General features: G+C 39.8%; 1 protein-coding gene and 1 long non-coding RNA gene across 3 annotated transcripts; one reads left to right on the top strand and one right to left on the bottom strand.

Moving 5' to 3' along the window:
- Positions 1–13,292: 13,292 nt before the first annotated feature.
- On the bottom strand, positions 13,293–17,993 carry ID4 (inhibitor of DNA binding 4, HLH protein). 2 transcript variants are annotated; one of them, XM_036869833.1, is made up of 3 exons: positions 17,092–17,987; positions 16,643–16,701; positions 13,293–16,070 (listed from the first exon to the last, which is right to left on the bottom strand). In XM_036869833.1, the coding sequence occupies exons 1-2, from the start codon at positions 17,530–17,532 to the stop codon at positions 16,657–16,659; spliced, it is 486 nt and encodes a 161-aa protein (XP_036725728.1). In that variant the 5' UTR covers positions 17,533–17,987; the 3' UTR covers positions 13,293–16,070; positions 16,643–16,656. The 2 variants fall into 2 exon arrangements, with proteins under 2 accessions (XP_036725728.1, XP_036725727.1); XM_036869832.1 differs by lacking the exon at positions 16,643–16,701 and having other exon boundaries at positions 17,092–17,993.
- Positions 17,994–31,898: 13,905 nt separating this feature from the next.
- On the top strand, positions 31,899–43,950 carry LOC118903085. Its single transcript, XR_005021711.1, has 3 exons — positions 31,899–32,018; positions 33,969–34,023; positions 41,931–43,950. It is a non-coding gene; the product is annotated as an uncharacterized LOC118903085 (long non-coding RNA).
- The last annotated feature ends 28,139 nt before the right edge of the window (positions 43,951–72,089 follow it).

The raw sequence follows: 72,089 nt of genomic DNA, 5'->3' as shown, positions 1-72,089 counted from the left end.
CGACACCAGGCTGAAGGAGCCTTGCTGGGGACCGACTAGGAGGCTCTGGAACTTTGTCTTTGACCAAACACCCTCATTATGCTGCCTACTTCCTCCTTCCCTTGCTGAACTTGCTTTGTCTCAGGTGTGGAAAGCACTTTAATGTGCTAATGGAGACGATATCCCACCTTGTTAAGCAACCCATTTGGAATTCCAATGAAGGGAAGTTCAGGCTACTCAGTGGGATTATTTTAGGCGTGAATATTCGAAATGATCATAGAGCTTCACCCCCCATTTAACCTGATGGGAGACTAGAAAGCATGGCCATTGTCTCAGCATCAGAGCTCAGATGGAAGCAATGTTGATCGGTGTCTCCTCTGGTTATTATCCGGGCTGCTAAAAAGAGCAAAAAGCTAAACGTAGCAAAATGACTAATCATGACTAAATAACATCAACAGAATCGTAATGACCATTTACTATCCACACCCACCAAAAATAAGGTATTATGCTGACCAGTGTATGCAAATGATCTCCCTTAGTCCTTCAACAAGTCTGTGAGGTATATAAATGTTTTCAACTGTATTTTTATCGATGGGAAAACTAAGGCCTCAAGAGGTTAAATGACTTTTCCAACAAAATAGCTAGCAAGGGATAAAGCCAAGGTCTGAATCCCAGTCTGTACACCTGTAAAGCCCAAGTTCTTGGCCTCCATACTGCATGGGACATGACAACCCAAGTGGTTATGACTTGGTGCTGGTGCAGAATCTCTACCCTGCATGTGTTCGAGTCCCATGCTGGGGGCCTTAGAATCCACAATAAGGAGAAAAACAGACTTCAGGAATAAACAGAAGTATGTTGAGCTCATCTGCACCTTTTTTTTTTTTTTAATGTTCTGTTTTTAAGGACAGCAATAAACAATCGAGCAGATTCTCCTTTTTGGACAGACTGATTCTAAGCTAAAAGCATTTTGTATATTCTGGGGAAATCCAAAAGGTTCAGAGCAGAGATTTAAAAACAAAGCAGGTCATTGATCAGAAATATACTTAGACACATTTCATGTGAATTTTATTTGGCTTTGAGAATTCTGTTAACTTCCAGAGGCCTCTTCAAGTAAATGATGGCCCTCTGGAGAGTCATGAAAACAGTCAGGGAATCTTTGTCTCTCCTCCCCCAACCTCTCCACCCCCAGTTGGTACTCCTGCCTTTGCTACACACTTTTGGAAGGGAGAGAGTGATCACATGCAGCTTAAATTTTATTCATGGAAGAGTATAGTTAAGAAGTAGGTAGCTTCCCTCCTAAGTGTGATGCTTTGTGTAGCTCCGTGGTTTAGTCACCATGCTTCCTTAGTGAGATCTTCCCAGAGGACTGAATACGGTACCCACGAAGACTGTATTTTTTGCTGGTCCAGAACTTTTTGGTGGGGAGATATTTGTGCATCAAACGCAATCTCTCCTACAGCCTACAGTTGCCTGCCAATCTGCGCAGCTGGTGCAGGACTCAGCTACTTTGAAAGAGGAGGGAAGATGGCGTTCTCCTTTCAGCCTCCCCCCCACCCCCCGGCTCCCCACCACCAGCCCCCCTCCTCCTGGTGACACTGCTCCCCCTCCCCGCATATTGTACAAAACCACGTGGATTTGCTGAACAGGTCTGTAAAATTAATTATACTGTGAGTGCTTGGTAACCAATGAATTGTAAATTGTACATTATTAAAACAGCATCAGAGCTCTGACTGATCTCTTCTTCTTTGGGGAATGAACAAAGATAAGAGCTCTATGTGCTTTAGAGGTCTTTCTTGCCACCTTCCAGCAGGCATGGAGAGGAAATATCAAGTATTTTTGTTTTGTTTTGTTTTTCTGCCTGCTGAATTAAATAGAAAGTATCTTTTTTCTCTGCCTGTTATTAAATTGTTATATGTGTCCTCACAGTTCTGTTTGTAGCCTCTAATAAGGTAGTGGGAACTCAATAAATACTATTCCCCAGCAATTGTGATAATATGTATCCATATGTGCTCCTACACAAACACAGTGCCGTGTCAACCTACTGTGAACAGAAGATATATGACATGGCATGGTAATGAAATAAATTGTGTTGATATAGTGCTTTTCTGCAACAGCTCAGGAAGAATTCAGAGTAAACAGTAGGAGACATAAAAAACATCGTTGAGTATTTGCCAGGGGCCTTGTGGCTTCAGTTGAAAAGGAAGAATCTGGAAGAAACGATTTTTCTTGTCTCTCCCTTCTAGACACAATAGGATGACCCCTGGGAGTTTTTTGTGAACCTTCTTTTTACTGAACTATCTCCCTGATGCAGAATTTCTCAGCATCTTTCTTCCTGCCATGATGATTCCTTCCAGGCGCATCACACAGTCCTCCATGGAAACTTTCTCTTTCCACAGCTGACCAAGCCTGCTGGCCCTGGGAATGGAGCTGCCAGGCAGCCCCGCAGCATTACCCTTGCAAGCGGGCGTTCTAGCTAAGAGAACTGATGCAGGTACAAGGCAAAGCTCAGGTCATTCCACCCCCCAAATAAACCAAAATGTTTCTCAACCCACCATTTCAGGAGGAAATAGGATGCCTCAGAACTGGGCTGTGCAGGACCAGATATGCAATTGGTAGGGCCCAGTGCCAAAAGAAAACGTCGGCCCCATGCTCAAAAATTCTGAAGAATTTCAAGACAGTGATAGCAAAGCATTAAACTAAGTGTAGACTCTTCCAAGGGCAGAACCCTGAACAGCCCCACAGGCTACACACCCAGGAAGCCAGCCCTGGTGCAGAGGGACATTTGCTCAATGGTTTGTGAGGGCTTCTGAATGTCTGGTGCACTTTAATGTTCTAGTGGCCTGACTGGGCCATCAGACAAATCGGGGATTTCTTCTGGCTGGGGGAAGATACTGTCATCCATTCTTTTTCCCACCTGGAGCTACAGTGGGATCACTTCTCCCATCTCCATGGTCAGAGGGCAGCCATTCTCAATATGAGACTGCCATGGCAAAGAGGTCGAAGGGGAAAGTTGTTTTATGATCAAATCTGAAAAGGCTATGGGGGTGGAGGGGAGCTCAAAAAAGCATGAGAGAGACAGACAGAGGAAGACAGAGACAGAGAGATTGCCATAGAAGAATGGACAGAAATCAACTTTCTGGTAGAACGTTTATCCTTAGACATAGTTTCTCATGATTTTTCTGAGCACTCATTGTTGCCATCTTCTTGCCCTCCAAAGAACTCCTGTGATTTTGAAGGAAAAGATGACAATCATTTCTTTTGTTTTATTTTCAGTGAGCATATTCTCACCTATTCCTTCATATTTCGTTTGGTACAAGGAAGCAGGAGAGATGACCAAGGGACATGAGGACAGAGTGGTGACATGCTAACAGGGAGGATTGGGGGAAGAAACCATTATACAAATGGCTTGGGGGAATGATGTAATCACAGCGGAGAGCAGCTGGTGGGCAGGTAGGAGGGGGACAGGATGAAGGTGGTATTAATGAGCTGTACCCAGCCCAGCAGGTCTAACTTCCTGCAAGACCTTCTGATTTCTCCGTGACCCTGTCACCTTTGTGAGGACGTCAACCTGGCTATTGTCCTAGAAGGACAGACGTGTTCAGCTGGACAGGCATATGGAATGTATTCAGGCATGTCTTCCTTTCAGGATCCTTATAGCCAGAATTGTATGTGAGTACTTTAGGGGAGTAAACAGATCAGCCCCGAGGGACACTGGTCCAGGTGATAAATTCAGTTAAGATAAGAAAAGAAAACGAAACGGAGCAATAGCATGTCTTATCATTCATTTGCTGCTTTTGTTGTAGAAAATGGTTTTTGCTGTCGCCACAGAAGAAAACCAGCAGAAGTGGTTAAAGTACTATTCTAGCCGCACTGGAACAGCCCTTGCTGGTCATCAGAAAACTAAGCCAAAAGGTTGCACCTTCCCCTAGACAGGCAGAAGAGGTTCCTGCAGGCAATAGGCCCTATTTATGAGTGTAGTATGCCTTAAAATTCAAAAGAGGGCAGCAGATAACTGACACTGCCTGTAGGACCAGGAAAGTGTGTAACCTGAGGAATGTCAGCAGGAAAATCTGCTGGTTTATCAAAACTCCCGTCCTGCAAGGGTTAGCTGAGCCAGAAATTTGTGTTTCTGGAACTGTGTGTTTAACGTCGAAGCAAATATTTGATTCATGGGATCTAATGAGCTTTGGTGACGTTGAGGGCAAGTGTGGGCCTATTGCCCACCACGGCAGCCTCATACCACGTTATTTAGTGGTTTAAAACCTGTGATGCCGATGTCAGCAAAGTCAAGGCCGAAGTACAGGAGAAATGGCCATGAGGGTGAGGTGGAGAGACTGCCTGTATGCTTTTGCTGCCTTGTAAGTACTTTTGCTGATATTCTGAAATGAGCAGGACCTTCCCCACGGAGAGTACACAGTCTCTCCCTGCCTGGTAAATTCCACAGGGACTGAGGTTCCCAGAATATGGAAGAAAGTGATTCTCTTATTCTCTTTGAGATTTTCCAGTGCTTCCAGAAGAAAGTGTATGATGGGAAGGACAGGCCCCAGCTCCCTGGAGATTGGGGTTTCAGGGAGGCTGGGGGCAGGTGGGGTGGAGAAGGAGAAAACGTTGTGGAAGGGGAAGAGGCCTGAAGCACTTGGGTTAAAAGCAAAGCACCGTCCTCAACCCAATCCTGCAGAGTTAAAGTGTTAGAATTTCATCCCTAGGACCATTTCTTTGTGATCCTGTTTCCTAAAAAGAGTAGTAATCAGGTGTTGATTCCAAACACAGCCTCCCAGAGAAATTCTTCTGTGTCATTTGGCAGGGACAAACAGTGAACAGAAAGGAATCTTCTTTTTAAAATCAACCCTGAAATGATATTGCAAGGCTCATAATAGTCTTTTAAAAACATTTGACCTGGATTTAAGTAATTAATTTTCATTCTTGATCTTTTTTTACTAAAAGCATTTTAAAATCATGTCATCTACCAAGAAAGCATCAAATACGAGAAGAATCTAGAAGATGTTGCCTTTTAAAAGTTGAACCTTCTTTATTTTGAGCACATTTTTGATTTCTAGAAAGAATTAAAGGTTTTTTACTCCATCAGCAAGTTAGATTACACTGTGAAGAATGTCCATTGAGACTTGGGAAAATGCATGTTGTTTTTTTTTTCCATAACCTAAAATTAACAGCTGCTATACTGTCTAGGTACACAACTGATGCTAGACAAAGGGTTTCTGAGACACATGCCCTAAAATTGTGGGCTGATTTAATATTAAACAATTACTATGGAGCTGAGGAAATCAGCCCCTTTACAGATGTTGGCAAACAGAGGATTCTCTTCTTATGTATTATAATAAAAACCAGACTTGGCAAGTGCTAACTGGTCTACAGTTATTGTGTATTTCTTTGTATTCTTTAAAATATTGAGGCAGGAGATTATTTTTTACTAGTGTTTCACATGTCATGGAATTAGAGCTGCAAATTGATAAACAAATTGATAGGGTCTCTAGTGCCCCATAGGGTCATTAAGGACTTCTGGAGCTTTTGTAGGTATCCTTGGAGTCTACGTGTAGAATAATATAATCCAGAGTGATCATGAGATCTTTCGCCTCAAAATAACTCTAGGCAAAGTGATACATTTCTCTTTTCCAGAGCAGTCATCTCTAGAATTTCAAAAAAATAGTTTTGTTCTCCTGAACATAGCTCTCTCAGGAATGACTCCAGTCAATTCTCAAATTATAAATGCAAAAAAAACCCAACAACAACAACTGATGGGAACATACTGTATAGCACAGGGAACTCTACTTAATGCACTGTGGTGTCCTAAATGGGAGGGAAATCCAAAAGGGAGGGGATATATGTATATGTATGGCTGATTCATTTTGCTGTTCAGTAGAAGCTAACACAACATTGTAAAGCAACTATACTCCAGTAAAAATTAATTAATAAAAAATGCAAAAAGAAAAAAAAAGGAAAAAAAAAAGAAAATGGCTGTATTTACAAAATTTTCATGGGAAGAAAATGATCCACAAGAAAAAAGAAATACACATATCACAACAAATAAGAACCTGATAATATAAATAACCATAAATCTATTGAACTTAATAAAGTTAAGGAGACTGCAGGTTGGAAGTCCTGAATTTTGCTGGCAGCTCTGACCTTCCACTAAGTCATTTTACAAAAGGCACATTTTTACATTTCAGAGCCTCAGTTTCCTTTTTGGTAAAGTAAGGACATTTGATTTTACTTCAAAATTCTTATTTTATGATTCACTGAAGTATTGCAATTGACCCTGATTTCTTTCCCTTGTTGAATTAATCTCGGCTTTAGTTTATGACAAAGCATAGCTACCAGAAATTATGTTAAGCATACATTATAAAGATAGACTTTTCTAAGCTATGAAGAAATAGACAAAGTTTAATGCTGCTTTTAACTTTTGTTTCTCTCTTAAATACCACCTGGAATCCTGTGTACCACTCCAGTGTTATGTCTTTGGTTTTCAAAATTGTTTCTCTACCAGGAGAATATTATTAGGGTGCCAGATTATTGAGCCCTGAATGTGGGAGTTTATGTGTGGAGTTCCTCCCTCTGCCCCCATCCTCAGCATCTCTCTCAGTCCTATAGCACTTAGCTATCTATCAGAAAATAGATCAAAAAGCAAACAAGCCTTCTGCCTGACCATGTTAACAGCAAAATCAACAGCTATAAGGCCACCATTTTAATTTCCTGTAAACCATCATCTATCTTTTTCACTATCTGCAGTGCCTTCTCACCACTGCAGTTCCTTCTTGCTCTTCAGACTCCCACCTTTTCTCAAATCCTTCTTCATCCATCCACATTTATGTCTTCTATATGCAGAGTACCCCTGGGTTATTCTGGAGAAAACGAAATGACAAAGAAAGCAGTTTCTGCACTTAAAAGGTTTAAAATCTTGGTCTCCCCGAAAGGTTTGTGCATTGTTGAAATGTTTGTCCTCCCTACTGAGGACCCAAGTGTGCACACATCCCTTGCTCCTTCATGCTTGATAACCCCATTTTCATACTGGAAGAGGGCAAGTACATTTTTAGGTCTTAGAATATGAATAGAGGCAAGAATGATTAGAAGAAAGGAACTAACATATACTGACTAGTTCATATGGCTGGCACTATGTTAGGGGCTTTGCACACATGATCCTCATAAAAACTCTTACTGTTAACTATTGTAACCCCATTATAAAAGAAAGCTTTAATAAGGCTCAGAGAGGTTAAGTACCTTGCCTAAGGCCACACAGTAAGTGGCAGGGTTCAGAATCTAATTCCACAGACTTACTAATGTTTCCTTTTATAAAGTTCTTATTCACAATTTTGAAAAAAGGGAAGCTAGTGTCTATACTGCTTTTAAAGTCATAAAAGTCATATATAATTTTAGCAAGAAGAAATCTATTACATGAAATGAAGGTACAATTGTATTGTATCCCAATTTTACATGCATATGGTATTTTAACATTTGCTAGCCATGAATTAGGACAGTTCTAAGGCAAACACAACAGATTGGGGCAAGCTCAATTAGACTGTTTTTCTGCATCATGTTAAAGGCAGTCCCTTAGGATGATATAATATACTAGGAGAAACGAAATATTTTTTCTAAATTTGTTTATCCAGAAGAATCTCTTTACCATTAAAGTAATACTGCTCATTGTTGCCTGTGCAGGCACACCTTCTCCAAACATTTTTTGGGTCATCATACAGATATAATCACAGAATGTAATGATTTGGAGTGATGTATAAGAGGGTAGAAACTGACCTCTTTCTTTTATGTCTTTCCTTAGAAATTTTAAGAGTTAATGGAATGGGTAAAGCAAAGTAGGTTATTATGAATGCCTTGAGTCATGGAGAGACTGGAATGAGAACCAAGGTGAAGGAGGACTCAGCGTCTTGCCTGTAGTCTTGTCCCAGCAGCCACAATCCACGGTCTCACTTTTGAAGCCCTCTCTCCTATGCATCCCCTGCTAGTAAGAACTTCCCTTCTCCCACTAGAGAGTATTCCCATGACCTTTGGTTGATATTGTATTACCCCGTCCTCTTTACTTGATCAGAGCTCCTGGAAAATTGGAAAGTGGTGAAAAAGAAGAAGAAACACACCGTGTGTGGCATGACAACAATAGCTGAAACCTACATAACATTTTACAGCTTACAAAATACTGTTTCTCAAAATGGGGTTCCTGGGAGACTTGTCTTAGATTCCCAGGGAAAAGCTAAAATGCAGATTCCTCATTCCCACCCTATACCTGATGAATCAGAATCTCAGTGGAGGGGAGAGAGGGATGGGTGGAACTCAGGAATCTAAAATTTAAAACTCTCTCCCGATTTTTTAATATATACCAAAATTATGACCATTGTCTTATAAAATATTTTCATATATGTTACTTTCTTTGTATTGTTCAAGAACCCTCTATGCTAGGTAATTATTATTATATACCCATTTTACAGATGAGGCAATTGGAACTGTGCAAAAGTTACTTGCCTGAGGGGACACAGCTAATTAGTTGTAGAGCTCTGAGTAGCACCCAAGTCTTTTGCCTTGGCCACATAATCCGTGACCCCTTCCCACACCATGAGGTCTCTGTTGAATGGATATAACAGAGGATATAACAGTGGAGGATAATACAGGGTTCAAATCCTTTCATGCTTTTGGTTTTGAACTTAAAAATTCATCACCAAACCCAAAGTCACATAGATTGCCTCCTATGTTTTCCTGCAGAAGTTTTACAGTTTTCCACGTTACATTTAAGTCTATGATCCATTTTGAGTTAATCTTTGTGAAAGGTGTAAGCTCTGAGTCCAAGTTCATTTTTTGGTACATGGACATCCAATTGTCCCAGTGTCATTTGTGGAAAAGACTATCCCTTCTTCACAGAATTGTCTTTGCTCCTTTGTCAAAGAGCTTTGATCCTTGTTGTAAAAGTACTTTACTTCTATTCTCCTTTTTAAAAGGCAGCCAGATCAGTCCTGCATTTAATGACTCTTTGTTTAGGATTAGGACCCCATCTTTTTAGGAACGAACATGAGGTAATTTGTAGATGAGAATATGACCTAAACCCCCTAAGAGTGAATTGGAACAGAATCCATCCATACTGAGGTTTGTGGCCCTGGATTAGAGATAGAAAAACCAGGTTCTAGACCTGACTCCACCATTCACATTTTGGGCTTGTCTCCTTCACTGGAAAACTTGGGGGATATTGCAAGACATATGCTTACTTATCATATGATTAGTAAGGTAAGTACTAATAAGGTTACTAATCATACGATTCCGCTTCTAGGGCCCCAGATCATAATAAGGGTAGTGAAACTTCCATCTGGAAAAGGGTTTCCCATTCTGGCAGCAAGCTTGTTCTTTCAGAACTGACTCATGAGGATTCACTGCATTTCTTGCTGCTGATCTATGATACCCACGTCACTTCACCAGTACCAGAGAGCAGAGGCCTAAGACACATGCAGAGACCTGATCATGCAATCTTTCTGAATACACCCTGCCTGCGGCTTACACCCCAGACCCATCACATCCTGCGCCTGTGTAGCCATCCCTGCTCACCCCATGTTTTCATTTCTGGCACTGAGGTGTCTTTGTTTACTTATCCCAGCTGGGATCAGGAATGTTTCTTTCTTTCTTGGAGGTATAGGATCTGTTCAGCCTCTCTTCTCTCCTTCTCAATCTCTCCTTCCAACTCTCTCTGCCCAAGGCTGACCACACTCCCTCACTCTCAAGAACACACAGCTTATCTATTTTCCATGTTTAAGGCAGCCAAAGGCTTTAAAAGATAATGAAAATCTCTCAACTGCACTGTTGAGTTGCAAAGAATTTGCTAGATTTGCTGGCACAGAGAGTTACAGGAATGTTCTTCTAGTACTTTGTGGTCTGGAATCCCTGGAGGGTCAGGAAGCTACAGGAAACACAGACATGTGAAAATAATTATACTATAGCAAAGGGTGTGTTGGCTCTTTGGGGGGTGAAGGGGAGAAGCATCATATACTTCTTGCAGAAGAGGGGACAGCTGGGTCTTACAGGATGGTGAGGAGGTCAACTATAGCCTAGACTGGGAGTGGGGGTGAAAGGATCCAGGCAGGGGTAGCACCATGTTCCGAGGAAGGGAAGCATAAAAAAGCGTGCCATTTTGGATGTGGATAGGTCAGCCCTACCCACAGGTGGGCAAGTTGACTTAGCTGGTTTGGTTGGCTAGGCAGGTGCCCCCCCCCAATGTTCCACGTGTGTCCTTCCTGAGCCTGCTCTTTTCTTAACACTCAGGATATCAATCATACTCTGTCAAGACTAGAGCAATAAGCATGCTTTGCCGTCTAGCACCAGCAGGACGAGACCTTCAGTGCAGCTGAAGCATAGACTGTGCTTCAGGGCAGCCGGAAGTAAAGGAGAGAAAGGACTGGGGGGAAATGAAAGTTGAAGGATCCTTCCATCCAGGTCATGGGGGCAGGAAGAGGACCTTGCCTAGCCCTGGGTTCTTCTTCTATCTTACGGTGCAGCTCCAAGGAGGAAGCCAAGCACCCCGTGTGACTGTGGGGATCTGAAGGAAGCACGTGGATTGCTACGTTCATCCAGCAATGGCAGTGACTTTTAGGAACCGAATTGGCTGGCACCCTGATCTTGGATTTCCCAGCCTCCAGAACTGGGAGAAATCAGTGTTTGTCGTTTAAGCCACCCAATCTATGGTACTTTGTTATGGCAGCCCAAATTCACTAAGACAATAAGGAATTCAGAAAGAGTGACATGTTTGCAGAAACCATAAAACGCTGTTTCAAATCTACTGCACTTGAGAGGCAGACAGGACAAGAAGGCAGTTAGATATATTGGGCTGAAGCTCAGTTGTGAGTCAGTGTAGATGAAGGGGCAAATGAGTCACTGAGCGCTCTGGGAAGATAGATACACTGTTAAGGGGATATTCTTAATGCAGAGCAACAGATAACTTTACCATGCCCTGGTTAAGCACCGTAGGGCATGCAAAGATGAATTCTGCATAGCCTTCTATCTTAAGGAGCCTACTTTGTTGTAATTAGGGCCATGGACTCAGGTCCAATATGTACAAAAAGTATTTCTAAGAAGTATTGCTGAAGTAAGGTGTAAAATTTATGTCTACAAGTTTAGGTCTATTTCCCTGGCTTTCTCTGAGGTTTGACATATAAGTACGTACCCCTTTTGTTTTCATTCTTTTTTTTTTCTTCAGATTACTTATGAGATTAAACCAAATTCTAGGATATGATAAACATGAGAATTGATTTACTTTCTCTTTATTTTCTATCTTACTTTATGCTTAAACATAACATGGCTAACTCATAGCTGTCCAAAAAATGAAGGGTGCATCTTTACGAAAATCTCCAGTCTTAGGAATTAAAGTGGAGAGAGAATGGAGGAAGGTTAACAGTTTACTTACTTTTTAGAGCAAAACACCTTTTAAAAAGATATTTTCCTGTATGTTGGTTAACTATTTTTAGGTAAACACACACACAGAGACACACACGCAGCTACAGTCTCTCAATTGACTGCTAAAGCTTATGAAATGTGCAGTAAATATTTAAGAAAATGCTTAAAATATTTAAGAAAATATTTAAACATTTAAGTAAATATTTAAGAAATATTCTAAAATATATGAATTTGCACGAAGGACAACTGCAGGACTGCTGTGCAGTCCTTTAGAAATTAAACTTTGGAGTGAAAGATAAAATTTTAGAATTTGAATTTAATAGGCATGCTAAAAGTGCTGATATGCACTTTATAGCATCACGAATTGAGAAACGGTAATTTAAAGCAAATAATGGTATCCTGTTTCACCAGAAATTTGTATATTTTGCCAATACTTTTGTAATATTTTAGAAAATCTCTTTCTAAAGTATGAGATTTCTTATTGAAAAAACATTCAGATACAGTGGATTCATATAGAAAATTTGTCTTCGGTCTCTTTATTTAAAGATTTTAAGTTTAATTCCTCTTTAATCACATTTTAGCCCGTGGCATACACGTAACACATTTTGTTCTTCCCCCAGAAACTGATGTGTTTACTCTTTTATGGACTCAAAGGGGCTTTTCAAATTAACTTCAATTTTTATGGCCCCTTTTTCATATCCCATGTGTGAATTTACTGTGCAGACTTATGAATGATGGAACCACCTTCAGCAGCTGACTGTCGAATTGCTTTGCTTGGGTGAGTATAGAAAACCTTTGGCAATGTGGTTCAGACCCGAGTTTAGCACTTAAGCGAAACTTTTTAGAACTGGCCAGGATATAAATCAATATGAAGGAGGCACCTGAACGCAAAAACACACTTTTAAAAATTCATTAAAAATTTGAAATTATTTTCAATTAAGTTTCTACGACTGCAGTTCGTCTCTCTTGAACAAATTAGTTCCCTTTTTAAGAGTTTTCTTTATCTTTTCAAGTATCTATTGTGTCAGTGCTCAAGGTAGAACTCTAAGTAAAATTACAATTTTAAAACCTTTTGGGCAATGATTCTAATTAATATAATTAATATTTTAGCAAAATGTCATGGGCTGTAATTGAAAGAAATCGTCTGGGTCTGAAGAGTACCTACTGAGGGCAGCCCTACTAAGATTAATTCTGAGGTGGGTAAATTAATTTCCTGGACTTGCAAAGCAGCAAAGGGAAGCTTTTCCCTCCGCAGAAACCTGGAGGGGTTGGTCTTTGGCCCTGTTGAGACCCAAGGGCTATCTGGGCTGATTAACATACATATAATTAAAGTGCATCAGCTAGAAAGGCAGAGCCAGTTTTATTTGGCTCTGAACTACTGTGCAATAATTTTTCTGTCTACATTATTTACCGTGTGTGTGTGTGTGTGTGTGTGTGTGGCAGAGGGGAGTCTAGTTTCCCTGAATATCATTCCGCTGCCTTCTTGGGATTCGTGCTTCCTCTCCTAGCAGACACCTAAGAGTAGACAAGATTTCCCTAGCATTCAAACTAGATTTTCTTTCCGTTCATATCACCATTTTCAAGACACATTTTTCACCACCTGGTAGGAAACACTGTAAATAATTGAGGTGATCCATCAAGAGACCCATTCTTGATAATGAAAAATTGCATAACTCAGTAGAAGTCAATTAAAAACCACGAACTTCAGAACCCTTTGCTCAGTGAAGATTTATTATAGAGGCATTTAATACAATAGATTATGGGGTCAAAATTTTTTAAAGTTCTAAAAAGTCAGTTAAATCTTGACAATAAACTTAAGATTTATACAATATCAAAGTATATTAGTTCTTCAAAATGAAAAGTTTTTTCTTTTCCCTCCTTTAACATAAAACGTCTGAGGTGTTCAGGATTTTAAAACCACACGAGAAACAACATCCCACAGCGAGATTTTTTTTTTTTTTTTTCTTTGTAGGTTTTAAATGATTCTTACTCTTTGGTTGTGCCTATACAATGAAAAGTAGACAAATTAAATGAGGTAAGTCAGGATATTTTTCTCTGTTAAACCAAATATCTGAATAATTAGAACTACCTACATACATGACTCAAAATGTTTTTGTTACCTGGTTACTTGGTTAGGACACAGCCAAAATTTAACAGAACGAACTATCTTATACAACTGCATATAATTAAAAAAAAATAAACAGTGACTTTGTTTCTTTAGAGACATCCAATGCTGTGTGAGTGGCCAAGGGGAAAATGCCAAGTCTCTCAAATGTAACATGCATAATACTTTTCTTGCCTTTTAGTGGTTTTCCATGGCCCACATATGAAATTAAGGAGCAACACCTATCTTCAAAAATCAGAAATATTTATTTTGAGGTACCTAGTCTCCCAGCATAAGTTTAAACTGTGCTTAGATTTAGGTGGGATATGGTACTCAGGCCTGACAGATGCCTAACTCCAGCCAACAGAGCACATGTGACTTGCTTCCTACTGAAATTAAACTGCCAAATAAAAAGGAGGGATTGTCCCCTTTCTTAATAACAACGAATGCAATCGTTAGAATTTTTCAGGTTTGGAATTCCAGCACTGCTCTTGTGTTTTCCTCTTGATGTGTGACAAGAATGAATAATATCAAAAATAAAAATAAACCTCATTTAAACAAGCAGTTCTCTGACTTCATAAGCCTCAACATCAAATACATCAAATTCTAAAACTACCTAAGACCCGTGAAGTGTCAAAGCTGAGGGGATGACACACTGGAGACAGGGGACAGACTTTTTAAATCTTTCAATTTTTTTGAACCTACTAGCATTAACTTTGTTCATTTCTGTTGAGATATTGCCACTTCAACTGACTACGAGAAGCCGTATTTCATATTCATATAAATATTTGACTTTGACCTCATAAAAAGTCCCTTGGGTCTATAATACTTTTATTCTTGTATAATCTAAAACAAATCCTTTCCTTTTAAAAATCAAACAGACCACGTTACACACACAGTTGACTATTTACAAAGCACCCAATTAAATCCTACTTAATTCTCTCACTCTAAAAATTCCATCTAACTGGTGGGTACTGATCACATTAAATGCATAATGCTCACAAGCCCTGAAAGTCCTATCTAACCTAGAAAACACTACCTTCCTTAAAGAGAAAATAAAGTCTTAAAAATAAGTGTAAGGTTTTGAAGAAATGAGACCAGAAATCACAGTACAAGACAGATAAATCTACTTTAATATTCACATGTAAAAGTTGCACATCACAAGAGATTGGACAGTAGTTTAGCGGTTAACTAACATAGCTATAGTGAAAATCATTTTTATAAAAAAATAATCTAGATGCGGTCGGTCATCAGAATTTTTGGTCTACTTAAAGTTAATGTTTGAAGATCGACTTTTACCCCTGCTTGAAGGATTTGCCATTATGCCTTTCAAATTTTTTTCTCCCACTGTTGCCTATTAATATTCTTTGGAGGAAGGAAAGCAGAAAGTGTTCATTTCCAAGAGTTTGTCCTTTGGTAGCAAGCAGAGAACATTTTCCATTTCTATGATTTAAATAGTCTGTACAGACATGAAACTTAGTGACATTAAGTTTTAGTGTAAAACGAAGAATGATAAGCATTTTTTCACTTTGATTAAAACAGATTTCCTAAACTCGTAAGGATCCAAGCATTTCTCCATCCTGTAAGCAAAATCATTCAGAATCCATTTTGACCTCAGTTAAAAAACAAAAAACACACTTACTCTTTATATATTACACTATCAAACCCTGTACTTAAAAACTGATAAAGCATATTATCAACATGTATGCTTCAAATACAAAGATTTCAATCTAGGTTAAAGAAAACACATTTGAATGGACTCAGAACAAGTTTATTTTGTGATTAAACATCTCATGCAGTCATGCAGGACCACTAGCTATAACTGTTACTTCCGAGTCTACAGGACACTGGGCAAAACAAAAACAAATTAAAAGCCAGGCCAAACAGAAAAGACATTCAAGATACCAAGAGCTCTTCAACTGAGCTGGAAAATAATTTTCCAAAAGAAATATTCCCATAGATTAAAAAAAAACACACACATAATATTTACAAAAAAATATTTAATTAAAAATATCTTATAATTACAGTAGTCTATTAAAGCATATACTTTCTCACACTTATAGAACATCTCTATATATACATGGTATGAAATGTCACTCAGTTAACTATACAATATGTAACATTCCTGCAGGGAATAGAAAGTTCCCTGCCCCCTTATAATCATCTATTTTAAACAATAGATGTAAAAAAAAATATCTACAATGCTCTGGTATATTAGTAAAGCTTCAAAACAAAAATTGAGCTCCTTGGTCACAAAGTAGGTTTCTAAAAGTCGGATTTGCTCTTTATCTTTTATCAGTCCTGTCACACTTAAGCTTAAAAAGTTTAACTGCACCTCCAAAAAACACAGAAATGTACAATTTACAGCGGTTATAAACGAAACAAAACAGAATACGTATGTAGAATGTTTATGAACGTGCAAAAAAAAAAAGGATGAAAGTTTTATTTTTCTTCCCTCTCTCTCTTGGAATGACGAGTGAAACGTTTCTAGGATTTGCTGATGTTTTTTTCCTTTCCTCCGGTGGCTTTTTCTCTAACTTCTGCTCTTCCCCCTCCCTTTCTTGCGCTCCTGGCTCGGGCTCAGGCGGCCGCACACCTGTGGAAGAGGAATGAATAGAGGGGGTGTGTGAACCTTCCCGCTGCAGACTAACTGGCGCCACCGACCAAACTCAAGACATGCTTGATCAACAACCCAAAACAAACCACCGGGTCAGACTACACTCGCAGTTCGCCGCCCGGCCAGGCGCCGAGCAGGCAGCTGCGGGCCCCCGGGAAGCCCGTAGAGGGGATCCACTCCCGGGCCCTGCCTGCGTCCTCTTTCGTGGGTGTCAGAGTGCGCGGCGGGGCCATTGGGCACCACGCCCACGAGGGTACCCTCCCTCGGCGGGGAGAGGACAGTCAGAGCCCGCCGGTCGCTGGGGGCGGCACGGGGGGTGGCGGGAGCGTGAGCTGATCCGTCTCCACTTAGAGTGAATCCCCAGTTGCTGAAGCTAAGTACGGCTTCACTTACTAACCGGGTGGCAGGGAAAGAGAAGGGGTGTCCACCTCCTTGGGAATTTGCCCTCAGAAATGCTGGAGGCAAAGAACGCCGCTGTGGCTGGCACCGGAAGGCGCCGGGGACTGGCGTCTCTGGCGACCAGCCACACGAGAAGGGAAACGCGCGCTCACCTGGGCAGCTAAGCTCAGCGGCACAGAATGCTGTCGCCCTGCTTGTTCACCGCGCCAGCCTGGAACAGCAACGAACACCAAAGGAAAGGTGAGCAGGCGCGAACAACGCACTCGCCACGGTCTTCCTCGATTCGTTCTCGGAACCCAGGCTGGCCCGCTGACGCCCCCACCCCGGCCTACAGCCCTGGGGACGCCCCTTTCCCCGGGCACAGGCTGGTCCTGACAGGCCACGGTGCGCACAATCCTAGTCCCGCCCCGCGCGTTCACCCGGCCTGCGCTCGCTGCACCCAGCCCGCCGCTGGCGGCCCCCGGCGCCGGAGGAGCGGGAGGGTGCGATTGTCACTCTCGCCCCTGCCCCGAGGAAAAGGGAGCGCCCGCGTCACACCACCCCGCCACCGCCCTCCTGGACTCCGACGGGGTCCGCCCCGGGCCGGCAGCCGGCCTCTCACCGGGTCGGTGTTGAGCGCCGTGAGCGGGGTCCGCGGCGGCGCTGCCGGACAGGTCCCGGCCGGGTGGTGCGGCGGCGCCGGCGGCGGCGACTGTCTCAGCAGAGCCGGGTGCGTCTCCAGCGCCAGCTGCAGGTCCAGGATGTAGTCGATAACGTGCTGCAGGATCTCCACTTTGCTCACTTTCTTGTTGGGCGGGATGGTGGGCACCAGTCTCCGCAGGCGGCTGTAGCAGTCGTTCATATCGCACTGCAGGCAGAGCGCCGGCTCGTCGGCCGCCGCCTCGGCCGCCTTGCAGCGCGCTGCCGCCGCCGCGGCCGCCGCGGCCGCCGACCCGCCCAGGCTGTGGCCGTGCTCGGCCAGGCAGCGCAGCGCCAGCTCCCCGCCGCCGCAGCCCGACGGCGCCTTACGGCCCGAGGGGCGCACCGGGCTCACCGCCTTCATCGCGCGCGCCCTGCGCGAGCGGACCCGGTGGGGCGAGCGAGGGAGGCAGGCAAGCTCCAGGCCCCCGCCCGCGACCGGCTCCGCTCCCCTTGCCTTCGCGCCCCGCGCGCTTGGTCCGCGCTCGGGGCACCGCGAAGCTCCCGGCGATTCCGCGCCCAACAATTGACGGGAGGGTCGCTCCGGGTTTTGCAAGGGGATTTCTGCTCAATGGGCGACACTCGGCCGAGACCAAAAGGCAAGAAAAATCAAAAGCACCGGAAGGAAAGCAGCCCACCGGGTTCTCTAGTCACTCCCTTCGGACCTCCAACCCGACCCCCGCCGCTGCGCTCCCCCGAGCCCGAGGTTTCCCCGCTCCGGGCACCGACTCACAACCGCGCCTCCGCTACGCTCTCGCACGGCCCGCCGCGCAGCTGTATTTATAAGCCGCGCGCCCCGGGGGCGGGGCCAGCGCGTTGGCCGTGTCGCCGGGCGAGGGAGCAGAGCCGGGCTGGGCTCGCGAGCGGGTGCGCGGAGGGAGGCGACGGGGGCTGGGGCTCCGGGAGATGCTGGGGGGCGGGAGCTGGGCAACCCGAGTGGAGGGGTGGGCGGGGTTCGGGAGTGGCCAGCCAATCAGGCGGACGGTGCCACCTCAGGGAATGGCGCTCGGGCCAATGGGAAGGGCAGTCCATTCCGTCAACGCCGTGGGTGGGGGCTCTGAGAAAAGAGGGCTGGGTGGGAGTCGAACCAGGCTGGTGTGTGCCTTAGGGAGGGGAAAAGAGAGGGAGAAGTTCCTGCGAAGAACTGCGGGAATGTGCGGCTGGAATTCACTCTCCCCCCGGCTTAGGCGGCTGAGGGAGCGCTGGGCCCTGCTCGAGGCTCTCCTGTCACTCCGGACAGCGCGGCACCCAGGGACCCTCCGCCACCCGTCACTCCATCCCTGGGATTCCAGCGCCTTAAGAAGGACGCTGTTCAAGAAGGCACGTTCGTTCTTCTATTTTCCCCCTCCATTTCTTTATTCGCCTTTTCACAATTGCCGAAACCATAATGATGGAATGGAATGCGGAGGCTTTCTGTTCCTGTTTTTAAAACGTTAAAGCTTAGGGGGGGAAAAAAAAAAGAGAAAAAGAAGGCCAAATGCAGATTTTTGGTGAAGGGACGTATAAGTAAAACCAAAACGTCGTAGGGTTTTTCTTTTGCCCATCTAGATGCAAAAGTGGGCTCAAGAAATGCAATTGCCTTCAGCATTAAATTAGAGCACGTAAATATTAAAAATGCATGGGCACGGAGTATTTAAAATTTCACCATGACATATAATATTAATCTGTTTTATGTAAAATTCATACCTGTAACTTAATGTAGGCCATTAATGCCCTGCTTCACGTACCCCGCTTTAAATAAGATACTGAGAGTGTCCAGAATCTCCTCCTTTTGCAACGAAGCATTAAAATTCACACTTCCAGTCCCTGGAGTCCTGCTTGGGCCCCACCCTGCAGAAAAGTCTGCTAATTAAAGACGTTTCTGTGTTAGATTTCTAATGGGAAGGCTGTCCTTCAATGGCTCAAAACAAAATTGCACAATGAACTTTGATAGGGCCTTGTGTGTACTCTGCAAGAAAAACTTGAGCCCTTCAGATAAGAAATGAGCATAAAAACTCTCTGTCAGTGGGGACATGAATTTTGTGTGCCTTTACCCTGCAAACCTCCCACCTTTAGACAAGCTAGGAGATGAATTAACTCAAGAATTTTCTTAATTTATGTACATAATATGGATTGATGCCTTCATTTTTATAGATAATTGAAAGAAAGAGATATGGACCTCATTTTTTCTTGTCTACCCTCTGTAAGGAAACCCTCCCTTCCTTCCCAGAACTGAAATACCTGAATCAGGCAGGAATTTTGTTTAACCACGTGGGTACTTTATGACTATTGCATTGCTATTTCCCCAAAGCACATTCCTTTTTCCTGATGAAGTGAGGAGTGACCTTTTAATTCTGGTTTCACAGGTAGATGCAACAACCCTCCTCTCCCCTAATCCTTATGCGTTAAGGCCTCTGATAATTGTTTGAAAGCGAGTGACAGTCTCATTTACTCATGAGCATACCTAGACGGTCTACATACACACTTATCAAGAAACGCAGAATTAGAAAACCCAAAAGAAGGCTCTCTTCTAAATACAGGCATAGTTTTATACAGGCTTAAATTGATATAAATACACACAGAGTGAATATTGTCAATTTAGATAGAAAGCTGGGCAAGGGAGCCCTGCTGGGTGTAAGCTGTTCCCCTGGAGCCAATCACATCAGCATAGGTGATAATAATAAAAGGATATATGTACAGATGTTTTGTTCCATTGATTTTTTTCCCCTCCTTCCTAGAGTTTAAAAACTGCTCCAAAATTTAAAACCTAAGATTATTCTCTGTTTGGCAAAATGTAAGTATGCTAATATGCCCAGGGCACACTCACACTTCAGAACTTTACATGTCCTAGGTTGCTTAAAATTAAAATTTAAGTTTGAAATAGGTGACACAAAGGGACAGTCGTATCCATCTTTCTGGACTTGGTGACACCTCAGAGAGCCATGCCCTGGGTGTGGGCAGTGCCAGATACCAAAGTTTCAAGTTTTTTGGGGGTTACTCTGTGTGTGACTCAGTCCTTCTGACTGTGGGACTCTGGGGGGTAAGTTAAAGGAATGTACTCTGGCCACATGATCAAGAACACCCAGGAAAAATGTGATCTCCAAATCCTGCCAGCAGAGGAGGTAGAATCAGTTATTGTATCCCTCTTTGTGAAGGTGGGAAGGCAGGAAGATATTAAAAAAAAAATCAAAGTTCTACATAAAACGCGATACAGTGGAAAGAAGGTATACATCCTGTGCTTTTTGGCCCAGGAAACGAGAGTCCTAGGAGCTACACAGCGTTATGTTTTTGATTTTTAGACACAGTCACTTATATGACGTCAAAGCTGAAGTCACGAAAGACTCCAGGCACTGATAGTTCAAAACAAGAGGTTACTCAGCACTTGCCAGCTTTTGGAAAAACCTTACAAGCGACATTATTTCTGCCGTGTAGAAAAAGAAATTCAGTTTCCCACGACTCTTCCTTTTACTTCAAACCGCTTCCCTCGCGCTCGTAAAAGTAAGGCAGGCTAGCCAAAAGCCCTTTGCCATGAAAGTGCTAGAGACTCCCAAAATATACCTCAATGGGAAACGGGGGTGAAATATTCATAGGAGAATTGCTAGGGAGTCCTGGTGACCAGAGTCATGTGTATACCCCTCCTCCAGACAAAGGGGTCTGCAGCCCTTTCTGGGGATGCTTTCTAGATGCTAATCAGACCCTCCCTGAACTGCAACACCCAGGCTCTTAGAATTCACAATCGCCCTGTGTTTACATGAAGCAAGGGTATCCAAGCATATTGTGCTATTCAGCCCAAATGCCTTTTTAGGACTTGATACTTCTTTCTCCATGGCCTGCAGTGAAACAGTGGGTGGGCTCAGGCACACAGATAAACATGAGCGTTCCCATGCCTTGGTCCCTCTCTGGATGTAAGTGGTCACCGAACAAGGCACATGCATTCTTTCCGGGCATGAGAAACCACTATGTACTCTGCTGCAGGAATGTCCCTTGCTCCAAAAGAGTAAATTGGGCAATGAGGCAATTCAAACTCAAGGCTGCTTTATCTGGTACTAAGCATTACAGACTTACTCGTGCTACCCTTGGACTGCTGATACCGGTCCCGGAAACGCTGATAACCTCTTGGTTTGCCCGGTCTTGGAAAAGGCTTATAGGAAGAGGACTTTATATACTGAACATAGCTGGGCAGTTGTGACCATCAAAAATGCCAACTTCAGGAGTTTTGAAAGGTGGTCTGTTGAAAGAAGATGTAGGTGATTTTTTTAAAAGCTCTCCTCAGACAGATTAAGGACAGAAAATGAGAAGACAGAGGTGTCATTTGTTTTTACCTTAAGAGACATCAAGAACATGGGCTCAAAATCAGCCTGGGCTCCAGTTTTGGCTCCTTGATTTACTAGTTTTATATCAGTAAGCTGGATTCTTAAATTCTTGTGCCTTTATATATGAAATGAAGGTAAAACTATCTACTTCATAAGGTATTTATAATAAATATGCAAACTTATATAAAGTTTTTAGAACAGTGTCTGGCATATAAGGTGTGCAAAAAATGTTAACATTTATTATTATTTTTGGTAAATAGTTCCTCCCAGTTTGTGGCTTGTCTTTTCATTCACTCAATCTTTTGAGAGCAGAAGTTTTTAATTTTGATGATGTTCAGTTAATCAATTTGTTCTTTTAGGGATCATGCTTTTGGTATTGTATCTATCTAAGAAATCTTTGCATAACCCAAGGTAACAAAGGTTTTCTCCTATGTTTTCTTCTGGAAGTTTTATAATTTTTAGGTAGGGTTGGTTTCACAGTCCTGCAACTTATTCAGTCACACAGGGTCCTGCGCATAGAAGGGCCCCATGCTTGGTTTAATGCTCTGCTATTAGCATTTTGAAATTCTCAGTAATTTCTGAACAAGGGGACCCGCATTTTCATTTTGCATTGGGCCCACGATATGTAGCCAGTGTTGGTTTTATGTTTATGTTTAGGTCTATGATCTATTTTGAGGTTACTTTGGTATGTGGTTCAAGATATGGATTGAAATTAAATTAATACTTTTGCATATGCATATCCAATTGTTCCATTGGATTGCCTTTGCACCTTTGTCAAAAGCTGGTTGTATATATGTATGGGTCTATTTCTGGCCTCTGAATTCTGTTCTGTTGGTCTATTTGTCTATTTTTACACTCTGACCACACTGTCTTGATTACATAGCTTTATAATGTCTTGAAATCAGGTAGTGCTGATTGGCTGATCTTCCAGCTTTGTTCTTTCTCAAAGTTGTTTGGCTAATCTGGAGATGTTGCATTTCCATATGAATGTTAGAATCAGTTTGTGCATTTCTTCAAAAAAGGACTTGTACCCAAAATATATAAAGAACATATACCCAGGATATATAAAGAACTCTCAAAACTCAATAATAAGAAAACAACGCAATTAAAAAGTGGACACAAGACTCGCTCGGACAATCCAGTAAGTAAGATATGTAAATGACGAACGTGCACATGAAAAGATGCTCAGCGTCACTGATCATTTGGGTTGTGCTTCAAAACTACAATGAGATACCACTACACACTTGTCAGAACTGCTAAAATTAAAAAGGCTGACCATACTAAATGCAGGTGAAGATGTGGAACAACTGGAACTCTCTACACTGCTGGTGGGAATGTAAAAGGAGAAAAATCACTTTGGAAAACAGTTTAGCGGTTTCTTAAAAAGTTAAATGTACACATATCATATGACCCATCCATTCCACTGCTAAGCACTTATCCAAGAGAGAGAAAATCGTATATCCAGGGGCCACGAAGGGACATGAGAATGATGGATGTGTTTAATAATCTTGATTGTGGTAATGGTTTCACCGATATATAATATGTTGAAACTTATCAAGTTGTACATCATATCTATATCTATATCTATTGTGTGCCAATTATATCTCCATAGAAGTATTTAAAAGTATTAATTTTAAAAATTAACATGAGGATCTCAGAAGAGTTCCTTCCATGAATACACCAGGGTTTGTTTTCTATCTTCCATAACTGGGCATTTTATAGTCTCTCTCTCTCTCTTTCTTTTAAACTCTGTATCAAATTGCTCTCAAGCAGGCGTCATAGGATTAACTGAATTCTGGTGAGACACCCTCCAAAGCAGGCATTAGACATATACTGCTTCACTGTATCAGCTGTCATGGTTATGCATTAACATATTCAATCACTTGCCAGAAGTAGATTCTAATAAAACCACCTCCACTCCTCCCTGTTTGGTATTGTTCTGATGTGACAGGGATTTGAGGCTCTGAGGAGGACTCAGCCTGATTATTTGAAATACTTTTCCCTTTTGCAAAAACTAAAGCTATGTTCTGGACTCTCATCTCCATGCTTCACCCCGGTTGTGACCTCTTCTGTCTCAATTACCCCAAATTAGCAGCTGCCTTGGGACAAATGCACACTGAGTGGAGAAGATAAGCAGCCTCGTCATTCTGTTTTCAGGATGGCCTAGGATTTTTTTCCTCTTCATCATTTCCTTCCCAAGAAAATAAACAATCTAACAGGATTAAATGCATTCATTTCCAGAGCAGGGAGCAAAAATTCCCAATAGGCACCATATTTTTGCCTTTAAAATCCTATGGCTCAATCTGTAGCCTCAGCTTCTCCATCTGGCAAGAGAAGGGATTTACAGGGATGGAGTGAGGATTAGCTGCCTTGAAAGCCCCAGAGGAAAGGCAGTAAGTAAACAATAGGGGGCAGTATACTTGCACATAATAGATACTCAATGTCCATTAATGTCTGTGCCATTATTGAAAGGGGCTTGTAATAGGTAAAATGGTTATGAAGATGCCAAAGAGACCAAGTTCCTGCTTTAGCTTATCATTATCCTTTAGCAGAGAAATTCAAAACAAAATTTATTTGTTTGTTTGCTTATTTATTTATTACTTAAAAATTCGTGCCAATAAATATTGATATATATTCCTCTGCTTCATTCTTTCTTGGAGCAGGTAATAATGTGAGGCTTTGCCAAGAAATGTTCTGCTCATAGCACAAATCATTGCTGGACTTCACTGATGGAGGGGTTTCCCTTTCTTTTAAAGTGAACACAAAATAATCTCAGAATATAGAAAGAGCACAATTAAATGTGTTTTAACTACTTAGAGGAAAGATACCAAAGAAACAGTAATTTGCTTCACATCTTGAAACTGAATGTTGAATAGGAATCCATCACAGCAAATCTGCCTTCGCTGAGAAAAAACCTCACCATTTTGTTGATATCTAGGTCATGGTTCCTAAGAACAGATACAATGTTCAAGGAACAGTTGCACTGGGGCTTCCATGGTGGCGCAGTGGTTCAGAATCCGCCTGCCAATGCAAGGGACACGGGTTCGAGCCCTGGTCTGGGAAGATCCCACATGCCGCAGAGCATCTAGGCCCGTGAGCCACAATTACTGAGCCTGAGCTCTAGAGCCTGCAAGCCACCACTACTGAGCCCACGTGCCACAACTACTGAAGCCTGTGCGCCTAGAGCCCGTGCTCTGCAACAGGAGAAGCCACTGCAATGAGAAGCCTGCGTGCTGCAACGAAGAGTAGCCCCTGCTTGCCGCAACTAGAGAAAGCCCGCGTGCAGCAATGAAGACCCAACGCAGCCAAAAATAAATATAAAAAAATAAATTTATAAAAAGAAACAGTTGCATTATTTTTACCTTGAAGAGGAATTTTGGAGACATTTTTGTAGAACTCACGCAGTTGTCATTGGTTATTGGATGGCTCACAGTGTCAGCGAACTGTGTACCTGCGGTGGAAAATGAGTGTGTGGAAAGTAGATGAACAGCATGAAAACTCACTTGTATGTAGAATAATTAAACGAGTACATTTTTCTCCTAGTGCAACAAAGCACCAAAGGAATTAAAGACGCTGAATTAAAGGAAAGAGACTGAGTTAACTTTGAACTTTATCAACGTTGGTAATTGTATATAAAAATAGTTCAGTTTGAACAAACCATCCCTTTGGGAGGGATTACAGGTAGAACTATTTTCTCTTGAATCAAATTAAATGATATTATAATCTTAAATGAAATATTTTTTCTTTTTTTTAAATTTAATTTTATTTTTTTATACAGCAGGTTCTTATTAGTCATCAATTTTATACACATCAGTGTATATGTGTCAATTCCAATCTCCCAATTCATCACACCACCACCCCCACCCCCCCGCCGCTTTCCCCCCTTGGTGTCCATATGTTTGTTCTCTACATCCGTGTCTCAATTTCTGCCCTGCAAACCGGTTCATCTGTACCATTTTTCTAGGTTCCACATATATGCGTTAATATACGATATTTGTTTTTCTCTTTCTGACTTACTTCACTCTGTATGACAGTCTCTAGATCCATCCACGTCTCTACAAATGACCCAATTTCGTTCCTTTTTATGGCTGAGTAATATTCCACTGTATATATGTACCACATCTTCTTCATCCATTCGTCTGTCAATGGGCATTTAGGTTGCTTCCATGTCCTGGCTATTGTAAATAGTGCTGCAGTGAACATTGGGGTGCATGTGTCTTTTTGAATTATGGTTTTCTCTGGGTATATGCCCACTAGTGGGATTGCTGGATCATATGGTAATTCTATTTTTAGTTTTTTAAGGAACCTCCATACTGTTCTCCATAGTGGCTGTATCAATTTACATTCCCACCAACAGTGCAAGAGGGTTACCTTTTCTTCACACCCTCTCTAGCATTTGTTGTTTGTAGATTTTCTGATGATGCCCATTCTAACTGGTGTGAGGTGATACCTCATTGTAGTTTTGATTTGCATTTCTCTAATAATTAGTGATGTTGAGCAGCTTTTCATGTGCTTCTTGGCTATCTGTATGTCATCTTGGGAGAAATGTCTATTTAGGTCTTCTGCCCAGTTTTGGACTGGGTTGTTTGTTTTTATAATATTGAGCTGCATGAGCTGTTTATATATTTTGGAGATTAATACTTTGTCCGTTGATTCATTTGCAAATATTTTCTCCCATTCTGAGGGTTGTCTTTTCGTCTTGTTTGTGGTTTCCTTTGCTGTACAAAAGCTTTGAAGTTTCATTAGGTCCTATTTGTTTATTTTTGTTTTTATTTCCATTACTCTAGGAGGTGGATCAAAAAAGATCTTGCTGTGATTTATGTCAAAGAGTGTTCTTCCTATGTTTTCGTCTAAGAGTTTTATAGTGTCCAGTCTTACATTTAGGTCTCGAATCCATTTTGAGTTTATTTCTGTGTATGGTGTTAGGGAGTGTTCTAATTTCATTCTTTTACGTGTAGCTGTCCAGTTTTCCCAGCACCACTTATTGAAGAGACTGTCTTCTCTCCATTGTATATCCTTGCCTCCTTTGTCATAGATTAGTTGACCATAGGTGCGTGGGTTTGTCCCTGGGCTTTCTATCTTGTTCCGTTGATCTATGTTTCTGTTTTTGTGCCAGTAAAATATATTTTTTAAAATTTTATTTATTTATTTATTTATTTATGGCTGAGTTGGGTCTTCGTTTCTGTGCGAGGGCATTCTCTAGTTGTGGCAAGCAGGGCCCACTCTTCATCGCGGTGCGCGGGCCTCTCACTATCGCGGCCTCTCTTATTGCGGAGCACAGGCTCCAGACGCACAGGCTCCAGACGCGCAGGCTCAGTAATTGTGGCTCACGGGCCTAGTTGCTCCGCGGCATGTGGGATCTTCCCAGACCAGGGCTCGAACCCGTGTCCCCTGCATTGGCAGGCAGATTCTCAACCACTGCGCCATCAGGGAAGCCCCATGTGCCAGTAAAATATTATCTTGATTACTGTAGCTTTGTAGTATAGTCTGAAGTCAGGGAGTCTGATTCCTCCAGCTCCGTTTCTTTCCCTCAAGACTGCTTTGGCTATTCGGGGTCTTTTGTGCCTCCATACAAATTTTAAGATTTTTTGTTCTAGTTCTGTAAAAAATGCCATTCGTAATTTCATAGGGATTGCATTGAATCTGTAGATTGCTTTGGGCGGTATAGTCATTTTCACAATATTGATTCTTCCAATACAAGAACATGGTATATCTCTCCATCTGTTGGTATCATCTTTAATTTCTTTCATCAGTGTCTTACAGTTTTCTGCATACAGGTCTTTTGTCTCCCTAGATAGGTTTATTCCTAGGTATTTTATTATTTTTGTTGCAGTGGTAAATGGGAGTGTTCTCTTAATTTCTCTTTCAGATTTTTCATCATTAGTGTATAGGAATGCAGGAGATTTCTGTGCATTTATTTTGTATCCTGCAACTTTACCAAATTCATTGATGAGCTCTAGTAGTTTTCTGGTGGCATCTTTAGGATTCTCTATGTATAGTATCATGTCATCTGCAAACAGTGACAGTTTTACTTCTTCTTTTCCAATTTGTATTCCTTTTATTTCTTTTTCTTCTCTGATTGCCATGGCTAGGACTTCCAAAACTATGTTGAATAATAGTGGTGAGAGTGGACATCCTTGTCTTGTTCCCGATCTTAGAGGAAATGCTTTCAGTTTTTCACCATTGAGAATGATGTTTGCTGTGGGTTTGTCATATATGGCCTTTATTATGTTGAGGTAGGTTCCCTCTATGCCCACTTTCTGGAGAGTTTTTATCATAAATGGGTGTTGAATTTTGTCAAAAGCTTTTTCTGCATCTATTGAGATGATCATATGGTTTTTCTTCTTCAATTTGTTAATATGGTGTATCACATTGATTGATTTGCGTATATTGAAGAATCCTTGCATCCCTGGTATGAGTCCCACTTGATCATGGTGTATGATCCTTTTAATGTGTTGTTGAATTCTGTTTGCTAGTATTTTGTTGAGGATTTTTGCATCTATGTTCATCAGTGATATTGGCCTGTAGTTTTCTTTTTCTGTGAAATCTTTGTCTGGTTTTGGTATCAGGGTGATGGTGGCCTCATAGAATGAGTTTGGGAGTGTTCCTTCCTCTGCTGTTTTTTGGAAGAGTTTGAGAAGGATGGGTGTTAGCTCTTCTCTAAATGTTTGATAGAATTCACCTGTGAAGCCATCTGGTCCTGGACTTTTGTTTGCTGGAAGATTTTTAATCACAGTTTCAATTTCATTACTTGTGATTGGTCTGTTCATATTTTCTATTTCTTCCTGGTTCAGTCTTAGAAGGTTATACCTTTCTAAGAATTTGTCCATTTCTTCCAGGTTGTCCATTTTATTGGCATAGTTGCTTGTAGTAGTCTCTTAGGATGCTTTGTATTCCTGCGGTGTCTGTTGTAACTTCTCCTTTTTCATTTCTGATTTTATTAATATGAGTCCTCTCCCTCTTTTTCTTGATGAGTCTGTCTAATGGTTTAACAATTTTGTTTATCTTCTCAAAGAACCAGCTTTTAGTTTTATTGATCTTTGCTATTGTTTTCTTTGTTTCTATTTCATTTATTTCTACTCTGATCTTTATGATTTCTTTCCTTCTGCTAACTTTGGGTTTTGTTTGTTCTTCTTTCTCTAGTTCCTTTAGGTGTAATGTTAGATTGTTTATTTGAGATTTTTCTTGTTTCTTGATGTAGGCTTGTATTGCTATAAACTTCTCTCTTAGAACCACTTTTGCTGCATCCCATAGGTTTTGGATCATCGTGTTTTCATTGTCATTTGTCTCTAGGTATTTTTTGATTTCCTCTTTGATTTCTTCAGTGATCTCTTGGTTATTTAGTAACGTATTGTTTAGCCTCCATGTGTGTGTCTTTTTTACATTTTTTTCCCTGTAATTCATTTCTAACCTCATAGCATTGTGGTCAGAAAAAGATGCTTGATATGATTTCAATTTTCTTAAATTTACTGTGGCTTGATTTGTGACCCAGGATGTGATCTATCCTGGAGAATGTTCTATGCACACTTGAGAAGAAAGTGTAATCTGCTGTTTTTGGATGGAATGTCCTATAAATATCAGTTAAATCTGTCTGGTCTGTTGTATCATTTAAAGCTTCTGTTTCCTTATTTATTTTCATTTTGAATGACCTGTCCATTGGTGTAAGTGAGGTGTTAAAGTCCCCCACTATTATTGTGTTACTGTCGATTTCCTCTTTTATAGCTGTTAGCAGTTGCCTTATGTATTGAGGTGCTCCTATGTTGGGTGCATATATATTTATAATTGTTATATCTTCTTGGATTGATCCCTTGATCATTATGTAGTGTCCTTCCTTGTCTCTTGTAACTTTCTTTATTTTAAAGTCTATTTTATCTGATATGAGTATTGCTACTCCAGCTTTCTTTTGATTTCCTTTTGCATGGAATATCTTTTTCCATCCCCTCACTTTCAGTCTGTATGTGTTCCTAGGTCTGAAGTGGGTCTCTTGTAGACAGCATATATATGGGTCTTGTTTTTGTATCCATTCAACAAGCCTGTGTCCTTTGGTTGGAGCATTTAATCCATTCACGTTTAAGGTAATTATTGATATGTATGTTCCTATGACCATTTTCTTAATTGTTTTGGGTTTATTTTTGTAGGTCCTTTTCTTCTCTTGTGTTTCCCACTTAGAGAAGTTCCTTTAGCATTTGTTGTAGAGCTGGTTTGGTGGTGCTGAATTCTCTTAGCTTTTGCTTGTCTGTAAAGCTTTTGATTTCTCCATTGAATCTGAATGAGATTCTTGCCGGATAGAGTGGTCTTGGTTGTAGGTTCTTCCCTTTCATCACTTTAAGTATATCATGCCACTCCCTTCTGGCTTGTAAAGTTTCTGCTGAGAAATCAGCTGTTAACCTTATGGGAGTTCCCTTGTATGTTATTTGTTGTTTTTCCCTTGCTGCTTTCAATAATTTTTCTTTGTCTTTAATTTTTGTCAGTTCGATTGCTATGTGTCTTGGCGTGCTTCTCCTTGGGTTTATCCTGTATGGGACTCTCTGCGCTTCCTGGACTTGGGTGGCTATTTCCTTTCCCATGTGAGGGAAGTTTTCGACTATAATGTCTTCAGATATTTTCTTGGGTCCTTTCTCTCTCTCTTCTCCTTCTGGGACCCCTATAATACGAATGTTGTTGCATTTAATGTTGTCCCAGAGGTCTCTTAGGCTGTCTTCATTTCTTTTCATTCTTTTTTCTTTGTTCTGTTCCTCAGCAGTGAATTCCACCATTCTATCTTCCAGGTCACTTATCTGTTCTTCTGCCTCAGTTATTCTGCTATTGATTCCTTCTAGTGTAGTTTTCATTTCAGTTATTGTATTGTTCATCTCTGTTTGTTTGTTCTTTAATTCTTCTAGGTCCTTGTTAAACATTTCTTGCATTTTCTCGATCTTTGCCTCCATTCTTTTTCTGAGGTCCTGGATCATCTTCACTATCATTATTCTGAATTCTTTTTGTGGAAGGTTGCCTATCTCCACTTCATTTAGTTGTTTTTCTGGGGTTTTATCTTGTTCCTTCATGTGGTATATAGCCCTCTGCCTTTTCATCTTGTCTGTCTTTCTGTGAATGTGGTTTTTGTTCCACAGGCTGCAGGATTGTAGTTCTTCTTGCTTCTGCTGTCTGCCCTCTGGTGGATGAGGCTATCTAAGAGGCTTATGCAAGTTTCCTGATGGGAGGGACTGGTGGTGGGTAGAGCTGGGTGTTGCTCTGGTGGGCAGAACTCAGTAAAACTTTAATCCTCTTGACTGTTGATGGGTGGAGCTGGGTTCCCTCCCTGTTGGTTGTTTGGCCTGAGGCAACCCAATACTGGAGCCTACCTGGGCTCTTTGGTGGGGCTAATGGCAGACTCTGGGAGGGCCAGAGGAGTACTTCCCAGAACTTCTGCTGCCAGTGTCCTTGTCCCTATGGTGAGCCACAGCCACCGCCCGCCTCTGCAGGAGACCCTCCAACACTAGCAGGTAGGTCTGGTTCAGTCTCCCCTGGGGTCACTGCTCCTTCCCCTGGGTCCTGATGCGCACACTACTTTGTGTGTGCCCTCCAAGAGTGGAGTCTCTGTTTCCCCCAGTCCTGTCGAAGTCCTGCAATCAAATCCCACTTGCCTTCAAAGTCTGATTCTCTAGGAATTCCTCCTCCTGTTGCTGGACCCCCAGGTTGGGAACCTGACATGGGGCTCAGAACCTTCACTCCAGTGGGTGGACTTCTGTGGTATAAGTGTTCTCCAGTCTGTGAGTCACCCACCCAGCAGTTATGGGATTTGATTTTACTGTGATTGTGCCCCTCCTACCATCTCATTGTGGCTTCTCCTTTGTCTTTGGATGTGGGGTGTCTTTTTTGGTGAGTTCCAGTGTCTTCCTGTCGATGATTGTCCAGCAGCTAGTTGTGATTCTGGTGTTCTCGCAAGAGGGAGTGAGAGCACGTCCTTCTACTCTGCCATCTTGGTTCCAGGACCGAGACAGTTTCTATATCACAGCAAGGCACCAGACTCTCGCTGCTCTCTGGCTTCCTGGATTCTTGTTAAAGGCAGGCCAGGATGATCAGATATCAAGGGTGGCATAGTGGAGGATAAAGAATCTGAAATATTTTTTCTTAAGACAACTGTTTGACCAAGTAATCTAAAAATTAGATAAAGCACTAGATAATACTTGGTCTGATTGAACCATATCTACCATTTTAAAAACATCTTGTTCATTAGGTCAACATTAAGGTATAATTCTCTTTGCATTATGATCTAAAAAATGAGTAAAACACATATCAGGAAAAATAAGACAATTACTGTGACAACATTGTAAAAGTGCTACATATATTGTCATTGAGGCTTCTGGGCATAAGACTGGAGTTATATGAGATGAAAGAAACTTGTTGAAAATACTTTAACATTGGTCATCCACCCATTGTTCTGTCTTTATCAGGAATCTACAACCTGTACTACATAAAATGATTCTGCCCTTTGGTGGATTATTAAATGGCCATTGTCCATCAACAGACTTCCCAGAACTGCCAACTCTAACTTCTGGTGAACATGGTTGGAAGAACAGTAATGCTTTCTTTTTATCCATCTGCTAGAAGCATCCTCATGTACCAAAGAGATATAGGCTTAAAACCTCTATATTAGAATTATATCACACCCAACTCTTCAGCCTTACTTTTAAGACTCTCTGTTAACTCATCCTTCTCCAAAACTGTTTCAATTCAATTCAGTTCAATTCAAGTCAATCCTGCACACATATGTCTTGTACAGCTATTGTATGACAAGGCTGTGTTCAAGAAAAATAAGCCCCTTACGTACCTCATGGAGCTTGCTATTTAATGGAAATGGTTTAAACAAATTAAAAATTAATCAGTGCAATACAGTGCATTCTGTGCAATAGTACAGGCATGGATGGGGCACAGTGGGAGCAAAAACCAAAGCCTGAGTCAAAAAGGAAACTTCAAAGAGGAAGAGTTACTCAAGCTGGATCAAGAGTTACTCAAGTTACTCAAGCTTGAAAAATGACTTCGTCAGCGGAAGAAGGCTTTGCAGGTAGTGGGAAGAGCAAGTGCAGAAGCTTGGAGGAGTGAAGCTCCAAGGGTGTCCCTTGTCCTCTCTGCTTCAGTCCAAACACTCAACTTTCATTTCCTTACAGTCAGCTAGTACTTTTCTTCCTCATCTCATGATGGTCTTCCCATCTAAACAATTTTCCACTCTTCTTTCTTCCAATCCACAGCCACCAACTCTTTCAAAAACCACTGTAGGTCTTAGTGCAACATGATTTCTTCATCTGGGAAGCCATCTGTCATTCATTCCCTCACTATAACTTTTTTAGAGTAACTTTATTCATTTTCCATTTTATAATATATATACAAATTGCAAAGAAATTCCAAACATAAAGAAAAACATAAAGATGAATAATAAAGGTCATGCACAAACCCACACCTAGAAAATAACCACTGTTTATATTTTATTGTGCATATTTCCCATGAATATAAATATTATTTCTTGAACAGAGATTTTAGTGTGCAATGCATACTTCTTGGAAATCTAATTTTTCACTTCATATGGCATGGATATATTTCCATGTCAATAGTTACTTGTCTTTGTCATAATTTTTATGGTTGCATAGTGTTCTATTATATGGACATGCCATGACTTATTTAACAAACTATTATAGATATTTTATTATTTCCAATTTTTTGCTATGTCCTCTTATCACATCAATAGTACACGACAGCTTGCCTTTGTTGGCATGCTACTATGCAATTCTCCTTAAACTATGTCAGGATTGTGTGTTTTATTTTATTTTTTTATTTATTTTATTTTTTGCCTCGCCGCATGGCTTGTGGGATCTTAGTTCCCCAACCAGGGACCGAACCCGGGGCCCTGGCAGTGAAAGCCCCAAGTCCTAACCACTGGACTGCCAGAGAATTCCCAGGATTGTGTGTTTTAGATTTTCAACTGTCGAAAGCATCTTAGAGGAAAGGCCAGTTCTTCCTTCTCTTTTGCTACTTTTTGTAGGTAGTAAAGAGTTATTCATATAGTAAGTGCTCACAGGGCTGCTCGGGGCGTTGGCAAAATCTTCCAGGATGACATCCTAGTGAAGGGCTGGTCAGAGGTGACCTTCAGATATTGCACGTATTCAGAGTGTGGCTAGCCTGTTGAAATGAGAGAGAGGAAGGGTTGGAGCAGAGTAGTGGTAGATCCACCAGGTCGGCTGACATCCCAGGAAGGTTCTTGTCTACTTAGCAAAAAGCTTTAGGCAGGCTGCTAAAACTTACGAATTTGCTGGAGATGTCTCAAGTGAGGGAAGTGGTGGGAAAGAGAGGTCATAGGGGTAGAAAAACCTCTCATTCCTTTCTTTCAACTCTTTATTTTCTTGCTCAATTATATCCTACAGCCAGAATTTAAATACAATTACAAACAACTTTGACAATGAAGTTTATGTCCCCTCTGCACAGCAACTAATCACTATATTCACCCACATTGACCCAAACCTTTTTATTCCCCTAGGTCTACACTACCAGCCTTCTGTAGTGACCACCATAATGTACTCCAATGGCAAAAGGTAAACCACCCATTCTATTGATAAAAATGTAAATCTGGAATAAGTAAATAGAAAAGGCATTTATAAAAGGAAGGGTTTTTTTTGGACATTCAGGTGCTCATTCATTTTATTGAACAACCAAACACAGAACTATGTAACTTAAGTAGGTATAAGGTCCCATTCAACAGTAAGAGTTTAGAAAGGGTTGTTATAATAATGTATAACATTATACATTATAACTTTTTTATTTTGGCAAAATCCATCTTGGAATACAAACGTCCTTAGTATAAAAATGATTCCTCATTTTCTCAATTGGCATATGATAAGTGTTTTAACTTGTTGTTGATGAGACAATGCTTTTGTAACCCAGGAGGTCAGAAATCCATTATTTAATTTCTGAAGGGACAGGAAAGAACAACAGTGGAGCGCTCTTCCATCATCCTGCCGTAACATGTTCGCTGAGCCATCAGGCTCCTGCGGCGCCTTTATATCTGCCCCGCTGAAATGAAAAAGAGTGGTTAGCATCTTACAGAAATGGTGGTTCTAAGATATTTATGGCAGGTGTTATAAGGGGCTTCTTCCTTCCTTCGGTCTTGGATAACCTAAAAAAAGCGTCATCGGTCTTATGCCTTGATAAAGTTTAGAATTGTTTCCAAAAATGGGAAGAAGTAGTAGTCACAGTTCTATCTCTGTTCTCGTTACTAAATATCTAGACAGTTCCAGATTTTCAGGGTGAGTAGACAGGTGCAGCCTGCAGTGTGGTAGCGAGCTCCAAAGAGCATTTCTCAATAGTCCATCACCTTGCTAGTGGGATGGTACATGGCAGAGGAGGGAAATTGGCTGAAGATCTCCCTGTTAGTTATTGTTCCCTTGTCATGAGTAAAAATCACATGTCTAGAAGAGTATGGCTTCTTCTCTAGGCCATTTTATTCTTATAATTCTATCATGGTTGGAATACACGCTGAATAAAGGCTATTTTGTAGCCAGCAGAAGAATTTGGATTAGTGATTGGGAAGTCTGTGGGTACTAACAGAACAAATAAATATCTCTGAACCAATGTTTCAGTGACAACACAGAAAAGAAAATACAAAGGTTGGGGGCAGGAATCCAGGTCTGACATCTAGGAAAGTAAATACAAGGAGGCAAAAAATATGAGAGAAGGTATTTTGAACCAATTATCTATTTTAACGAGAGTCTCTGGAACGTGATATAAATATTTACTAGATAAACACATAGAATTTCCCCTGTATTCATGTACTTAAAGCAGAATATAATGATCTGGGTGGGAGGTTGGACTGGAAATTATCTAGGTCCCTTCCAAAGGTAAATTTCTGTGATTCCATGGCATTCTTACATCACTGTGCACGCTATTCCCACTTAATTTGCAATCTCTAATTAGCTTTACAATTATAGTTTTAGTAAAATGCTTCACTGGTCTTCACTTCTAAATGCCTAATACCACTTTACTACAGGCAACAAAGAGATAAACAGGCACCTTGGTGATAAAGGTACTTGGCCTATATCAATAATACTAATATTTCGGGGATTCCCTGGTGGCACAGTGGTTGAGAATCTGCCTGCTAATGCAGGGGACACGGGTTCGAGCCCTGGTCTGTTAAGATCCCACATGCCACGGAGCAACTAGGCCCGTGAGCCACAACTACTGAGCCTGCGCGTCTGGAGCCTGTGCTCCTCAACAAGAGAGGCTGCGATAGTGAGAAGCCCGCGCACCGCGATGAAGAGTGGCCCCCGCTTGCCACAACTAGAGAAAGCCCTCGCACAGAAACGAAGACCCAACACAGCCAAAAATAAATAAATAACAAAAATAAGTAAATTTAAAAATAATAATAATAATAATATTTCATCTTGCAAGAGATTCAGCACTTGTTTTAAAGCATGCCATTTGCTTTGTGCATATGCCTTGTACATTACCATCTAGCACAATAGTCTCATCTACAACTTGGAAGATATTTATATTCATGTAGTGGCTATGTTTTTGAAATACACAGTATGGCTTTGTATTATCAATTCTGATTTCCGGAAGTCATCCAAGAAAACTCGTCTGTCCTATCACAAAGATGAATTCTGGTTATCTTCCACATTTTTATTGACTTTTTTCTAGGAAGTAGAGTCTATGTAATTCTCAAAAGGATTTGCAACATATACAACAGTGCATTGTCAAACTCAGTCTTCTAATTAAAGCTGGGAAATAAATAGCCAGTTCCCCTATAACTATATTACTTGGAGTTCACAATTTAGGGAAGTACATGCATTCACTCTCTTATCTCTTCAAATACCTAAGGTACCTAAACGTGAGGAGGCTTGAATCTATTGTATTATCATTCATTCATTATCTATCACTTTGTACTTGGTCCTTCTGTATTTCCCCTGGAGATTTAAACTTTTATAATAATAATAATAGTAGTAGTATAATAGTTATTGTATGTATATTTATTCTGATCAATAGGTTCTAGCGAATTATACTCTGCAAATATGGGTTACTTTAAGGATGTCGTAAGATAAATCTCTTTTACCATCTTAAAAATCACTGGCAGAGTGAGGGCACTGATAAAATGGTAGGGATTGAAAGTAGACTAACACAGGTTCCCAAATGTTGGTGTGCAAAACAATCTTCTGTGTACTTGCCTAAAATACAGATACCTGGGAACCACCCCTAGTTTTTCTGCTTCAGGTGATTCGAATGCAGTGATTTAAGGACCACATTTTGAAAAATACTGGTGTCCTCAATAGTAAGTATAATAATAAATTTAAAAAAGCAAACACTGTATATATGAAATTTCATCAAGTCTATAGGTAAAAGGTAGATAATTCAAGACATAATTGTTTGAGTGCTATTTGTGCAGACATCACAGGAGTTGACACACTATGAATGGAAATGAACTGCGGAGGGAATAAAGTGGCATGTTGGTGATGATGATGTGATAGCATATAATACCTACCATTTATTGAATTGTGACTATATTCTAGGCACTATGAAATGGCTTCACTTATAGGTATGTCATTTAATTCTCACGATCCTGAGAGGTAGCACCTCAAAATGCAGGACTGAGTGAAATTATTTAGCAGTTGCAATCAACAGAGTAAATGTAAATTAAGAAAGTTAAAAAAGCAAAAAGTCAATCAGAGGCAAAGAGATTAATAATCTCTAACTATATAAATATCTATAAATATACATATATACTCACTTTCAGAAATCTAATCACTAATCATTCATGTGCATGCTATATTTTTAAGCTTAGAATTAAGCCAGGGATGGTTAAGGGAAGAAATTGTCAAAAAATAAACACAGAAAGAACCAGAGCAGGGTAAACTGGTTTTCCAAATATAGACTCTTAGGAGTGAAAGGAGGAGTGGAGTTTCCCCAGCCAAGTTTCACTTTGGAGGAGAACTCCCAATACAGTGTAACCACCCGCGCAGCTTTGGCAGGGCTGTTTATCATAGCCAGCAAAGGGGAGGGTGGAGCCCTTTTTCTGACAATGAAAACTCTTCTCAGAGTTAAGTGAGAACAACGTGAGCTCACTCCCTAAAAGATCTCAAAATTCAACAGAATTGAAAGTCATGAAAAACATAGTATTAACTGTAGTATTTTATTTTTATTTTTTTTTAAATTTATTTTTAAATTTATTTTTGGCTGTGTTGGGTCTTCGTTTCTGTGCGAGGGCTTTCTCCAGTTGCGGCAAGTGGGGGCCACTCTTCATCGCGGTGCGCGGGCCTCTCACTATCGCGGCCTCTCTTGTTGCGGAGCACAGGCTCCAGACGCGCAGGCTCAGTAATTGTGGCTCACGGGCCCAGTTGCTCCGCGGCATGTGGGATCTTCCCAGACCAGGGCTCGAGCCCGTGTCCCCTGCATTGGCAGGCAGATTCTCAACCACTGCGCCACCAAGGAAGCCCCTGTAGTACTTTAAGAGTGAAGTTACATATAATGTATCTTTTTATGAAGCTGAACTATGTAACTTCTGTAATTAATGTTATCTGAAGATAAATCGAAAGGTACAGTTTCAGTTATGCAAGGTGAATAAATTCTAGAGATTTACAGATAGAGGACAGCGTGTTGCCTGTAGTTAACAATACTGTATTACATACTTAAAAATTTGCTAAGAGAGGGCTTCCCCAGTGGCGCAGTGGTTGGGAATCCGCCTGCCAATGCAGGGGACATGGGTTCGAGCCCTGGTCCGGGAAGATCCCACATGCCTCGGAACAGCTGGGCCTGTTCACCACAACTACTGAGCCCACGAGCCACAACTGCTGAGCCGTGTGCCTAGAGCCCATGCTCCGCAACGAGAGGCCACTGCAGTGAGCAGCCCACACACCGCAACAAAGAGTAGCCCCCGCTCACTGAAACTGGAGAAAGCCCGCGCGCAGCAACGAAGACCCAACACAGCCAAAAATAAGTACATAAATACATAAATAAATAAAATTTTAAAAAAATTTGCTAAGAGGGTAGATCTTAAGTGTTCTTATCACACACAAGAATAACAACAACAACAATAATAATAGTAAAGAAAGCAGGAGGAAACTTTTGAAGGTGATGAATATGTTTATGGCATAGATTGTAGTCACAGTTTCATGGACATATACTTATCACCAAACTCATCAAGTTGTAGACATTAAATATTTACAACAAAAAATAAAAATTAGCCTTGGAGAAGTGATCAGACTTGCAGCCTAATCTGGCTGCAGTCCTAACTCTACCACTGACTGGGTGAGGCTCATGTAATCTTCTCCCCTTTAGTTTCCCCATCTGTCAATGCAATAAGAGGCTAGAACTGCTTGATCTACAGGGTTCTGCCCAACTCCAATAGTCTATGCTTATATTTAATTAATTAGTTCATTTGGGGTCTTGTTTTCAAAAAGAGTTATGTTGTAAGCCGCCATGATTTACCTTCTCCAAGAATAATAGCAATGCCCTCAAGCTATTTTAAGCAAGGGTCAATGGAATATTGAGAGACATAGGGGGAGAGCCACTGGCTGCTGTGTTGACACCATTCTATACACAAGGACAGGGGTAGGCAGGAGGTTACTGTAATAATCCAGGCTTTGACTGGGCTGACTCAGCAGACGTGGTGAGAAGTAATTGGATATATTTTGGAACTATGGCTTGTGGGTTGTTAGGGGAAAGAGGAGTCAAAATTTTCTGTAGTTTTTGGTCTTAAACAACTGAAAGGACAGAGTTGGCATTTATTGATGGTCGGGCTGGGGGAATGACAGTTTAGTTCTGCCCATATTAAATTGAAATGCCTACTAAGGATCCAAATTGGACCCAAATTGGATATCTGAATCTAGAGTTCGGGGGAGATGTTTGCGCTCGAACTATAAATTTGGGAGTGATCGTCTCCATATGGATGGTGTGTAAAACCACAAGACTGGATAATGCATTCTAGGGAGAAGGGATAGCTAGAGAAGGAGGTCCAAGGATCAAGTTCTGTATCACTTCAATGTTCAGAGGTTGGGGAGATGAGGAAGAAGCAGAAAAGAATGTGAGAAGAGAGACCAGTGAAAAGGGGAAGTGAAGGGAAGAAATAGCTTCAAAGAGCAGGGAGTGCCTTAGACAGGTCCAATGCTCTTAATATGGTACAGGCTGGAAGAAACCTTACCTGCAAGGGAAAAATCCAATAGCAATGGAAACTACTTTATCGGCCTCATCTTCCAGCTAATTCTTTGTACCTTGGCACAGCAAGCATAGGAAAGAAGGAAGACTTTTTAATTAGATGTATTTAAAATACAGATAGGAACATATCAATCTGGGTAAAAAAAAAAAAAAAAATATATATATATATATAATCACCTGTTTCCAAATTCAGTCTGCTAGGGCACCATGCAGTAATTTCTTCCAAGAAGAAATTTTATTTTTCTGTGTTTTCAATGATGCAAACTATCCAAAGAGCCTACTTTCCAGTGGGAAGAATGCACTGTAAAAGGATTTTTTCAAAAATCTCTAAGTGAAAAAAATTTTTTTCCTTCTTTTTTTGTACTCATCATATGAATGTATTCCTGGATTTCCTTGTAAATAAGATACATGAAATGAATGAATGAGCTCTAACGTAATGTCTGTTGATTAAGGGACACATTCTAGGCTCAGTTTCTCACAGTGCTTTGCCCGTAGCTTTCTGAGCAGTCCCTTCAGCCAGCACCTTTGACACTAAGATCTGTCATTTAGAACACCTCTTATTTGCTACCCTCCTTTCAGCTCTGACTACCCCAGATCAGGTGTTTTCCAGGTGGTCTGTGAGGGCACCTGTATTTTTTCACTTCCTCAACTGTGGGCAGGAAACAGCTCTGACAGCTACCCAGAAACTCTGGTTATGAGTCTAATCTCCTCACTTGTCCAGTTGCTTTGTAGGAATCAAATACAATTTTTCATGATTACATCATTCCCACTAGCCCCTCCTCTATTTGATCCTTTTTGCCTGTGGCTTTCCTGATCACATTTATGAGGATAATATTTCCTCACATGCTCAGAGAGAATGCTCTTCTTAGTGGCTTTGGGGAGAAGAGGCCCCTTTCCTGGCCTGTGGTCTTGGAGAAGAGTGACTCAATAACATCACCATTAAACTTACATTCTCTACAGCGTAGATTCGCTAGTTTTCCTAATTATCTGGTATTTCAAGTCAATGGATGTTTAAAGGTTTTGGTTTTCAATTATTCAGATTGTATTTGTATAGGTACGCACCATGGGAGTAACCCAGTGAAACATGCTGCCTGCTATGTTAAGTTGTGCACTGTTTACTTGACATTACCTAGAAGCATCTGCTTATCATCACATAATTTAGCATTTTATTCTGTTTCCACAGTCACCTTAAATGCCATGTAATGGCAGTACATTGAATGTTTCCTTTTCCCCTTATTTATCACAATAAAGTATTACTTTATACCAATAAAAACAAAATAATTTTCTGTCTTTACTTCCTAAATGTTCTACAACAGACATGAATTATTGGAACAATGAATAAAAAGAAAAAGAAATACACCACCAAAGAATTTCTACTGTAAAAATTTTTTTTTGCTGTTCTTTGTTTAGTGTTATTATTAAAGGATTATGGGTTACTTCCCAGTGACTTTTCTAGCTTAATGAGGGATCCTGGGAATATCAGTTCTGGGTGAAGACAATAAGCATAAAAAACAAGATACATATGCCTTTCCCCTAGAATACAAATATAAAATCCAATCGGTCTGGAAGGCAAAAAGCAGCACAGACATATATTTATAAAGGAAGCCATAAATATCCTGCATTTTGGGGTGCCTGAGTCATATCAGGTAGTATTACATCATGAGGCAATCTTTAAGTGAATCTGATTTCTCTGTAGGTGATATATATGAACATAATTCTTACCACTCCAACTTTTTTTTTTTTTTTAATTTTATATTCTTTTTTTTTTTAATTTTTATTTATTTATTTATGGCTGTGTTGGGTCTTCGTTTCTGTGCGAGGGCTTTCTCTAGTTGCGGCAAGCGGGGGCCACTCTTCATCGCGGTGCGCGGGCCTCTCACTATCGCGGCCTCTCTTGTTGCGGAGCACAGGCTCCAGACACGCAGGCTCAGTAATTGTGGCTCACGGGCCCAGTTGCTCCGCGGCATGTGGGATCTTCCCAGACTAGGGCTTGAACCCGTGTCCCCTGCATTGGCAGGCAGATTCTCAACCGCTGCGCCACCAGGGAAGCCCCCACTCCAACTTTTTAAAAAAATAAACTTTCATTTGGAATAATTTTAGATGTACAGAAAAGTTGCAAAAATAGAACAGAGAGTTCCCATGTACCTTTTACTCAGTTTCCCCAGATGTTAACGTCTTTCATAACTATGGTACATTTGTGATGATTAAGAACTTAACCTTGTTATATTACTATTAACTAAATTACAGACTTGACTTGAATTTAACCCATGTTTCCACTAACATTCTTTTTCTTTTCCAGGATCCAATCCAGGATACCAAACTGCATCTAGAACTCCAACCTTTGAGGAAAATTAGGACCAGAGTTAGAGCTATAAAGACCTCAGATCTAATGGATAGAGACTTAGGTTTGGAATCAGGAAGAGTAAATAGAAATAGCACAGATGTAAGTCTTGGAAAAACCTTAACTTCAAAGATGCAGCCATCATTATGTTTTACTTCAGGCAATTTATGTATCTGATGGAAATCTCAGGTCATCTGGTATTCCCCTTTATTGTCAGAATTTAGCAAGGGCTCTTTTAAGTCAAAACATTGAAAACCCTATTAACTGTGATACACTCCTGGACTTAAGCAAAGGGCAGTATCTCAGAGATTTAGCAGTATCATCTAGATGAAAATGTGTATATAATATTCTGAGATATAGTTATCTTCATACGTAGTTACTATCTTATGTATCTCATCTCCTTCCAGTTTATGCCTTATCCCTTGACCTGTAGCTACAGTAAGCATCACAATGTTTCTTTAGTTTGTTCATTCACCCAAAACAGGTATTGAGAACTACTTTGTGCTAAGCACTGGGCTGAGCTCTGTGGACCCATTAGTCTTTTGGATGAACCCAGACAGGATAGCCAGGCTTTATTGTACAGTGGATAAATGCTAATAGAGGTATTCCTAGAGTGCTGGGGAAAGAAGCATAGAAGACATGCATGGAGAAGAGGAAACTCATGCAAAAGACATGGAAGCATGAGGTAGCATGGCCTTTTGAGTGTTCATGCCTTGCCTGGGAGACACGGCAGGGACCGGAACTGGATGTGTGGGTGGGGGCTTGGGATGACAAAGACCTTGGATGCCAACTGAGGGGTCTGAATTAATCATGCCGAGGATGGGGAACCAACGATCAAATTTTGCTTTGGAAAGATCAGTGTAGAGAATGGATTGCCGGAGGAAAGAATTTGAAGCAGGGAAAGCAGAGGGAACTTTTGGGGTAGTGTGGTTTATGCAAGAAACTACAAAGCCCTCCTTTCTCTTCTTTGCTTGACCAGCATCTAAATCATCCATATAGGAATAGGTTGAAATGCTACTTCCTCTGAGAAGCCTTTTTTCCCTACTCCTCAGGACATACATAGTCACTCACTCCTATAGCTCTTTGCTCATAATTTAATTATAGTATTTATCACTGAGTGTTGTACGGATTGTTTGTCATGTCTATCTCCCTACTACAGTGAGTTTTCTAGGTCAGGGCCTCTGTCTTATTCATCTTGGCATCTTTAGCATTTAGGACAGTGCCTTGCACAGAGTGTCTGCTCAAACATTTGTTGAGTGAGAGACAGAATGAATATTTGCCAATCACGGATAGAATGCATGAGAAAGTTGATCTTTCCCCCCAAACTGAATATTCATTATTACCCAAATTAATTTTTGCAAAATTCCATGCACGATCATTTAATTAGTCCAATTGAGGAAACAAGGAAATGAGACTCAAAGAAGAAACTGTAAGTCTTTAAGCAATTGATATAGATTAGAATTGCTTGGTCATGATTAGATAATCAAAATTTGTGAGTTAGCAAGTAAAAAAGAGAAATGTTTATGGATGCAAACTCATTGTGGAATATATTATAAAAATGAAGTTGTGTGATTTACCTCAACTGTATTATGTGGACAGAAATATCTTTAGTTCTGAGGGTTATCAGTGGGGGTAAGCAAAATCTCTGTTGCTGCTGAGTGCTAATTTTCTGGGAAAAGAACTCGATTTAGCCTATTTGGGTCTCTGTTGCCTAACTTATAAATAGTCACTTGAACCGGGGGTCACAAAAGGAAATGCCTAGAGGGGCCAGGTAAGTAGCAGAAATGAACAAAGGCAGCTGTTGCAATAAACTAGGATGTTGGAAACACTTGTGAACTAGAATCATGCCTGACCCATCTCAAGGTGACAGCCCTTACTCCGATTCAACAGATAGCTGACATGCAGGAACTTAGGGTCAGTTTGCTGTAATTTTTTTTTTTTGAGAAGCCAAATATCTCAATTTTTTAATAGAAACTGTATTTTTACACTGACAATAAATTTTAAAATGATTGATACTGTATGGGTGAATTCTCTTCCAGCAACCACATCATAGGTTGTTTTGGACCAACCTTTCCACTGAGAGCAGCTAGAGAAGCTGGACTAAATATTTAAAAAAAAAGTATAAAATCAGTGCAAAGCCAGCAAGACTGTGAAGAATTGTGAAGTCAAGATCTGGGAGAGGATTGGAAGTCCATAGAGGTGAACCTGGTATTTGGGTCCACTTTTCTCTCAAATGTGATTGCTGATTCTGAAAGCTCTGGCTGAGAGGGTGAGGACTGAGAGCTTTGGACACAGACACATGGAGGTAGGGGCCCCAGAATTGGACGTAGTGTTTGCCAAGGACTAGAGATCTTGGTAAATGTCTCAGGCAGTCAGTTTGGACCCAGGAGGGCTATACCCAGGAATAACAGTGAACTAGAAATAGACCGATTCTCACTGAAACCCAACTTCAGATGGCCTCCATATGCTGATTAGATTAAGGAGTTTAGGGGTTATTAGTGCCGCTAACCTAGCTGTCTGCCTATAGCATATGCACCTTCTCTCTGGAGGCATATAGCGTCATACAAAATCTCTTGATGATTATCATACACAGCATCTGGTGATCAATAATAACCAGGTAAACAAGGAGACAGGATGTGACCAAAATCCAAAAGAAAAATGGACAAGACAAACAACCACATGGGATCCAGATAACGGAGTTTTCAGACACAGACCACCATTCCTATTTTAAGAAATTAAAAGACAAGATGAAAAGTGTCTACAGAGAACTAGAAACAATAACAATGAACCAAAAGAAATGTACAGAATTAAAACACTATCTGAGCCATAAAAAACAACCAGAATATTAGATTTTGAGCACTGCTCTAAACATTGTAAGTGCAGATGTAGCATAAATGGTACCAGTGCAATAAATTGAAGATTGTCCTGATTTATAGTATAGCATAAAGCATTTGGCAGAAGTAATGAAATCTTTTTTGTAGACCACAAAGGAGAGCAAAGATTACAGATATCAAAAAAAGTTGAGAGAATTGATGAAGTTCCATTAGCTTCAACAATGACTTGGACCTCCAGTAGCTCTGATACATGGGAATTAACCTATCAAAACCTCCAACCCAAAATCATACCTGAAAAGTTTTGACAGGAAAATGCTGAGAGATAGTATGGTAGGTTCCATAGTCTATAGAATCAAGTAGATCTAGGTTTGATACCTGGGTCTGCTTCTTACTGGGTGAATGACCTTGGACCAGTTATTAAACTCTCGGAATGTCTCATGTCTAAACTATGGATAAGAATTCATCTGTTGAAATTGTTAAGAAAATTAGAAAATGCATGTGAAATTCCCAAGCACAGTAGAACCATAGAGTTATTGGCACAGAGATATCTCCACCCAATCTTCTTTCCTCTCTAAACACCCTAGAGCCCTTTCCACCCTGTTGCCTCCCATCACATGTATTTCTTCATTCTCTCCTCTTCTTCATTCCTCTTATTTTATTTTGGGAGAGAAATAGAATCTACTTCATGTAGTTAATCATCATCTGGAATTAATATATTATCTTGAATATATTTTAATATATATCTGGAAGTGAGTGTATTTTAAAACATCACTGATTTAAATATATTCTGAAAGTACAAAAAAAATGACCTTTTTACCTTTCTCACAGTATGTCCAGAATAAAATATGAGTAGGAGTTGCCTGTTCAAACTAAAAATCTATTAGGCTTTTCTACTCCTTGCCAAGGAGAGAGGGTTACAGCTTTATATTTGTGTGTTTGATAGCCTCCCTTGTGATAAGCAAGACAGCTTAGCAGGGTCCTGAGTCATCAGCAAGACCCCCAGTTGCTTCAGTCAATGCACAGAATGCTGGCAGAGGACAAGCTTTTGAATTCATTATCTGAAACCTTTATTTTTTGGCCATCTTTTCTTCCACACCTTCTTCTTTTAAGTGTACATTTCTACTATACCTTACCATATTGATATTGACAAACATCATGAGCTATGCAAAAAAAATTTTTAAGTCTATATTCCAAATTATTTTGAAATACCCCTCATGGATAAAATGCTATTTGATAAGTATCATTTGCCAAGACACCTGCACTAAACTAAAAAACATATTAGACAACAATTTTTATATAAAAAATATATGAGCACATTCTATTTTCAGTCTATGTACTTCAAATATTAGTACTTAGGAGAATTGTAACATGTTTGCTTCCTTTCATATGAAAAACAAATTTAACTTTTGTTCTTTACTTAAAACTACTTGGATGTTTTGTACCTGATCTCTGTTTATGTATTTTCTGCCTCAATTTTAACATCTCACTATGAAAAGTATGGTTTTCTTGCAGGTTAACATCAGAAAAATGGCAATATTCTTAAAGAATGGAATTTGTTTTATTTTCTGCGCTAAGATCCTAGTTAGTCTTACAATACTCTTTCTGTCAGGACAAACACTGTTGAACTGGATAGTCCTACAGAATTTTTTTTTTCAACTTAAGCAAACAATACATTTTGCAGTTTTATTTATCATCACAAGAAAAACATTCTCTCTTGCTACTCTCTTATTGGAAAGAAATATTGATTTAATAATTATGTTATGCATTGATCACTTATTAAAACCAGGCACTGGGGATATCAATTAGCATGACCTGACCAGTCCCTGCACTCAAGGCATTCATGGATCCAGGTGCCCTGGGCATGTCCAGCTTTCCAAAGGTTTTGGAGGAGACATTCTCACGGGTTAGTTTGTGTTTTTCTTCTCTTCCTCTTCCTCCTATTCCTTCTTTTTAAAATAAACTTTAGTCTTTAGAACAGTTTTAGATTTACAAAGTCATTGGAAAGATAGAACAGAGAGATTCCATATACCCCACACTAGCTTCCTCTATTATTAACGTTTTACCTTGATATTATATATATAAATGTAATTCCCAAACCAATCCTGATACATTGTGATTAACTAAAGTCTACACTTTATCACATTTCTTTAGTTTTCATTTAATGTCCTTCTTCTGTTCCAGGATCCCATCCAGAACACCACTTTTTATTTAGTTGCTATGTCTTCTTAAGATTCCTCTTGGGTGTGATGATTTCTCAGACACTCCTTGTTTTTAATGGTTGTTAAAAGTTTTTTGTGTTTTTTAATTGAAGTATAATTGACTTACAATATTATTAGTTTCAGGTGTACAACATAGTGACTTGATATTCTTATACATTACAAAATGATCACCATGACAAGTGATCTTTGAAAGTTTTTAGGAGTAGTTTGTTTTTGTCTGAAAAATAAAAAGACAAAAATACTTGATCATAGGCTGAGAATCACATCTTGTGATTATTTTTCTAGTTGAAGCAGGACTCCCACTCAACTAGACAGTCCACTGGTGAGGGCTGTGCAGGGTTTATTCAGCACCACTCCTGAGTACTTCATCATTGCCCGTCATGGGGCTCTTCTCTAAGCTCACTCACTGGGCACCTCCAGGCAGCAGCTGTATTTCAGATCATTTTCCTAACTCTGGGCAATGATGTTTGGCCTCTTTGAACCTTTTCCGGTCTACCTCAGCCTCTCCAGATTCCAAATATTTCTTTATGCTTAAGTCCTAATTGCTTCTTTTAACTAGCAACGGAGTCTAAATTTTTATCAGCAGAAATCTTGTACCTCCTTACTCAAGGGCAGAGAGAACTCAGTCTTCAAAAACCACAATTGCCTGGTGTCTGCTTCCTGGAGAGGAGGGGAGTTGTTTGCATTCCATCTTTCTTCTAGAACTCCTAACAACTTCTAATGCAGCGAAGAAAAGACAAAACAGCTGAGTTTACATTTCAAAGTAGATTGAACATTCATATTCTGCTAGACATAATCACAGTAGCAGAATTAGCATTGTTAACAGAGGTGTGTACAAGATGCCTCTGTACACACGGAGGAGCTAACGGGAGGGAGAAACGAAATCCATTGCTTAGAGAAAGGAAGAGGGGTGAGCAGGGGATCAGCAGAGACTATAAAGCTTCTCATAGGTAATATCTGAGCTGAGTCTTCAATAATGTGTGGTGGGCAGTGCCAGCATCTCAGCTAGCAGCCCAAGCAAAGACACAAGGGCATGAACAAGGGCATGTTTAAGGAACTGTGACCAATTCTGAACTGGTGCAGTGCGAGTGGTAGGATATGAGATGGGAAAGGTAAGCAGAAATCAATCAGATTGGAGAGTGCCTTTTTTGCCACTCTAAGGTCTAAGATTGCTGTTGAGCGCTGTGAGGTTAGGTTACCTTATTGGCAGAGCAGTGTGGTTTAAGATCTAGATGAGAAAGGGTTAGGATAAGAAGCTTGGAAGTCAGTGCACTCAGGGAAGAGATCTATCATCCCAAAGGGGACCATTTGGTAAAATGGTAAAAGAGCACATTTAAATCTTGACTTTTAAACTTCTTAGCTTGCTGAGCCTGTGGGTTGACTAAGAGTTGGCAATGTAAGATTTAAGACTCTAGGTTATATGAGAAACTGAAAACTTTGGCTGCCTGGACTGAGAAACTCTTTGGTCAAAGAGTTTGAGGGCAATTTGCCCTCTAGTGGCAAAACCACAAAGTATTTTCTACTTTGCTAGAAAGAGGACTAGAATACACAGTACAGATCATTTGGAAGTGCTTACTGTGCTTCATGAAGCTATCTAAATTACTACCTAGACTTGAATATCTACCTTAATACACAAGCCTAACATGGATTCGTTGAAACAGAAAAAAAAGATGTTTAATAATAAAAATCTATCATACATACCACTAGGTTATACCACTGTCATTGAAATTATTTATTGCCATGTTCTAATATTTTGCTTAATAGATAGGAATGAAGATTTTTAAGTGTAGAGATTTTATTCTTTTACATGTACAACGTAAGAAAATATTTGGAGGTACAGAGATGTGTCCTTGCATATCCAAGAATCTATTTTAGGTTCTCTGACTGCTCACTTATACTCCCTTTTTTTTTTTTTCTTTTGGCCCCGCCAGTGGCTTGTGGGATCTTAGTTCCCCAACCAGGGGCCTGGCAGCGAGAGCACCGAGTCCTAACCACTGGCCCGCCAGGGAATTCCTGATTGTTCACTTAGATTCTACACTTGCCATCTAGAGAACTTTGGCTACTCAGTTGAGCATTATAGAGTTTCCAGTTCATGTCTTTCTTTTTCTTTCTTTTCATATAAATGGTTTATATTCTCTTGAGGAACTTTGGGTGTTTTAAAGTTTTTAATCTTTAAAATGTTTAGTCTTTTGAGAAGTAATGCTTTCTCCTGCCTTTGCTAAAGGCATTTCACAGAAACATTTCATTATTTATTTATAAGGGTAAGCCTCCAGAATAAGGTTAACGTTACCATTGGCCTACTATAGCCTCTGCACACATGAATACATTCATAATTGATGGAAGGATCTATGCTACTGCTGCAGTTAGAACAAACCTAAGGTCAGATCTCTGGGAGAGCAAATCCTGTCATTACTTTTGTTAAGAAATGAATCAGGGGCATAAGTTTAAAATTATCTAAAAGGAGACATGCATGTCAAGTGGGTAGGGGAAAGAGAAGGAAGTGTGGGAAAGAGGAGAGAAAGCAAACTGAAGAAAACAAGTCTAGAGGACTATTTTGAGCCATGCCTTGCTAAGAAAGCGATTTTTGTTTTCTTTCTGAGCTGTCTCTCTTGTTGGGGTAGGTTAATGATTGACCACTATGTTAGCCATTTTTGCTGGCAGTTAGGCCCTCAGTGAAACTGAAAGTCTTTGAGAAACAATAGAATTAAATTGCCTTAGGAAATTCTGATCAGATGAACATCAAACAGGCAGGTGAGGTTTCTCCTGGAATGCTTCTGCCCAGGTTTCCTTCCAAATTATCTCATTAGAGAGTTCTCCTCCATACAATGGATGACTAATGATGAGGATGTAGGGCTATTGACATAGGAAGATATTCACCTGTGTGTAGCTAAGGGGAGTAGGGGAAGTGAGTTACAAAATATATGCATAGTGTAATGCCATTTTTGTAAAATATATATGTGTATATATATGTATTTATATACACATATTTATACACAGATATTTGTGTATAGAAAACCATCTGGATTTACTCTGAATGTTAATAAGGATTGTCTCAGGTTGGTGAGATTGTGGATAATCTGAGTTCCCACCCCCCTTTTTTAGTTATCTGTATTTTTTTAAATAATTTTTTTAAAAAGGATATAAATGTTTTCTTAAAACAGAAAAGATAGTTACATTGTAGGTAGATAACTGTTTGAAAATACTCATTTATGTGTGTATATATGATTGATCTGGGTTTAAAAAAATTATTCAAAATCCTTCAGGAATTTGAAAAAATAAAGATGAATGCTAATCTGATTTTAGAATGGCATAGACTTTTTATGTGTTAAAGGAAAGTGACAAAAAAACAAAATATTAATTTATTTTATCACATAATTTTTAAAGCCTCTATAAGTTTTTAGGTGGAAATACTGTTTGAATAAGGATTAAAGACACATACCAAACTCAGATAAAATATTTATAATATACAGGACCAATTAAAAGTGCACAGCACAACACCTGGGACAAGGTAGAGGTTTAATAAATATGAGCCATTATTATTATTACTTAATAAATATGTGCCATTATTATTATTAGTTATATTAATAAATATAAGCCATTTATTGAAAATCAGTAAGAAAAATAAAAATTCTTCAAAACTGGACAAATGAAATGAACAAACAAGTCCCTGATCATGCAGCGGCGAATGGAATCAAATTTTAACTATCTAAGAGTTATAGAAATGCATGTTAAAATTATATATATATATAACCATTCTTTACCTACTAAATGAACAAAGATTTATAAAAAAAGAAAAAATTCACTTCCAGTGCTGGCAAGGTTTCAGAGAAATGGGTACTTACTATGCAAGTGAGAATATCAATCAACACAAACTTTTCGGATGGCAATTTGTCAGTAAATATCAAAACCTTAAAAATATTTATGCCTTTCAATTCAGCAATCCCATGCCCAGGAATTTAGCTTAAAGAAAGAGTCAGGAATGTTAACATACACTCTTTAGAGACCGAGTAATTTCACTTGCAGGAGTTTATCCTACAAATAAACTCACACGTGTAAAATGTCACAGATACGGGGTTATTTATGCAGCTTTGTAATAAAAGATTGTAAACAACGTAGGTCACCATCAATAGGAGTAAGATAAATAACTTATGGTACTTCTAGACAATAGAATATTATGGAGGTATAACTAAATGAAAAAGAATGTGGCCGATATAGAAAAAAAACCTTGCAATATTTTAAAATTAAAATTACAAAACAATGTAAAAATGTGGAAAATAAGAATCTATTTCTATTTGCTTGTATATTCATAGAAATACTCTGGAAGGGTATACAAGAAATTAACAATAGCAACTTCTGTGGTGTGTGAGTGGGAAATTAGGCAGATGTAGGACAAGGATGAAGGGGAAAATTCTCATTTGGTTTTTGAACACATAGATGCATTAGTTTTTTTTTTTTAACTGAATGAATTGAATTTTTAAAAATATAGAATGCAGCTGTAAGACGGTGTGGAAAAGTCAAGTACCTTTTAAATGTCCACACTGAATAAATAAAATACCTTAAATTAATTGTGCTTATCCTTTCCTCTTTGAAGACAGAAGAATTGCTTTTCTTTTCTTGGCATCCTCATACCTGAAAAAGTATCTGCACATAGTAGGTACTCAATTATTTTTAGGGAAATGAATGAATCCATGCAGGTTTAAAAGTTAGTCACCAAAGAAAAAGCCACAAGGACTTTTCACTTTCTGGATTATTTTTTCAGCAAAAACTAAAACTTTTTTGAGAGAAGACTGAAAATAAAAGTTCCAAGGGTCCAAGTAGGTATTTTACGTACTTACCTCTTTCATTAGCTGTAATCCTAAAGAGGCTATTAATGTAGATTGTTAAAGCTAAGATAAAATAACTGTAAGGCAACACACTGTCACACTATGGTACCATATAGTTTCATAGACCGGGTTTATCATTTCCATCCAATAATGTGCCAAATCACTTTTCCTTTTCTTGCCAATGAGAGATATCAGGATATGTTCACAACTAAGCCATGACAGTAATGAGGGATAGAAGACATTGAGCATAGAGAATGTGCTATAAACCATCAAAATCCACCAAGTATTAAAAATGATATTGTAACTACCGTATAATAGTTAGCACTAGGGGAAATGTTCAGGAGCAGAAATGAAGTCTCTGAAATGAGCTGGTGATTATATATTAGGATTAGTGATTCTCAACACTGGCTGCGCATTATAATCACCTGGGGAGCTTTTAAAACTTCTGATGCCAGGACTCTACTCCCAGAGAGTCTGATTAAATTCATGCGGGGTGGAGCCCAGGCATTACTTTTTTTTTTTTTTAAGTTCCTGTGGTGATGCCTATGTGAAGTCAGGTTTGAAAAACATTGGATTGGAATATGAGAAGGATGGAGGGAATTCTCTTACAGGAAAAAAGATGACTTAATCAGCTGGTTTCAGGCATTGTAACTTATATAAAACCAAAATTTTTCAGATTAAATCTTGCCCTTTATTTCCTCATCTCCCAGACCTTATCTGAAACTCCATGCTTGGACTATTAAATTATTTCCTACAGGTCTGTCTCTCTTGCTTTCATTCTTACTTCATATTTCCACTTTGCACAACAATAACAAATGGTTTTCCTTATATCAAGAACTCTGCTATGTACAGAATGTATGCAATCTACAATTTTCAGGTTGGCTTCCACTCTGAGCTCTGCCATTACCTAATGGAATCATTTTGCTGCTCAGTTTCCTCATCTGTAGCCAATTAGTTGGGGCTAATAATGTCTAAGGTTCTTTTCAGCTCTAAAATTGTAAATTCCGTATTTCATTATCATACTACCCATCCCCCACCAGCAAATATCCAATCTCATCTTTTGTAGCTCTCCAAAATATTTCTTAATTGAAGTCAAACAAAATCCCCTCCACTGCCCTACTTATTTCTTGCTCCTTTCCCTCTAGTGTCTGTTGTTATTTATGCTGTTTCTTCTCCTGAAAGTGTTTTCATTCCCCTCAGCCTGTCACATCCTCAGACACTTGGCTCAAACTCACCTCCAGAGGCTTTCAGGAAATAACACCACCTTACACCCATCATATACTTACTTTAAGATATGATTAGTACTTTGTAGTGTAGACCCTCTTTACTCAAATTGTGGTGCATGGGCCAGCAACACTTGGACGCCTGTAATGCATCCGGAATTGCAACCTGCACCTGAGTCTGCATTTCAACCAGATACCAGGTGACTTGAATGCACATCAAACTTTGAGATGCACTGGTCTGTAACAGCTTATTAGCATCTTCTTTTGGTTTCTAGTTTATTTCTTACTTGCATATCTTTAAAGATTTTCAGGTCAGAGATCCCATCTTCTAACTTAAAAAAAATTCAACTAAAACTTCTAGTACTCACATAGAAGGCACCCTGAACTGTTCGTTGAATGAATGATCATCATGTTTACCACGATGGAATAGGAATAGTAAACTCAAAATTTAGTTTTAATGGTTGATAAATACAATGATGGGCTTATAGAACTTTAGGGGTCTTAAGAGAACATCTCACCACGTCTGCCCCTTTTACAGATGAAGAAACCCAGAGAGGGGAATGACTGCAGCAGATGGAACATCTTCTCTAACGTTCAGGCCATACTCTTTTAGTTTTCCAGTTTCAGTAACAGTGAATGCATCACCACTCTTGACACCACCAAAAGCCAACAAGTAAGCACCCAAAATAGATGTTTAGGAATTCAGGGGTACTTATTTGACTCAAGCCTTTACTCAAAGATTATTTGCTCTTGCATTGTAGATTATCCATCACAATTTAGATTGCTTACCCTGTCTGAGAGTGCTAAGCGCTGGGGCTACTGAAATAACCATGACCCAGTACTTGGCTCTCTGGAAGTCACTGTCTAATGGACAGCAAGACAGGGCAGAGGAAAAACAAAACATAAAAGCACTGAAAAACTGGAGCCTTCACCTTCTAGACCCTTGAAGACACTGTATAGTACAGCACAATGGAATGATGGAAGAAAACGCAGTTGGCTCCAAGCCTGAATCATGAGTTACATTTCGTTCTTCCCTGTACAATCTTAAACTCTTCTGAGCCCTCTGATTCCTTTGTGTGTGTGTGTGTGATTCCAGCACAATGCAGAGCACACAGTAAGGCCGCAGTGAAGCAATTCAGCACTTTCAAAGTCCACTTTATCTACCAGGACAAGTTTTATTTTGTTTTCCCTTTTTTAATGAGTAAATGGCATAGTCACAATAGGTGGAAAACAAGTCCTCTCTAACCGTACCAGGCCCAGCTCCCGGGCCTCCCTGCAGAGCGCGCGCTGGTGGAGGAACTGGCACAAAGGGGCCCGAGCGGCAGCCCCGGCGCGAGGAGCAGGGAGCACCAGCCCAGCTTCGCCAGGAACGCGCCAGCCGCCCCGGGACCGGCGGGGCGGGGCGGGGCGGAGCGGAGCGCCTCCCTCCGCCCTGGCCGCGCGGCTCCCGGCGCATTCCAGCACCCTCCTCCCGCGCGCCGCGCTCTCTCCCCCGACAGCTGATTCATTGGCTCGGCCGCCCAGACTCCCTGGCGCCGGCCGCGTGACGTCACCCATTCACCGAGCCCGCCTCCCCCCTCCGCTGGCGCCGGCCAGGCGGTCGCCGTGACAACGCCGACGCCACCCGGCGCAATGACTTCCAGCTGGAGCAGCCCCGGCAGCCCGCGCGCTCTCTCGCTCGCGCTGAGGCCAAGAGCGCGGGGGTGGGTTTCTTTCATTCTTTCTCTCTCTGTCTCTCTCTTTCTTTTTTTCCAGGCTCCTGCGGGTTCCCCCTGCCGGGAAATGCACTCTCTCTAGTTTTCTAGGGCTCTATTCCCAATCTCTTCTGAAGCGTGCTCGCAGCCTCCCTTCTCGGTCGCGGTCTCCCTGGGCTCTGTGTTTTGCTGGGCAGCATCCCATGCTAGGCTCGGCAGCCCTATTGGCGGTTGGGTTCAGCCCTTGCAGCGCTAACACCTGCAGAGTCAAGGCTCCTGCCAAAAGGCGTAGAGCAAAAGGAGGAAAAATTTATTGCCGGAATAGCGAAAATGGTAAACCTCAGCTGTCTTAGAGAAGAATGCCGGAGTAGGTGTTATCTCCCACAATCACAAAACAACTTTCTTATAAGAATTTGCACTATCCGCTCTTAAAACGTAGTGGTTTTTATTTTGCTTTTAAATCGGACTTCACGACAGTTAGGAACTGAACGCTTCCAAAAGGATAAATCCTTCCAGAAGAGAAAACAGATCTGGGAAGTTGTAGTGCTGTAAATTAGAATGGAGGGTGCGTGAGGGTCGTATTTGGAGGGAGCGAGGTTAGGAGGGAGGGAGCGAGGTTAGGAGAAAAGGAGAGAGGGAGGGAGAGAGAGAGAAAGGAGGAGAGAGATGGAAGAGGCCGGTGGTTTTCGAAGTAAGGCAAATAGTTCAGTATGCAACCCACTTCCACCCTCACCCACCCCCCCCCCATACAAAAATCTTTAAGCCCTGAAGGTGGCGGAGGTGGGTGTGGGAGGGCGGAAGGGAGGGAAGTAGACTTAGCTATTGACCAGGGTTGGATGGGAGGTAATAATACCTTATGCTTTATTTCACTTTTTTTTTGACAAACCTCTTGCTTCAGAACAGCTGCATTTTTGGAAGTAAGTCCACAACTGAGAACTAAGCGAAACCCTCGCACGGATAGCATAAATTTGCATTGCCGAAGCTGCTCATCTGCGGGATTCTTGAGCCCAGAGGATGCAAATTCCCTTTCTAGCTCTTGCAAAAATACCTCCAGTAAAAACAAGTACTTTGGCCCCTTTATGAGTCCAGATTTCAGCATATCCTTCTTTGCTTTATTTATTGTTTATATATTTGGTTCTGTCTTCAAACGGATTTTAAACCTTTCGAAGGCAGAGAAGGACTCTTTCCTAAACTTTCAATCTCCTGACCCAATTGAATAGATACACAGTGAGTATCTTTTCATGATGGTGCTAAGGAATGATTACTAACCACATTAGGCACAGTTCTGAGACTAGTAGGTAGTAGTTGATGATCGTTAGTAAAAATAACTAATATATGAGAATTCACGTTCAAGATTGGAATATTTACTTTACACGTTTCCCAGGAAACTGCTGGTAGCAGTCAGCAGTTTGTTAAATTATTTTTTTTAAACCCTCGAACTCATTTTGTTACCCATCAAAAATGAGGACTTAGTGAAACATTAATTTTCTAAAATTGCTGCATATTTAAATGTGATTGTAATTGCTCCTTAGCGTTTGAAAATTGTAACATCGATACCAAATGCTTTAGAATCCAAAGAACAGTCTATTGGGGTTGGCTTTTTTGTATAAAATGGTCTATAACATAATAGATGACTGATTATCCCATCCACATTATTTGGATTCTCTTAAATGCCAGGTTTCAACATTGTGGGGGGAGACCCTCAAGAGACCTAAAATAGATTTGCATATTTATTTTCTTCCTATCTTCAACTAGACTTAATCACAGGTGTTTCAGTCCCTGTAGTTTCAGTAATAGCATTAGCTGCCAGTGGTTCCAAACCTTAGCCATACTTTAGAATTACCCTATGAACTTTTAAAAAATACAGTTGGCTAAGTTCCTTACCTAGAGATTTTTGTTTACTTGGTCTGTGGTATGGCCTGGACATCTATTTTTTTTTTAAACTTAATTTCGAATTATAGATTCACAGGAATTTGCAAAGATAGTACAAAGAGGTTCCATATATCCTTTACTTTGTTTCCACCATTGTTTACATTTTACATAACTATAGAACAGTTATAAAATCAGGAAATTGACATTGGTATAAAGTGTTCCTGTAATTCTGTGTCTTCTCATCACTTGCAGATTCTTATAACCACTAGCACAATCAAGACATGGAACTATTCCAACACACCAAAGATCTTCCTGGTGTAATCCCTTTTTAGTCTCCTGCCATACACACACACCATCCCTAACCTTTGGCAACCATTTGTCTGTTCTCCATCTCTATTATTTTGTCCTTTTGAGAATGTTATATAAATTGATTCATACAAACTTGTGACCTTCTGAGATTGGCTTTTTTCATTCAGCGTAATGCCCTTGAGATCCCTACAAGTTGTTGCATGTAACAATAGTTTATTCCTTTCTGTTACTGAGATGTTTTTCATCATATGGATGTACCACGGTTTAATTATTCACCTATTGTAGGACATTGTGGTTGTTTCCTTTCTTGGGAGCTGTTCTAAATAAAGCTGCTATGAACATTCATGTATAGGTTTTTCTGTGGATATGAGTTTTCATTTCTCTGGGATAAATGCCCAGGAGTGTGATTGCTGGCTCATATGGTAAGTATATGTTTAGTTTTTTAAGAAACTACCAAACTATTTTCCAGAAATGCGGTACTATTTTACTGTCCCAACGGTAATGCATGAGAGAGGCAGTTTCTCCCATCCTTGCCAGCATTTTTTATTTTAACTGTTCTGATATGTGTCCAGTGATATCTCACCATGATGTTATTAATTTGCATTTTCCTAATGACTAGTGATGTTGAACATCTTTTTATGTCTTTATTTGCCATCCACATATTCTCTTCAGTGAAATTTCTCTTCATGTTTTCTGCCCATTTTCTTATTAGATTGTTTTGTTTCTGTTGAGCTTTGAGAGTTGTTCATAAATTCTAGATATGAGTCCTTTATCAGACATGCAATTTGCAAGTAGTTTGTCCCAGTCGTTTTATACTCTTAAAAGACTCTTTTGGTGAGCAAAGTTTTTAATTTTGAGGAAGTCCAATATTTTGATTTTTTAAAACGTGTCGTGCTTTTGCTGTCGTGTCTAAGAAATTTCCACCAAGTCCTAGATCTTGAAGATTTGCTCCTATGTTTTCCTTTAAAAGTTTTACAGTTTCACATTTTACATTCAAGTCTATAATCCATTTTAAGTTAATTATTATATAAGGTGTGACATTTCAATCAAGGTGCATTTTTTGCCTGTGAATATCCAATTTGTTGAAAAAGACTATCCTTTCTCCATTAACTTGCTTTTGCACCTTTGGAAAAATCAGTTGGTAGTATTCGTGGGGGTCTATTTCTGGCTTCTCTGTTTTGTTCTATTGATCTATTTATCCATCTTTCCATATACACCACACTGTCTTGACAACTGTGGCTATGTAATAAGCCTTGAAACTGGGTAGACTGATTCCTCCAGTATCATTTGCTTTGTACGTTTTTAAAAAGCTATTCTAGTTCCATTCCCTTTCCATACACATTTTGGAATAAACCTTGCTGGGGTTTTGATAGGAATTGTGTTAAACTGTATATCAATTTGGGAAGAATTGACATCTTTACTATGTGGCGTCTCCCAATCTAGGAACACAGTATGTCTCTCCACTTATTTAGACTTTGTTTGATTCCTTTCCTTAGCATTTTGTAGTTTCCCTACTGGTTTGCCTACTTCTTTTCACCTTGTCTTTAGTCTTTTTATGCTTATTTTTCACATAATGTGTTTTTAGTTGTACTTAGGAGAAAGAATAGGGGAAAGTACTGCTGGTGCATCTTTCTGGAAAGACCCAATGTTTTCTAAAACCACCATTGGTGATTCTAAAAAACTGCAGCCAGAGTTGAGAACCATTGAGCTATACCTCTTTGTTTTACATTGTAGATTATGAAGGGGTCTCAGTTTCTATTTCTGTTAGGTTTGTACCATTTTCAAATTATTTTAATATAAGTGGATTTTCATCTTTCCCAACAGAGAAAATACTTTGAAGGAGGGAATAATACCTTCTTATACTTTGGAAGGCAGCTGAGCCTGGTGGCATGGACAAGACTTCTGGAAGCAGAATATCTGTATTTCAATGAGATTTGGGGTAAGGTTCTTAGCTTTTTAAAGGCCAGTAAAATTAATTCATGGTTTTTAAGAGTAAATATATATAAAAGTTGTACCAGAGAGCAAGACTAACAAATGATATATGTTTAAGTATTAGTATTTCTTCCCATTGTCATACTCAATATAGCACTTATATAGTGATTATGCAAGCTAAATACTTGGGCTGGGTGTTTGAGCCAGAGGGCTTACCCTGGAAGTCTTTTAATCTTAGGCTCAATAACAGCCAGAAAGGTAGTTATAGGAAAGATATCATTGTAAATATATTATAAAAATGTGGATTTTAAAAAATTGATCCAAGGCAGAAAGTATAGTAGGGTAGTGGTTTAAGTCAATAAGAAAGACTATTGACAGTGCAAAGGAGAGGTGAAAGTGATTGTAATGTGATTGAATAGGGAAGGCAGTAGAGCACAAACAGTAAGTGAAAGGCTGGAAGAAAGTTAGAGGTTAAGGGCCTGGAAATTTCATTAAGTAAAATTCTTCCTACTTCTCTTTACTTTCTCATTTTCTTTTGAGAGTTTCCTCCTTTCTTTCTTCCTTCCTCCCTCCCTCCCTCTCTCTCTCTCTCTCTCTTTCTTTCTCTTTCTCTCTTTCTTTCTTTCTTTTTTTCTTTCTTTCCCTCTCTCTCTCTCTCTTTCTTTCTTTCTTTCTTTCTTTTCCTTAAATTTTCGTGTGATGTGAGGTTCTGCCCTCTTCTTCCATTATGTACTGACCCTGGATAATGTTGTCCAATTCGAAGTAGTATGAAAAAGCTAAAAGATTCCAAATGTATGTCTTTAGCTCAAATCTCTCTCTTAAATCCAGATTCATGGATTGGGTCTCTAATTATCACTGGATATCTCCAATTAGATGTGTTGCTGGCTGTTCAATTTCAACATGCCTAAATTCTCCCTCTCATCTGTGTTCTCTATCTCATTAAACAGCATCTCCATTAATTCAGATACTCAAGCCAGAAACTCAGGCATCATCTTTTCAAGCAACAACCAGCTATTGATTTTTCCTTTAGGAATCTCTGAAAAATTGTATTGAGTACTGAGGAGAGTAATGTTGGAAGAATGCCAAAATATGTCAAATATGCCAAAATATGAGAAGAAACTGAGAACCTAACCAGTTTTAAAATTAATATTCTCTAGGACTATCTTTATACCTTATGAGGTACCTGATGGAGTTCTCTTAGCACCATCCTTAGTGTCTAGAGCAGTTATTGCCAGTATTTGAATTTTCAGTTTCATATTCTTTCTAGAACTTCATATCCTCTTATTATTATCCTTATACAGCAAGGATTTATTGTATAACACAGGGAATTATACCCAATATCTTGTAATAACCTATAATGGAATATAATCTGTCAAAAAACAAAACAAAACAAAAATGAATCACTATCACTATGCTGCACACCTGAAACTAACACAATATTGTAAATCCACTGTAACTTCAATTAAAAAAAAAAAAAGAGAGAGACTCGGACAAGTTAGAATTTTAGTAAACACCAAAAATGCACCTCTAGCACTTATCCCATGGCTCTAGGGTGCTGATGTACACCGTTATCAGTTGCATGAATCGTCTTGGCAATTGAATGTAAAAATTCAGTATGTGTATTTCCCTTGTAGTGTTTTAAAATGTTTGGTTCTGAAGAACACCTGTTCCTCTCTCTCTGCCTCATTCGGTCTCTCTTTCTCTCTGACTCTCGGTTTTTCTCTTAAATCTAGGCAACAAGAAAGCATTCCCTCTTTTTTGTAATTTAAAAGGTTTTTAGCAGATCTAATTTATTTGAAAAGTTCTGAATACTGACTCCTGGGAAAACGGAACTCCATAGTCTACTTATTATAGAGGCATTTATATCAAACCTAATTCCTTTATGTCCTCCTTATTAATATGCTCTCATTCACTCACTCTAGGACTGCACCTCCTATAGTCATATAGGGTATATCACAGCTGAAGGTTAGTTTTATACTGTAATGAGGAAGCCCTGTCTGTTAGATATGAACTGGGGCTACCAATCTCATAACTGACCACTTGCTAACATTAAACCAATGCTAAGAGTAAAGCAGAGTGATAGAAAGGAAATCTAATTTATTGTACATGTTAATGAAAAAAAGATATATCTGTGTGTTCATATATGTGTATATGTGTGTATTTTCTTTTTTTCCTCCACCTTGCTCCTTATCCACACACCTCCATGGAGTGTTCCATTCATTTGTCACCAGAACTAGGTCACATTTCTGTCCCTTAGATTTAGTGGGAGACTTCCAACCCATTGTGCTTGGACTAAGTAGAATGTTACCCTATAACCATGTATGAAAAAAAAAAAAAGAAAGAACTTTACAATCATTTGAAACAAAGCCAATTATTACTTTTAAAAAGCTACCTGCTTTCAATTAAGCAGGAAATTATCTAAGAAGCCACTTAATTTGCTTTGGTCTGTAGTCCCACAACTGCTTTATGCTGAGTGGAGCATGAAATTAAATATGTAACAACTATCCTAATGGTTATGTCTCAGAATCCAACATTTTAGAATCTTAGGTACTCTGAGTGGTGATAGATACAAAAACACACAAATCAAAGAACAGAACTGCATTGAGTTTGAAAAAACACAAAATAGTATTAATGTCCCCTCTGTGTTTTATATATTTATATATGTTATATATATATATATTTTAAACTAAGTTAAAAAAATCTTCTATTAATTTATACATACAGGAAGGGTAGCAGTGCCTGTATGGAAAAATCTCTCTGACTTACAATAAAATGCCACCTTTCTCCCCATGGAAATTCTTATACTAGTTTCTTGGGTCTAAATATAATATAGATTATACAACGATATATTAGAGGAAGAGGTCATAATGAATTTTCACCATTTGGTGAAGAAATGCTAATACTAATCCCTTGTTCGAGGTATCCATCTTTGTTAAGAGCCAAGACTACATACTGTTTGCAATGGAGAAACTGTTTATGTAGACATATAAGGGCACTAGTTTATGCAAGAAATGTTAGAAGCTTTACTAAAATGACACTTCAATCAGTACTTAACAATGTTGTAAATGCTAGATGGTTCTCAGAGCCTCTTATTTATTTAAAACATTTTTTACAACTTTAAAACTATTTTTATACTAGATAAATCTTTTCAAACACTAATCATATTACAAGTAAACATTTTAAAAATCTCTGTATAAATGTGGATAAAAGCATCCTTGTTCTTTTGTGGGTTGTATCCCAAACCAACCCTTTTCTTTCTTTCTCTTTTTTAAACTAAGTTAGGCTTTCTGGCAGTTTTACCAGGAAATTTTTAAAATTTACTTATTTATTATTTTTTATTTTTGGCTGTGTTGGGTCTTCATTTCTGTGCGAGGGCTTTCTCTAGTTGTGGCAAGTGGGGGCCACTCTTCATAGCGGTGCGCGGGCCTCTCACTATCGCGGCCTCTCCCGTTGCAGAGCACAGGCTCCAGACGGGCAGGCTCAGTAGTTGTGGCTCACGGGCCTAGTTGCTCCGCGGCATGTGGGATCCTCCCAGACCAGCGCTCGAACCCGTGTCCCCTGCATTAGCATGCAGATTCTCAACCACTGCGCCACCAGGGAAGCCCAGGAAATTTTGACAAATAGAAAATTTGACTGGTTATCTTTATCCCCCATGTGTGAAGCAGGACAAGTTTGAGCTGAGTTGGCTTGCAAGGTAACAAAGTTACTCCGAAACTCATTTATTCGATGCTAAAGATGCCTAATATTCTAGTTTCTATCATTGAATCTCTCCATACTTGATGATATTGTTAAAAACATTTTCCTGTTTTATTAAACTAAATATTATCTATAAAAATTCTCTGAGAAAAAACCATTTATGGGGCTTTGGTATTTTTCTAGAACAAAAAGTTCTCCTGCATTTGTTCTTCAGCTTTTTTTTTGATCAGAGAAAGGGCATAGACCTTAATCCCAGAATCCTTGCATCAGAATCTGTGCAACCTGGAGAGAACTGCTGAACCTCTCTGAACCAGGTTCCTATAAACTGCAACATTGTTTTATGTGTACAATGGGAATAGTAACTGTCTAACAGAATTGTGAGGATTGCTTGGGATGAGGTAAGAAAAGCACCCCTTAAAGTGACTGACACACAGTAGGGCCTCATTATCAAGATTTAAGTGGTTCCAATTAATTGGTGGATCATCTCAGCTTTTTTTTTCTAGCTTCTGTTCTGCTCTGGCAGGTCTTGTGACAAATGCTTCATGTCTGTTATTTCATTTACTCCCCCCAACAGCCTAATGAGCTCAGTCTTATTATTATCCCATTTTACAGCTGAGGAAGTCAGAACACAGAGACTGATGATAGCTTATGCACCATTTCAGACAGACAGAAACAGGTAAGGGTGACATTTGGAGTTCAAGAGGCCGTTTTGCCTGAAACTCAGCCAAAAGTTTTCCCTGCTAGTAGGACCTATGTGCCTTACTATCAGCCTGCAAAACATTCCTCCACTTTGATCATGCGTCTTTTGACGTGGAATATTAGTGACCGAGTAAAGGATAATGGTGGTTCTAACACTACTCTGTTGGGCTTGAAGTGGACAGAGTTCAGCATATGGAATTTGTTCTCAGCAAAGCCACCTCTTTGCTACGATGAAAGATATTACAGAACAGTCCAATTGCATTTATTAGACAGCACTGAAATGCAAATGTAAAGATAAAAATAAGTGCCTTTCTATAGCTGGGGGTGTGATTTATTTATACACAAGGGGGTTTAATTTTCCAGTTAATGAGTGGGGTCTCATGCACATGATGCCCATTAGTGCTAATGAATGATGTGTGTGTGGTGTAATCGATTGCTGTGCTAAATGCAAGGTGCTCCCTGCCAGGAAGTAGATCTGTATATTATAATTTGTACGTGTGATATCACACCTATGAAGTCAAGAAAATGAATTAATTAAATTCACAAATGTTTGGTAGAGGGACAATTTCAAGAGTTAACCAATTCTTTAAGACATACTTAGGGGATAATGCTTTACTAGGAAGTACTTGGGCAATATTTTAAAATTCTCAACGTGGAGGAAAGATAATTGAAAGGAGTGAATCTAAAGAGAGGACATAAAATAATATTCAGAACCCTGCAATTCACAAGTCAAAATTGGTCTAATTTAGATTAGAGATGTCATTTGGTCTTAAGGATGTGGGACTAGCCTTTACCTATCTAAATAATCACTCCTGAGAGCCTGATATTTCTTTTCATGGGAAGTTGCATGGAAAATAGAGCTAGAAAATGAAAATGTATTTGGTTTCAGGGAGCAGTAACCAATGCTCAGCTGGTAAAATGTACCAGATTTTCAAAATAAATGACCCAAATCTTAGGGTTTTGTCCATCTACATGACATGCCTTCTGACTGAGGGTCACAGGGAACCAAAAACATTTTTCTCTCTAGCCATTCCTAGTGTCCTGTGGCTGCCATGCCACAAAGAAAAGAGAAAAAAAGAGAAACAAATGAGAACAGCAGCAGCAAGCTATGTTCTTGTGTGATTTCTGTATAAGTTTTCTTTCTCTCTTTACTTCCTATTGGACACACACACACACACACACACACACACACACTCACATACTCCTTTTCTCCAACTTAGCAGGTATGAAGGGTAATCAGCATGTGTGTATGCTTGTTGAACACATATCAAAAAGCAAACTCAACTTGAAGGGAAGGAAAGGAGAAAATACAACTACTTAAGCTCTGCATTTCTAGAAGAAAATTAAAATTACAATTCTGGTGCCAGCTTCTCAATTTTATTTGAATTTATTCCCTGCCTGTGTTTGAATGCTGGCCTTTTCGTACTTAGCAAAGTCTAAGCATGCAGTGAATGAGCAAAAAAAGATCATGAAAGGGACTTCTCTTGGGAAGTCACAAAAACAAAACATTATTATAGAAATACTAGAATGATCATCAGCACATTTTTCTTATCTAACATTCTATGGTTAGAGAAACCCAGATTCAGCTCTCTGGTTTGCTACATTATGCTCTATTATGACTCACTTTCTTATTTGTCAAATGGGTATAAGAATATGTCTTTGCAATTAACAGGAATGTTATATAAGGTGAATGAGATATCATAATGTTTAAAACACAATACACTTTTTTAAACAAAGAGAAGTGTTATGAAGTATCATTAATCGACACTGTTAAAATGATGGTACAAACCATAAAAAGAATATCTTGTTCATAAGACCCTATGAGGTAATGTTCTAGAGCACTTAGCTAATTCTCTAATCATACTGGCTGCTAGGAGCCTAGCATAATCAGTGCTCAAAAGTATATCTTGAATGAGTGGAAGAACTAATGAATAAAAGGGTGACTGTTTCAATTTTCACTTAGGGATTAAATAATTAAAGGCCATGGAAAAGGGGTGGCAAATATGTAGTATGTGTACCACTTGTCCAATCTCCTTTACTAATTTTATTGCTGCTACCGAAGGTAACTTTAGAATCTTTCTCAATACAGGACCCCAAGATATCCCTATCAATCAACTGGAGTTCATTTGAAAGAAAGTGTATTTGCAATCCTGAAATATTTAGAGAGATTAATAAGCAAAAGGGCAGGGTTAGTAATGGGCATGACGCTTACCTGGGGCCTGTTAACCCTGGATGATCAAGAGTATTTATGTTCAAACATACCAGGGCACAGAAGAGTCAATAGAAACAAATTTTTCTCAAAAGAGATGTCACTTTTGTGATGGAATATGACCATGTGTAATCTAGTGTGTGACAAGTAGAGAAAGTATGTTGATATGAAGATGATTCAACATAGAAATTGTCTGTAATTTACTAAGCAATATTATTGTTGTTGTTATTGTTGTTAGTAGAAAGGGAGGGAATGAGGAAAGAAGGAAAAGAAATTTCTCACTTTTTCTGGCAGTGTGTGAGTTCAAAGCAAGGATAGGCTTAAAATGAAGCTTTTTTGATTTCAAAGTATTCAGTTAGGTTTATTTATTTATCTACCAAAAATCTGGGTTTATATATAATTTGTGAGTTCTGTGTGTACCCCCAAAATAAAGATGTGCAATTGGTATGGGACCTACAAAGATGGATAAGATTGGGTCCCTGTCCTCGAGGGACCCCAAGTCTAGTGGGGAAAGTGGAAGGTAAACAAATAATCACAGTTTACTAGATGTGCTACGGGCATCTATTCCAGGTACCTAGTGAATGTATCAACTGCTGGACTATAATGCCTCTCTCTCCTGCTCGCCAGTAGGGACTGCTTCATGTTAAAATATGCATTTTAATGAAAGAAATCTATTTGCTATTCAATTGTTTAAAAAGATTGTACCAGTCATATTGCTTTATATGTACAATGTATGAAAAATATTTTTTGTAGAATTTATGCCTGAAATTAATTCACACCGTGCATTATCAGCAGTTCATTTAACCATAAATATTTCAATGCTATAATGATGGCTTAAAAAAAAAAAAACAGGTTTTAGGCTTGTTTCAAAACTAAACCAAAGTTTCATTCACTCCCTCAACATGTAATTACTGAGTCCTTGCTGTGGCCCAAACACTGTTAGATTCTTTGATGGATGTATTTATAGTCTAGTAGATGAAATAAAATCTGTACCTGGCAACATTACTGCAGGGAAGAAAGTAGGATGTACCATAAAGGACTCACAAATTGCTAGAGTTTTTTCCTCCCCAAATTCATATGTTGAAAACCTAATACCTAAGCGATAGTACAGGAGGTGGGGCCTTTAGGAGATGATTAGGTCAAGAGGGTGGAGCCTCCTGAATGGGATTAATGCCCTTATAAAGGAAGCCCCAGAGAGCTCCCTCACCCCTCCCACCAAGTGAGGACACAGCAAGAAGTCAGCAACCTGCAACTCAGAAGAGGGTCTTCACCTGAACCCAACCATGCGAGCACCCTGATCTTGGACTTCCAGCTTCCAGAACAGTGAGAAATAAATTTCTGTTGTTTATAAACCACGCAGTCTGTGGCATTTTTGTTATAGCAGCCCAAATGTCTACGACACAAATAAATACTTCTAAAGTTAAAGGTAGGGGAAATTTCTTCTGTCCTTGTGGAATTAGGGTGTGGATTAGAGATAGTTTATAATAATAGCACGTAGGTTAGGGCTTTAAGTAAAGTATATACAATCTGTCTAATTATCCACACACACACAAAATATTTTTTTATAGACGTGTCGTATACACGCAGAAGTGTAGTGTATGGCTTGAAATGTTTTCACAAAGCATACACAACCCTATAATCAGCATTCAGATCAGAAACTAGACCATTATCATCTGGTGTATGATACATCCTGAGGGGTTTTTTTGTTTTTGTTTTTAAATAAAGTGTGAGGTAGGAGTTGATTTTTTTTTTTTTTTTTTTTTTTGCATATGGTGAGTCAATTTCAGTACCATTTGTTGAAAATATTTTCCTTTTCCCATTGAATTCTCTTGGCATATTTGCCAAAATCAATTGACTATATAGGTGTGGGTCTATTTCTACATTCTCTTCTGTTCTTAATGGTGCCCTTTGATGAATAGAAATTCTTAAATTTAATATATATATCTCTATACAAATGTAAAAATGTACATACTTTTACAGTTAGTGCTTATTGTATCCTACTTACAAAATTTTTGCCTACTCCAAGGTCATGAAGATATTCTCATGTGTTTTCTTCTAAAAGCTTTATTGTTTTACCTTTCACGTTTAGATCTACAGTCCCTCTGGGACAGATTTTTGTGTGTGTATAATATGAGGTAAGAATAAAGATTTACTTTTTTCCATGGCTATCCAATTGACCCAGAACCATTTGTAGAAAATTCTATCATTTCCCCAGTGCATTGCAGTGAGTGGCCCCTTTGTCCTAAATCAAGTGACCTCATATGTATGTTTCAGTTTCTGAATTCTATTCTGTTCTCTTGATATTTATGGCAATCTATACTGTCTTAATATATCTTTATAATAAGTCTTGATATCTAGGATGTAAATTATCCAGCTTTTTGTTGTGGTTCAGGATTGTTTTTGTGATTTTTGCCTTTTTGCCAAAATTCATTTGTCAATTTATATATATATATATATATATGGGTCTGCTAGGGATTTAAGTAGGATTGTATTCACCTATCACTAAATTTGGGGAGTATTGTTAGCATTACAATATTGAGCCTTTCAATTTACGAACATGGTATAACTTTCCATTCATTTACATCTTTTAACATAGTTCTAGTAATTCTGTAGTTTTCAATGCAGAGGTCTTGTAAATTTTGTGTTTTTTTAGGTTTATACCTAGGTATTGGATTTTTTAAACATTTGTGATAATGTTTTCATGTGTCAACTTGACTAGAGTCCACTAGACTAGTCCTTCCTACACTGGACTAGTGATTCAATCAAACACCAATGCTGTGAAGGTATTTTGTGTATGTACTTAGTCATTGCAGTCGCTGGATCTTGAGGGAGGGAGATTACCTGGATAATCTGGGTGGGCCCGACTGTATCAGTTGAAAGGACTTAAAGGCAGGACTGACTGAGGTTTCCCTTTCAGAGAGAAGAAATTCTGCTCCTGGATGACAGCGTTGGCTTGTGCCCATGGAGTTTCATTCTATTCATGATGCTTCGGCCCTGATGGCCTGGCCTATGGATTTCTGGCTTGCTGATTTAGTCCTCACAAATGTAAATCAATTTTCTGTAATAAATTATCTATCTATCTATCATCTATAATCTACCTATCTGCTTATCTATCATCTATCTCCCACTGGTTCTTCTTCTCTAATTGAACACTGACTGATACAGATTTTGGTACTAGAAGTGGTTCCAGAAGAACAGGAGCTTGAGTTCTCTGAATTGGTACGAGGCAGTCCATGGAATGATATAGCAAAAAATTACTCAAATTATTGCCATTGTATGTCCCTGATCATACACCACTACCTCAGAAAGATTAAAATACTTTATTCAAGGTCACTAGATACTGAGGAGCAGAGGTGCTCTAAGACCAATGTCTTAACAGCGATGCTATGCTGCCTCCCCATAAAACACTGGGATTTAATTAGATATAAATTAAAGCTTTAATATTCATACTCTGTATGATGCTAAGTGTCTAAGCATCTTCTAAATGACTTTCCCCCCATTTTTGTGTTGTTGGGAAGAATATACGGTTTGGGGGATGTTGGATATGAGGAAAAATAGAGTGGGATGGTCCAGCATTTTCTGATAGGTTTGGAATAATTTGTTCTATTCAAATCCTCATCTACTCATTTCTCAGTGGCTCAATTTCATTCTTTTGATGTCAAAGACCATATTACTTTGCTCATATTCAGAAGCCAAAGAGATTTAAAAGCCAAAGAGAATACATGTAAAAACAATTTGCTTGTTGTTTACAACCGCCTAGTATTTATGAGTCTTCTCTTCTTGGAAGTGAGGATGAGCTCTGGTGGCTCTAATGGACTTGATTTCCTTGGTCAGCACGGCCAGAACATTTTCGCAGAGGTCTGCAGGCATAATACCTGCTGCATTTTAATGTTTATAGAGACTGAAGGAATGTGTGAGCTGAATGCACCCGTGGCGAACCTTCAGTCCTAATCTCTAAGGGAACCAGGAACTGAATGACGTCTCTGCCACCTCTGAGCAAACACATCCAGAGCAGACCTGGGAGGGATCAGGGCCAGACAAGCTGAGCACAGAGCTTGGTCCCCTGGAGAAATGTTTGGTCTTTCTAATCCTAAAGTATGGGGTCTAATGGAGTATGGAGAATCCGTTAGGAAAAGAACAGCCTAAAGAAAAAAGAGGGAGCAAGGAATGGCAAAACTGGGTTCCACACTCCAACCAAATTTAAAGAAAAAAATGTATGGGAGTAGAGAAAACACCCAAAGATGCAGCCCGGAGGGACCAGGGAGAGAGACAGCAGTGCCCATTCTGCTTTTCGATATTGCAACAGAAACATTTCTGGCTCTTTCTATATGCCTCAGATATAATAAACTGGAGGTATTCTCTTGGGAGAAACATTTAATTAATTAGGGTACATTTTTTGCTGATCTAGGAATTTCCAGAAGGCTGTGAGAGTATTTGTATTTTCATATCTCCCACAAATCTAGTGAGATGGAGTTGTCTTTCCCATTTTCCAGACAAGCTGAGTCCAATGACTTGTCTAAGAGCCTCAAGTAGCCTGAGAGAAACATCTCTTGACTATTTCTCAAGTAGGGACTTGAGGGAATCATGAGCACTTATATTTCCAAAATACAGTTTTGTGCGTCTTTTCGTTTTTCTGATTATCAAATAGTATTTTGAGGTAGGCAAGGCAAGGGTTATGACGGAAAATGTGCCTGGCTGAAGAAACCAAGGCTCAGAGAGTTGGAAGACACCAATTTTCAACCTTGGAAGCCAGAGACCTTGGGCCACATCCATCCCACTCCCCACACAGCACAGAACTACTTAAACATTGGGACTTTCACCTCTTTGCCTTTACCAGCCCCTCTCCCTGAAATATCCACTTTTAACTCCAACTCCTGAGCTAGATGTGGCTTCACCAGGAGCCTGGAGGGGGATCCTCCACCCTATAACCATCGGGCTTTTGGGAGAAGGCTCAAGGCTCAAGGTCACTGCAGCTGGAGCTGAACCTGGGCTGGTGCCTGTGTGGCTCACGTCCACCTGGAGCTGCTGGACGAGGAGCCTGCAGGACGTCCACCAACTCAGAAAAAGTGACTCTCCTTCCAGGGGGCAGGGAAAAAAACTATTTTGTGAATAGTAATGTAAGAACAAATCTGACTCCATATTGGATCTATTCCTTTTCCTTTAACCTTTGTGCTTTGTTGCTCAGGCTTGGGCATGTTGGCTCTGCACCTTTTGTAAAAGAATGTTGCCTATAGCCTGAAATATACGGGATAGCCTATTCTCAGGGCTCTGACCTTTAAGAGTCCATGCATACAGAGATAAAGATCACCAGAACAGAGAATAACATTTGTCTTGTTGGAGATTTACAGGAACATCGTGACCTGACCTACGTGGACAGCTGCAAGATCAAAGGATTCTGACACCAAGAAATTTGCAACAACTAACCACGCCCTCCCTCACCGTGCCTTTAAAAATGCTTTGCTGAAATTCTTCGGAGAGTTGGGGTGTTTTGGGCAGGAGCCACTTTTCTCCTTGCATGGCCCTGCAGTAAACCTTTCTCTGCTCCAAACTCCGATGTTTGGCCTCACTGTGCGTCATCGGGCACATGAACTTGCGTTCAGTAACAGTAAGCCCTTGATAGGCTTACCGTGCCATACAGATTCACCAGGTGAAAGTAATCCAGCCGTACTTGCCTTTGAGAGGTCCTCTGTTTTCTTCATTAACAGAACCATCTGCTGACCAGTCTGAGGTTAAATGAAACATCCGCTTTGCTTTCCTCTACCAATGGGCTACAGAGAGGTAATAATAATGGTTGTCATTGATTGAGTGCTTCCTAGGCTAGGAGGTGATTTACTTATATTGCTTCATTAAGACCTTTGAGGTTATTTCAAAATTACAGAAGGGGAAAACGAGACTAGGCAAGGTAAATGGAGGTGCCTGAAGTTATCTACTTAGTAATGAGCCAGAGCAGGGCCTGGGCATGCCACGTAGAAGTCTGATGCTTCTTAATTCCATTTACTTTGAGCCAGGGCAGGAAGGAAGGTCATTTAATACGGTACTTGGAAACTGGTTTTGCCCCACTGAAGGCGCCGCGATTGAACTTTCTCAGGGAACGAGCCCGGTCCTGCTTGCCTTCTATTAATTACCTGTGCAGACAGCCTTGCACTTTAATATTGCCTCACACCTGAGACTCTCCTAAGGTTATTAGACTGCATCCTAAGGTGAAAATTCTTTCTGAGCATTAGTGCTTAACGGTCTTCAGCTCAAAGCAACTGAACCACTCACAGTGTTCTGTTCTGGGCCCCAGGAAAATAAAGATAAATTAGAACTGGCCCTTATTCTCCAGGAGCTTTTAGATTTGGAGGAGCCATCACCTTCAAATGAAGCAAATAGACATCCTAGATAGACACTAATATGTGACAATAAATAGAATAATAATGCAAATAATAGAGAATCGTAAATAATGGGACAAAATGTACAGTATAATGTAGAGCAATGATCAGTAGAAAAATGTCAGGTAGGATTAGAATAGTACCAAGGAATATCTGGTAAGTGTATTTCCTCTGATGTTAATGGTAACTTTGTCTGAAAGAGATAATTTGTTCCACAAGAGGCACCTTAAAAAAGT

This window comes from Balaenoptera musculus, chromosome 11 (assembly GCF_009873245.2).
Source record: "Balaenoptera musculus isolate JJ_BM4_2016_0621 chromosome 11, mBalMus1.pri.v3, whole genome shotgun sequence".
NCBI classification, from domain to species: Eukaryota; Metazoa; Chordata; class Mammalia; order Artiodactyla; family Balaenopteridae; genus Balaenoptera; species Balaenoptera musculus.
Note: the sequence above shows the minus strand (reverse complement) of the source record. Positions and strands in the feature narration are given on the sequence as shown.

What these genes read in the sequence shown, in the direction of transcription:
- ID4 (XM_036869832.1), bottom strand. Translation starts at nt 17,532, where the DNA reads ATGAAGGCGGTGAGCCCGGTGCGCCCCTCGGGCCGTAAGGCGCCGTCG. An exon ending in CGGCGCTCAACACCGACCCG is followed by an intron (nt 16,071 to 17,091) that starts GTGAGAGGCCGG and finishes CCTCTTCCACAG; the next exon opens with GTGTGCGGCCGCCTGAGCCC.